The following is a 72,089-nucleotide window of genomic DNA, read 5'->3' as shown; positions in this document are numbered from 1 at the left end:
CTGCGCATGCGCCGTCCTCCTAATTCGCCGCGCGATCCCGTGTTTCTTGCTGACAAAAGCGCGATCATGTAAGAGAATCGCGCATTACGCAATGCCGGCCTGTCTGCTCTCCTGTCTGCTCTCCCTCCCTAATGTGCGGCAAGTCTACAGTGATCACGTGGGGCACTTTGAGCATGAAGATAGTGGAGCGCGCGCACATTAGGGAGGGAGAGCAGACAGGCCGGCATTGCGTAATGCGCATGCGCGATTCTCTTACATGATCGCGCTTTTGTCAGCAAGAAACACGGGATCGCGCGGCAAATCAGGAGGACGGCGCATGCGCAGGTTTCAGTAGCGCCGTCCCGGCGACTGAGCCGGCTGTCAGTTAAGGAGCATAGAGGAGGGGTTAGGGCAGGGGCGGTACGGCCAGAGGAGATGGAAGGGCTACCCCCTTGACTGGTTGCATGACTGTTGGAGCACCGAATGTGAAGTTTATAAGACGATTTTTTGAAGTATAAAGAGCCCAGGAAAGCGGCACTAACATGGATAACAACACACTCAAGATAATCTATAAGGTACTGTTGCTAGTTTATAAGGTGAAAATGAGGTGAAAGGTTCGCTTTAAAGTCTGGATCTGGGAAGTCAGAACCTGCGTAGTATTAGTATCCAACATGATCTGGTTTCCAGTTCTGAACTGTTTATAATGTAACAACACTGGCTGGGCAATAATATTCTAATGCAGTCTATAGTTTACACAGTAAGAGGATTGCATATTCCTAAAGTCCTAATGTTACAGTAAAAAAAAGAAATTACCCATATTGCATCACTTGCTGTCTGGATAAATTTTTCCATCACTGCTCGTTTTCATGGTTGCGACCACCTTGCAATCCATCAGTGGTGGTCGTGCTTGTACACTATAGGAAAAAATGCCAGCCTATCTAGTGACGGGGACCGTGGGAGCACACATAGGCTGGTGCTTTTTTATTGTATGCAAGCACGGCCACGCTGATGGATTGCAGGGTGGTCGTAACCATGGAAACGAGCAGTGTGTGATGTGATGGAAAAATGAATCCGGCCAGCAAAGGAAGCAATATGGACAATCACAATACATTAGTGTCTTGTATTAGCGTCCTCTACATAATAAATGCTATTTGCTAAAGTAACAAAATCCCTTTAAGCCCAACAATGGGAATTATCCATAAAATGTGCCATCAACATAGCAATGATATTGCATTGCAGTGCCCACATATGTACTGCTACATCAATAAACCATTGTTGATTTATAGATATTGCTCCCAAAATCTGAAATTTTGGGTGTAGGTTAGATTTTTTTGTAACTTAATGGGGTTGTCTGGGATTTTAATATTGATGGCCTACCCTCAGGATAGGTCATCAATATCAGATCGGCGGGGGTGCGACACCTGGCACCCCCGCTGATCAGTTGTATGCGGAGACAGCGTGATCTGATATTGATGACCTATCCTGAGGATAGGCCATCAATGCTAAAAGCCTGGACAACCCCTTTAATCTCTTCTGCAGGGGGAGATCTCATTTCCAGGAGATCAGTGATTTTCGTTTCTATTGAATAGGAGCTCTATGTGGTCAAAACTGCATACAGAATCATAAACCTTGCAGAGCCCCATATCTCTGATCTACAGATCAGGTTGTTTCCACCAAGGAGAGGACTTCCTTCGATGCACAACTTCCTGTTAGTGGAAGATTATAGTTACATGGATGGGACTGTCAGGAGAACACTGTGACCGTCACTTGGGTATCAAATTAATTATGATTGGTACTGATGGTTGGTGCAGACATCATGTAAAGTTCACTTCTTAACAAGGAACTATTCCCCCCCAGGATTTGATTTCTGTATAATCAGAGATACTGCTGATGATTAACAGAATACTTGGCAAAATAATACACTGTGTGTACTCTCGGGTTATGCAGAAGAGAGAGGGTAGGAAGTGTTACACAAGAACCTATTGGTTGATCAGTATTCACCTACCTGACCTGACCCCACAGTAAGGTACACATGGAGGGAGGATCTGTCCAGAGCTTTACTAGTGCCCCCCTGGGAGAAGCGCTATACAGTCAGGGGTCTGCATGCTTCTCTAAATACTCCAGTGACTGCTTCTATGTCCTCGGGTGGCATAAAGCTGATCAGAACATTTTCATGAGGTAAAGGCCCTTTACTCGCACTATGCATGTGACTGCTTAGTTTCATGAGTACATACAAAGCAAAGGATCCGCTTAACCAGGGTATATTTTTGTACTCTTGATGGCATACTATAATTGTTGTCTTCAAAGGGGTTGTCTTATCTGAGACAATGGGGGCATATAGCTAGGATATGCCCCCATTGTCTGATAGATGCGGGTCCCTGCAACTATCTCCTAAACAGAGCCCCGAATGTGGTGAAAATAGCGGAGCTGTCAGCAGATTTGTACCTATGACACTGGCTGACCTGTTGCATGTGCGCTTGGCAGCTGAAGGCATCCGTGTTGGTCCCATCTTTATATGTGCCCGCATTACTGTAGAGAAAATGAATGCCTCTAGGAGCAACGGGGGTGTTGCCATTACACCTAGAGGCTGCTCTCTCTACAACTGCCGCACCATCTGCACTCTGACAAGGCCTGGCAGTGAAAACATCATCACACCTGTCCCTGTCAATCAAAGTGCATAGGGCATGACAGTTGCAGAGAGAGCAGAGCCTCTAGGTGTAACGGCAACACCCCCATTGCTCCTAGAGGCTCATTTGCATATATTAAGGCCTCATGCACACGACCGTTGTTGTGTTCCGTGTCCGTTGTTCCGTTTTCTGTGATTTTCTGCGGACCCATTGACTTTCAATGGGTCCGTTGAAAACTCGGATAAAGCACCGTTTGTCATCCGCGTCCGTGATCCATGTTTCCAGTCCGTCAAAAAAATAAGACCTGTCCTATTTTTTTCACAAGATTGTCATCCGCGTCCGCGTTCGTTTTTTTCCTATCATTTGCAAGGCAAACTTGACTTCGATTTTTTTTTCACTTTTCATGTCTGGTGATCCTCCAAAAATCAAGGAAGACACACGGAAACAAAAACGGATCACGGAACAACTTTTTGCGGACCGCAAAAAAATACTGTCGTGTGCATGAGGCCTAAAACACTATGGATCTTAATCACTTTGTGACACAATTTTGGGAATGAAGGTAAAGTACTTGAATAGCATAGCAGGATGAATACTTGACAATACCTGGAATTGTTATAGTGTTCCGTTCCTGTAATGGTGGTAGGGCCTTTTTTCCTATTTTACATTCAAGTACAGTGGTGTAAAAACGATACTTCTCAGGATGGGAATCACCACAGCAAAGAAATTCTGAAAGATATGAGCTGTGAAGCCTGGACTCTAGATGACATGTAAACTCCGTGTCCTGCACATACTGTACATTCGTACTCCGTATGGATCAGTACAGGCCATTTACTCCCACCTTGACCTGTGGGTTATTAGACAACCATCTGGAACCCAGACAATCTTATCATAAATCTACTGACGTTTCATCATAAAATCAACAAGTCTCAGACCTCAGTCACCCCGGCTCTTGATCCGGACACATTAGCAGAAGGTAACCTCTGCAGGCAACTAAATGTAAAGATATTTCATAGAAAAACATATCACTCTGTCATTTTAGTGCAGGAGGTGCAAAACAATGGAGACTGTTCATATAAGATTTTTAAAGCTATAAATCTATATCGTACATTTATATAAAAACCCTGTATTAAGGAGGCTGTTCTGTTCCCACTTATCTCCTATCCACAGGACGTGTCTGAACAATGGGAGCCAGCCGCCGCTCACTACAACCACCGCTCTGCTATCTCTGGCTGCTCTCTAATGACTGGCGGGGGTCCCCGCTGTCTATCCAGTGGATAGGGGACAAGTTGTAATAGAACAACCCCTTTAGGCCAAACATGTGCTGGCCATTCCATACACTGGGGACCGCAATTTGCCATCCCCAATACACGGGCACCATCTGTGTGGTTGCCGCAGACGTATGCAGACCCATTCAACTTAAATGGGTCCAGGATCCATCTGCAGGGAGAGAAAAGGTTCCTTCCTGATCCATTCAAGTGCCTGGGTCCGCATCGGTGATATGGTGTGCACGCGGCCGGTGCCCCTGTATTGCAGACCCACTGTTTGTGGGTTGCAATACGGGCACAGCTGGACAACGTTCGTGTGCATGAGCCTTATGTGGAGCCACATGGAAATTGTTCATGCATTTTTTGGTTTCGATCAATGTTGTCAATTTTTGAGCAATTGGGTTAAAAAGTACGTTTTTTTTTGTTTTTGCTACTTCATGCATATTTTTTTTACACACTGGGGCAGATTTACTAATAGTGTTGCACTTTACGCTGTCTAAAAATATGAATCAATCTTTAACTCTTAATATTAGACAAATGTACTACTCTGGCGCATGTACCTCTGTAAATCTGGATCACCCTAAATCCAAGTTTACACTAGAATTCTGTCCCTGCACCAGAATTTTGTCTGTGAGCCAAACATTCTGTGCACGAAAAAAATGTGTGCGCGCCAAAAAACGTAGTCTAAGTTTACAGCACTTTTAAAGTAAAACTCCGGCAAAAAGGTGCATGATGTAAACTATAGTGAATGTAATCTTCTCATCAGTGACTGTGTTTGTGAGGTGTCCCCTCCCTTCTAATCCCTCGCTGTGTCATGTGACCAACTCTCTGATCTCCAACTGACGCAGGACAGGAGGTCAGTTACTTCTCTATAGGAATACATAGAGAAACATAGGATGCTGTGGCAGTTGGAGAGTCTGATTGCTGGTCACATGACTCCCAGATGATTACCTTCACTACAGAGTACATCATGTACCTTTCTAGCAGGTCAGAGAATAACATTTTTGCAGGAGTTCTTCTTTAAGTTGGTGTAGTTTTAACTAAAAAAAATGCACAAAACATTTTGGAGCACGCATTTAGGCCATGCCACCTTCCTTCAAAGCCACGCCCTTTAGTTTATCTTGGAAAGGATGGGTGAGGAGCCCATGGGTAGAGAGTTGGCAATATTTTTCTCGGTGCTCTGACACATTATACCTATATTAGTGGTGTGGTGCCCGTCTCATCGCTGGATTGGGGGGGGGGGGGGTTATTTGTACTACAGATGAAGGGGTATTTTTCTGTATCATGTACTTTGTGTATCGAAAGTTGGATGTGATATATGAAAATGTCCTGATAATTTTCTAAATGTCCAATGGGAATGTATGTATCCATTCATGTATTCTCTGATGGGCTGTTTTCTCTTTTCTTTATGTACATTGGGGAAAAAATTGGTAATAAAAATGATCTGATAAAAAAAAAAAAGCCACGCCTTTTGTCAGAAAAGTACGAAAAAAAATTAGCAAAGTATGAAAAAACTGGTGCATTTCCAGTAGTAAATCCATCTCATTATGTCTTCCAAGAGGCCATACAAGACCTTTAGAAGACATTCAAACTTTAGACTTCTCTTTTACACTAGATTGTCAATGTAAGGGGGCTAAAGTAGCTACATGATGACATTAACAGCAGCTCTGTCACACAGCGGGAACCCCGAGCTCATGTGATTAGTCATGCCAATAGAGGGCACATTGTTGCTTCTATATTACACTAGCAGAAGGACCCGGCTTTGCACGGGTATATTTCATCTATTTAATTTTATGTTTCTGTGTGTCGTAAAAAGATAGACAGTTTCCCCCATAACAGTGACCTCTACAGTACCCGCCCCTTTAACATTGACCTCCACAGTGGCTGCCCCTTTAACATTGACCTCCACAGTGCCCGCCCCTTTAACATTGACCTCCACAGTGCCCGCCCCTTTAACAATGACCTTCACAGTGCCCGCCCCTTTAGCTTTGACCACCCCTTTAACAGTGACCTTCATACTGGCCGCCCCTTTAACAGTGACCTTCATAGTGGCCGCCCCTTTAACAGTGACCTTCATAGTGGCCGCCCCTTTAACAGTGACCTTCATAGTGGCCGCCCCTTTAACAGTGACTTTCACAGTGACCGCCCCTTTAACAGTAACATTCACAGTGCCCGTCCCTTTAACAGGGACCTTCATAGCAGCCGCCCCTTTAATAACAGTGACCTCCACAGTGCCCGTCCCTTTAATAACAGTACTACAAGAAAATTAAGACTGGCACATTCTTATTCATAGTCATAGGTGCATATCCATAAAGCAAACATGGTTGATAAAAAAATATAAGCATATAAGCTGCACACACATATAAGCAGTAAAGCTGAGAAAAGGGGATCATTCTAAATTCAAGTGGTACAATACCTACTATAAATGGATCAATGGAAGCTCCTAGCGCACATTTTGATCAAACATGTGTCGGGCCCATCTACCAAGCGTCAAGGTGGCTTCCACAGACGGGTGCCTATCACTAATATTCTGCCTCTCTTGGACTTATACAAGTCCACATTTTCAGGGCAGTGTAGAACCAGCTACATTTGTACTTTGCTCAGAAGCCCCAGGCAGATGGGCGCTTGCTCAGTCTAAAAGATGCGCTACCCTCAATAAATACTACAAGAAAATTTAGACTGGCACATTCTTATTCATACTTCATATACAATTCAGCCATATAACATTTTGAATATTTGTTGTTAGATGAGAAGGATACTACTCACGCTTCAGAAGTAGGGATGAGCGAACCCGAACTGTATAGTTCGGGTTCGTACCGAATTTTGGGGTGTCCGTGACACGGACCCGAACCCGAACATTTTCGTAAAAGTCTGGGTTCGGGTTCGGTGTTCGGCGCTTTCTTGGCGCTTTTTGAAAGGCTGCAAAGCAGCCAATCAACAAGCGTTATACTACTTGCCCCAAGAGGCCATCACAGCCTTGCCTACTATTAGCATGGCTGTGATTAGCCAGAGCAGCATGTGACCCAGCCTCTATATAAGCTTGGGTCACGTTGCGCTGCACGTCACTCTGCTGTTACAAGTGTAGGGAGAGGTTGCAGCTGCGACGTTAGGGCGAGATTAGGCAGTGATTAACTCCTCCAAAAGACTTCATTCTGTGATCGATCTACAGCTGTGGATCATTGAACTGCTGCTATTCAATTGCTCACTGTTTTTAGGCTGCCCAGAGCGTTTTTCAGTCACTTTTTTCTGGGGTGATCGGCGGCCATTTTGTGGCTTGTGGTGCGCCAGCACAAGCTGCCACCAAGTACATTTAACCATCAATAGTGTGGTTATTTTTTGCTATATCCTACATCAGGGGCAAGCTGTCACCAAGTCCATTTAACCATCAATAGTGTGGTTATTTTTTGGATATATCCTACATCAAGGGCAAGCTGCCACCAAGTCCATTTAACCATCAATAGTGTGGTTATTTTTTTGCTATATCCTACATCAGGGGCAAGCTGCCACCAAGTCCATTTAACCATCAATAGTGTGGTTATTTTTTGGCTATATACTACATCAGGGGCAAGCTGCCACCAAGTCCATTTAACCATCAATAGTGTGGTTATTTAAATCTATCCCTAAAAGGGTATATTAGATTCAAGGTGCTGATAGGGTCATTCTCAATAACTTCACACACACGCTACTGTGCAATTCCAAGTTTAATTCTGTGATTAAACGTATACCTGTCACCCAGCGCCTAAAAAATAGGCCTCAAATTTATATTCATCCAAATCTGTCATTATTGCTTTAGCTGGTCAAGTTATTTAGTGTCCGTCAAAGCACAGTTTTTGTTCTGGGTTGAAATACAATTCCCAATTTTGCAATTCTCTAAATTAGTGGTTTCTGCTGTATCAGGCCTACTTTAAATCTATCCCTAAAAGGGTATATAAGATTCAGGGTGCAGATAGGGTTATTCTCAATAACTTCACACACACGCTACTGTGCAATTCCAAGTCTAATTCTGTCCGTAAACGTATACCTGTCACCCAGCACCTAAAAAATAGGCCTCAAATTTATATTCATCCAAATCTGTCATTATTGCTTTAGCTGGTCAAGTTATTTAGTGTCCGTCAAAGCACAGTTTTTGTTCTGGGTTGAAATACAATTCCCAATTTTGCAATTCTCTAAATTAGTGGTTTCTGCTGTATCAGGCCTACTTTAAATCTATCCCTAAAAGGGTATATAAGATTCAAGGTGCAGATAGGGTTATTCTCAATAACTTCACACACACGCTACTGTGCAATTCCAAGTCTAATTCTGTGTGTAAACGTATACCTGTCACCCAGCGCCTAAAAAATAGGCCTCAAATTTATATTCATCCAAATCTGTCATTATTGCTTTAGCCGGTCAAGTTATTTAGTGTCCGTCAAAGCACAGTTTTTGTTCTGGGTTGAAATACAATTCCCCAATTTTGCAATTCTCTAAATTAGTGGTTTCTGCTGTATCAGGCCTACTTTAAATCTATCCCTAAAAGGGTATATAAGATTCAAGGTGCAGATAGGGTTATTCTCAATAACTTCACACACACGCTACTGTGCAATTCCAAGTCGAATTCTGTGTGTAAACGTATATCTGTCACCCAGCGCCTAAAAAATAGGCCTCAAATTTATATTCATCCAAATCTGTCATTATTGCTTTAGCTGGTCAAGTTATTTAGTGTCCGTCAAAGCACAGTTTTTGTTCTGGGTTGAAATACAATTCCCAATTATGCAATTCTCTAAATTAGTGGTTTCTGCTGTATCAGGCCTACTTTAAATCTATACCTAAAAGGGTATATAAGATTCAAGGTGCAGATAGGGTTATTCTCAATAACTTAACACACTGTGCAATTCCAAGTCTAATTCTGTCCGTAAACGTATACCTGTCATCCAGCGCCTAAATACTAGGCCTCAAATTTATATTCAGCTAAATCTGTCGTTACTGCTGTGCCTTTATTAGTGTAATACGGTACCTAAATAGATAGCCAGATAGTGTTAGGTGTCTGTAAAAAAAGGCCTGAATTTGAATTCAATACATTGGACCAAATAATATTTTTCTTATTGTGGTGAACGGTAACAATGAGGAAAACATCTAGTAAGAGACGCGGACGCGGACATGGTCGTGGTGGTGTTAGTGGACCCTCTGGTGCTGGGAGAGGACGTGGCCCTTCTGCCACAGCCACAGGTCCTAGTGAACCAACTACCTCGGGTCCCAGTAGCCAGCAGAATTTACAGCGATATTTGGTGGGGCCCAATGCCGTTCTAAGGATGGTAAGGCCTGAGCAGGTACAGGCATTAGTCAAATGGGTGGCCGACAGTGGATCCAGCACGTTCACATTATCTCCCACCCAGTCTTCTGCAGAAAGCGCACAGATGGCGCATGAAAACCAAGCCCATCAGTCTGTCACATCACCCCCATGCATATCAGGGAAACTATCTGAGCCTCAAGTTATGCAGCAGTCTCTTATGCTGTTTGAAGACTCTGCTGGCAAGGTTTCCCAAGGGCATCCACCTAGCCCTTCCCCAGGGGTGGAAGAGATAGAATGCACTAACGCACAACCACTTATGTTTCCTGATGATGAGGACATGGGAATACCACCTCAGCACGTCTCTGATGATGACGAAACACAGGTGCCAACTGCTGCGTCTTTCTGCAGTGTAAATAAAATAGGAAGAAAAACGGCTGGCACTCACTATGTGGTATCACATCAAACAACAATTTATTAAAGCTGTATCGCTATTTAAACAGTAAAATACATATTCGATAAAAACAAAATAGTTAAAAATCCCCCTAAAAAAATAAATAAAAAACAATATACTGTTCAATTGGATCTAAAACCGCACAAGAGTAAAGTCTCTTCAAAAGATATGATGTTTCTTTGTCTGTTTGTGCAATATATGTCCAATTGAGTATAACAGGAATACTGTCGTTGTAAATGCAATAGGAAATAAAGCCAAGTCCCCACGCTGTGTTGGTAACTGCTGGGATATAGTCTCTACTTGTCTATGGTTCACTTCAGCAGTTGTTATTTAAATAAGTCATGTAGGTTTCAGTTTTTGGATATATCATTCCTTTGCAGGGTAATAATGTAGCTTACCCACCAGGACGAAACTCCGGCTGTCTACTTCACTCGCCGCCGCTTGCTCTCGGCGTCCCCCGCTCTCCGTTGTTTGGCACGTGATGTACCTGGGTTATCGCGGGATTTAGCAATTCCAATCCGAAGATCTGGTGAGAGCAGAGCGGAACTCCGGCTGTCTGTTTAGTTCGCCGCTGCTAACTCTCGGCGTCCTCCGCTCTCCAATGTTTGGTACTTGATGTACCTGAGTTATCGCGGGATTTGGCAATTTCAATCCGAAGATCTGGTGAGAGCTGTAGAATAAGTATATGAGTGGAGCGCTCCACTTGTAAAAAATACTTCAAATTTCGTTGATCATATCCAGAAGCTCCTTATTGGCAGGGATATAACGCTAGACGCGTTTCGAGGACTTCAATCCTCTTCCTCAGTAGCTATATCCCTGTCCTTGAATCTCCTCCTTTTATATCCTCCTCAGCAATCTCCAAAATCTGGGCTGGAATTATTTTTCCTCCTGATGCGGTTTTTGATGCGTTTCTGATGCGGTTTTGAAATCGCATATGCGTTTTTTGCAAAATCCAAACCGCAACCTGTTGTTTAATATAAATCTACCCAAACGCAGTCATTTATCAATATAAAAATACATAATAATAGTCAATATATTAAATTTATAAAAGTTGTTAAAAAACAGATTTCAATGCATTCCAGGAGATCAGAAGTTTATGCATAATCAAATATATAAAATAATGTATAACAAATATGAGCTTGTTCATGACGTCTGTATAGTAAAGGGCCTCATCCTCCGTAAATTCTATTCCTATCTCTCTTACGGTATTGATATTCATATAGGAGAGTGATGTCAGAGGTAGCGTGCACATCAAACAAGAGGGAACCACAGTGCCACTAAATGGCCAATCATGTGATTCCCAATTGGATGAGGGGCACACTACCTGATCTATAAGAATCCAAAAATTTCCAGTTCAGCGTTTAAGGCCGCTGGTATCAGACTTCCAAAATTGTATATTTGTTTGGATTCTGCCCTAGACATCCGTTCTATATGGTTTCCACCTCTCCAATGTTTGTCAATTTTTTCTAGAGCTACAAAGGACAGACCTGTCGGGTCCTGTCCGTGAGCTTCTTTAACCACCTCAGCCCCCAGTGCTTAAACACCCTGAAAGACCAGGCCACTTTTTACACTTCTGACCTACACTACTTTCACCGTTTATTGCTCGGTCATGCAACTTACCACCCAAATGAATTTTACCTCCTTTTCTTCTCACTAATAGAGCTTTCATTTGGTGGTATTTCATTGCTGCTGACATTTTTACTTTTTTTGTTATTAATCGAAATTTAACGATTTTTTTGAAAAAAAATGACATTTTTCACTTTCAGTTGTAAAATTTTGCAAAAAAAACGACATCCATATATAAATTTTGCTCTAAATTTATTGTTCTACATGTCTTTGATAAAAAAAAAATGTTTGGGTAAAAAAAAAATGGTTTGGGTAAAAGTTATAGCGTTTACAAACTATGGTACAAAAATGTGAATTTCCGCTTTTTGAAGCAGCTCTGACTTTCTGAGCACCTGTCATGTTTCCTGAGGTTCTACAATGGCCAGACAGTACAAACACCCCACAAATGACCCCATTTCGGAAAGTACACACCCTAAGGTATTCGCTGATGGGCATAATGAGTTCATAGAACTTTTTATTTTTTGTCACAAGTTAGCGGAAAATGATGATTTTTTTCTTTTTTTTTTTTTTTCTTACAAAGTCTCATATTCCACTAACTTGTGACAAAAAATAAAAACTTCCATGAACTCACTATGCCCATCACGAAATACCTTGGGGTCTCTTCTTTCCAAAATGGGGTCACTTGTGGGGTAGTTATACTGCCCTGGCATTCTAGGGGCCCAAATGTGTGGTAAGGAGTTTGAAATCAAATTCTGTAAAAAATGACCTGTGAAATCCGAAAGGTGCTCTTTGGAATATGGGCCCCTTTGCCCACCTAGGCTGCAAAAAAGTGTCACACATCTGGTATCTCTGTACTCAGGAGAAGGTGGGGAATGTGTTTTGGGGTGTCTCTTTACATATACCCATGCTGGGTGAGAGAAATATCTTGGCAAAATACAACTTTTCCCATTTTTTTATACAAAGTTGGCATTTGACCAAGATATTTATCTCACCCAGCATGGGTATATGTAAAAAGACACCCCAAAACACATTCCTCAACTTCTCCTGAATACAGAGATACCAGATGTGTGACACTTTTTTGCAGCCTAGGTGGGCAAAGGGGCCCATATTCCAAACAGCACCTTTCGGATTTCACAGGTCATTTTTTACAGAATTTGATTTCAAACTCCTTACCACACATTTGGGCCCCTAGAATGCCAGGGCAGTATAACTACCCCACAAGTGACCCCATTTTGGAAAGAAGACACCCCAAGGTATTCCGTGAGGGGCATGGCGAGTTCCTAGAATTTTTTATTTTTTGTCGCAAGTTAGTGGAAAATGCTGATTTTTTTTTTTTTTTTTTTTTTTCATACAAAGTCTCATATTCCACTAACTTATGACAAAAAATAAAAACTTCCATGAACTCACTATGCCCATCAGCGAATACCTTGGGGTCTCTTCTTTCCAAAATGGGGTCACTTGTGGGGTAGTTATACTGCCCTGGCATTCTAGGGGCCCAAATGTGTGGTAAGGAGTTTGAAATCAAATTCTGTAAAAAATGACGAGTGAAATCCGAAAGGTGCTCTTTGGAATGTGGGCCCCTTTGCCCACCTAGGCTGCAAAAAAGTGTCACACATCTGGTATCTCCGTATTCAGTAGAAGTTGGGGAATGTGTTTTGGGGTGTCTTTTTACATATACCCATGCTGGGTGAGATAAATATCTTGGTCAAATGCCAACTTTGTATAAAAAAATGGGAAAAGTTGTCTTTTGCCAAGATATTTCTCTCACCCAGCATGGGTATATGTAAAATGACACCCCAAAACACATTCCCCACCTTCTCCTGAGTACGGAGATACCAGATGTGTGACACTTTTTTGCAGCCTAGGTGGGCAAAGGGGCCCATATTCCAAAGAGCACCTTTCGGATTTCACTCGTCATTTTTTACAGAATTTGATTTCAAACTCCTTACCACACATTTGGGCCCCTAGAATGCCAGGGCAGTATAACTACCCCACAAGTGACCCCATTTTGGAAAGAAGAGACCCCAAGGTATTCGCTGATGGGCATAGTGAGTTCATGGAAGTTTTTATTTTTTGTCATAAGTTAGTGGAATATGAGACTTTGTATGAAAAAAAAAAAAAAAAAAAAATCAGCATTTTCCACTAACTTGCGACAAAAAATAAAAAATTCTAGGAACTCGCCATGCCCCTCACGGAATACCTTGGGGTGTCTTCTTTCCAAAATGGGGTCACTTGTGGGGTAGTTATACTGCCCTGGCATTTTCCAGGGGCCCTAATGTGTGGTAAGTAGGTAAATGACCAGTGAAATCCGAAAGGTGCTCTTTGGAATGTGGGCCCCTTTGCCCACCTAGGCTGCAAAAAAGTGTCACACATCTGGTATCGCCGTATTCAGGAGACGTTGGGGAATGTGTTTTGGGGTGTCTTTTTACATATACCCATGCTGGGTGAGAGAAATATCTTGGCAAAAGACAACTTTTTCCATTTTTTTATACAAAGTTGCCATTTGACCAAGATATTTATCTCACCCAGCATGGGTATATGTAAAATGACACCCCAAAACACATTGCCCAACTTCTCCTGAGTACGGCGATACCAGATGTGTGACACTTTTTTGCAGCCTAGATGCGCAAAGGGGCCCAAATTCCTTTTAGGAGGGCATTTTTAGACATTTGGATACCAGACTTCTTCTCACGCTTTGGGGCCCCTAGAATGCCAGGGCAGTATAAATACCCCACATGTGACCCCATTTTGGAAAGAAGACACCCCAAGGTATTCAATGAGGGGCATGGCGAGTTCATAGAAATTTTTTTTTTTTTGGCACAAGTTAGCGGAAATTGATATTTTTTATTTTTTTCTCACAAAGTCTCCCGTTCCGCTAACTTGGGACAAAAATTTCAATCTTTCATGGACTCAATATGCCCCTCACGGAATACCTGGGGGTGTCTTCTTTCCGAAATGGGGTCACATGTGGGGTATTTATACTGCCCTGGCATTCTAGGGGCCCTAAAGCGTGAGAAGAAGTCTGGAATATAAATGTCTAAAAAATTTTACGCATTTGGATTCTGTGAGGGGTATGGTGAGTTCATGTGAGATTTTATTTTTTGTCACAAGTTAGTGGAATATGAGACTTTGTAAGAAAAAAAAAAAAATTCCGCTAACTTGGGCCAAAAAAAAGACTGAATGCAGCCTTACAGGGGGGGGGGGATCAATGACAGGGGGGTGATCAATGACAGGGGGGTGATCAGGGAGTCTATATGGGGTGATCACCCAACTGTCATTGATCACCCCCCTGTAAGGCTGCATTCAGACGTCCGTATGATTTTTACGGATCCGATCAGTCTATCAGTGGATCCGTAAAAATCATGCGGACATCTGAATGGAGCTTTACAGGGGGGTGATCAATGACAGAGGGGTAATCAATGACAGGGGGGTGATCAGGGAGTCTATATGGGGTGATCACCACAGTCATTGATCACTCCCCTGTAAGGCTGCATTCAGACGTCCGTATGATTTTTACGGATCCGATCAGTCTATCAGTGGATCCGTAAAAATCATGCGGACATCTGAATGGAGCTTTACAGGGGGGTGATCAATGACAGAGGGGTAATCAATGACAGGGGGGTGATCAGGGAGTCTATATGGGGTGATCACCTCCGTCATTGATCACTCCCCTGTAAGGCTGCATTCAGACGTCCGTATGATTTTTACGGATCCGATCAGTCTATCAGTGGATCCGTAAAAATCATGCGGACATCTGAATGGAGCTTTACAGGGGGGTGATCAATGACAGAGGGGTAATCAATGACAGGGGGGTGATCAGGGAGTCTATATGGGAAAATGAAAAAATGTAGCAGCACTACAAAAATTGAATACTGTTCCTTACTGTGGTGGTGCCCGCTGTGTCAGAAGCCAGTCTTATACTTCCCAGATCCAGATGCGATAGTATGAAAACTGCAGCACTCTCCAGCCTTTGTTCTTTCAATCCTTTATTCACCAGTACAAAAAATGCGACGTTTCGATCTATGTGATCTTTCTCAAGCAATACAATAAAGTGAAATAAACCGGATACTTATACTCTATTTAGCCGGTCACATGACTCAATCAATTTAATCAAATAAACTTGTGTGTACCTCCCTCTTCCCATGTACAACCCCCAACAGGGTTAACCCAATACATCTCTCACAAACATCCTAAAACGTGTATCCATTATCGTGCTAATACATATAAGTCTGTCCACTTACTGCGATGCATAGTGTGAACCTGGGGATAACATCACTGCGGTAGACTCCAATAACACATGCGGCCGATCATATCACTTCAGCGTTCCTCTATGTCCATTGCGCATGCGTGTCTCTTCCATGACGTCAGCCGCAGGACGCTCAGTTGGTGTCATGGAAACCGGGCGCCCACCATCTCCGTCACCGCTAGAGCAGAACGTGCAGTCACGTCTAACCTCCGCGATGATAGGAAGTAGCGTCAGGCCTCCTGACACCACGTAACGCCTCTGCAGTCGCAGCCATGGTAACGCTGTATACAATTTCATTCTGGATGTAGCTTATAGTAAAAAGCTTCTATTGTCCTATATATTCTTATCCTTAAGTATTTCCTCCCCACAGCAAAGGGCAAATCGGGCCTTATTTCTTCATATTGGGAGTCAGTTTAAGCATTATTATTCACACAAAAGAGTAACTTAAGTGAAAGGGGAAATATAAATATATAAATAAATGAACTAGGTGTCCACTACTCGTCCATACCTTGAAATGAGAGTACCCAGTCATTAAATTGAGGTTGACCTCATGGTAAATGGTTTGGGGCTCATGTGCTCATATAAAGGGGGTGGCACTATCCAGTCCAAACTCAAGAAGCAAATCGCTCCTATTTCCAAGTGGGCTAGCGCTCTCCCCTAACACCCGATTGTGATGGTCACACTGGTGTCACGTCCCTCCCTATTAAGGGGTCGACGTACACACCTCTGGACCACCCCATACAGTCTCCGGAGGGTGTGCCTCCCAAGCACGAGAAACAACCCTCCTTATTATCCAACCATTCCAACCTGTCCTGTCAAGTGAGGTATGCCCGTTCCCGGGTACACCTCTCTATACCTGACACCCAGGTCAACTCATACAGTTCAATCCCCTCAATTAAGTCCCATAAAACATATGGCTGCTCAATAGAAGCTGTGTGCCTCATCTCCCGTATATGGAACAAGCGGTGAAAACCACATGCTATGATTTGATATAATATAAAAAGTAAGAAAAGGACCCCAAATTTGCCCCTATGGGAAAAAAAACAAAGAAAGATCTACAGCGTCATTTATACAACATTGACCACCGTACATTTATTTACGTTTAGTCTCCTCAATCTGCATCCCCAGGTCACACCTGCATATACAGTCATCTAAAAAAGAAGACAGAAAAATTGTGTAAATGTGGGAAAAAGTAATAAAATTATCGTAAATAATCTCAGCCCATCGGGTTGGGTACAGTCTTAGTTTCTAAAAACAAATCCAATATAAAAAATATAGTATAAGTTAAACAAGTGTGGAGATGACTGGACCCCACAGAGTCAGTAGAGTGAGCCTATCTTAAACTCCCTGTTGAGGCCTTTAGGTTCGAGTGTTTGTAACTCGTAGATCCACCTCAACTCCATCCTTTTAAGGAGTTTTTCCCTATCACCCCCTCTTCTTTGGGGTGGGACTCCATCTATGATTCGGAAACGCAATTGCGAGATGTTATGTTTATATTTGAGGAAATGTTCTGGAACGGGTAACTCTGTCTTTGAACTGTCGGCCTCCCTTACCCCCGATAGTAATTTCCGTATATCATAACGATGTTGATTCACTCTTTTCCTAAACTCTTGGGTTGTTTCTCCCACATAGAAAAGCCCACATGGGCATTGGAGCACATATATGACATACTCAGATCTACATGTGTAATAGTTTCCAATCTGATAAGTTTTCCCTGTCCTGGGAAGGGAAAAGGAACTGCCCTTTAAAATCCCATTGCAATTGCAGCAACTCAAGCAGGGGAAACAACCCTTTCTCTGAATTAGGGGTAAGCTTAGCTGTTTGGTGTCTGCATTGACTAACTTGTCACCTACATTTCGTGGTCTCCTATATGACATGAGGGGAATGGTACGAAATGCCTCAATGTCGGGAAATGACTCAGTGAGAATGTGCCAATTGCTCTTGAGTACATGTGCTATCTGTCTGCTGAATTTTGTATGCGTTGACACAAAGGGAACCCTCTTGTTCTCCTCTCGTTGTTCCTTACTCCCCAAGAGGTCTTCCCTCTTAAGTTGATTCCCCCTCTGTTTGTGCCTCTGTACCATAGGCCTCGGATAGCCTCTCTCATAGAACTTATTGCACATCTCACTGAGCCTTACCTCTAATTTGTCATGATCTGTTACTATTCTTTTGACCCTGAGTAACTGACTATAGGGTAGTGACTCTTTCATAAACCCTGGATGGTCACTCTGGAATAGCAACATATTATTTCTATCCGTAGGTTTTACAAATAAGTCGGTCTGCAGTCTACCATTTGCACAATATACTGTCGTATCCAGAAACTGAATACTAGTTTGGGAGTATACGGCCGTAAATTGTAGTTCTTCATGGACTGAGTTTATATATCCCTGGAACTCGAGTAAACTCTCAAGAGATCCAGTCCAGACAAAGAAAATGTCGTCTATATACCTCATCCAGCCCCTCACCGAAGTGAAGTGGCTGGACGGGTATATAGAACATTCCTCAAATCTATTCATATAGATATTCTCATAAGTTGGGGCCACGTTGGACCCCATTGCGGTCCCTCGCTGTTGCACATAATAGGTATCCTCAAAGAGGAAATAGTTACATGTGAGGACGATCTCTAATAGGGAGAGAACAAACCCTGCAATCTCTGGCTTGATCTCCCCCCTAGATAGAGTCCATTCAACTGAATCCAAACCCTTGATATGGTCGATACTCGTATAGAGACCGACCACATCAAAGGAAACCAGATATTGTCCTTCCTCTACCTGTAGGGTTTGTAATTTCCTAAGGAAGTCAGTTGTATCTTTTACATACGACCTGCTGGACATGGCATAGTGTCTAAGGTATTTGTCAAGAAACATAGCTGCTGGGGAGAAAACCGAGTCTATCCCAGAGACTATGGGTCGCCCAGGTGGATCAAACAGGTTTTTGTGGATCTTGGGCAATATATATAATAGGGGTGTTACCGGTTTGTCCACCAATAAATATTCATATAGCTTCTCATCTATTATATCCGATGCAAAAGCATCGTCTATTAATAGTTTAAATCGCCTCTTGATAGCAAATTTGGGGTCAGCATCCAGTGCTCGGTATACCGCACTGTCCCCCAATTGTCTCTGTATCTCCGCTATATATTTATTGGTGTCCATTATTACCGTAGCTCCTCCCTTATCCGCTTTTTTTATTGTGATCTCTTTTCTATTGCCCAACTCTCTCAGTGCTCTTTTTTCTCCCTGACTCAAATTGTTATTATCACCTTGTCTATTGCTATTGTTTTTGATTTTTTCTATACCTTTTTTAACTAGGTCAATATATGTATTCACAGCATCTTTCATGACAGGTGGTTGAAAATCACTGTGCAAATATAGACCTGTATCCTTAAGACACAACATATCAGTATTAGCAGTATCCTGCCCATTTGTCGTGTTGGTCTCTTTGGGGGAATCTTTGAAGAAAACCTGTAATTTAATGCGCCTATAGAACTTCTGTAAATCTAACTCATAATTAAACCAATCTACATTTGAGTATGGACAAAACGACAACCCTTTCTCCAACAGAGAAACTTCATCTTTAGACAAAGTAGCAGATGATATATTTACCACTAAAGTCCTTATTTCCTCTATTTCCATTAAGTTCACTATTTCTGTTGTTTCTGAGTCGTCTGTCCATGCTTGTAGTCCAGTGGTAATTTCTTTGAACGAGTCATCCTCGGTGCCTCGTTTCCTCCGCCTATGGTGCTTGCGCCCCCCTCTCCTTGGTGGTTTCTGGCGCCTTGCATCATTCTTTGCTCTAAAAAACGCTGATCTTCACTTACTTCTCCAGAGGATTCAGTGTCCGTATTGCGGTTTTTTCTCATCTGTCTTTTTATCGGTCTTTGTCGTCCTTGTATGTTTCTTCTCTGACTCCCTTCAGTGGAGTTTTTCTTGTATACTTCTCCCTTTAGGTAGTCGTCCTGGTCACGGAACCACTTCTGCCGCTTTGAGGTCTCTATATTGGCTCTATATACCTGAAGGTCTTTATCTGTCTGTTCTTTCATTATTAAAAAATCCTGTGATGTCATCATGGATTTTAATTGTAATTCCAATCCTTCTATGCTTGTCTTGTTTTCCATTAATTCCTTGGAGTCTATATGGGGTGATCACCACAGTCATTGATCACTCCCCTGTAAGGCTGCATTCAGACGTCCGTATGATTTTTACGGATCCGATCAGTCTATCAGTGGATCCGTAAAAATCATGCGGACATCTGAATGGAGCTTTACAGGGGGGTGATCAATGACAGGGGGGTGATCAGGGAGTCTATATGGGGTGATCACCACAGTCATTGATCACGCCCCTGTAAGGCTGCATTCAGACGTCCGTATGATTTTTACGGATCCGATCAGTCTATCAGTGGATCCGTAAAAATCATGCGGACATCTGAATGGAGCTTTACAGGGGGGTGATCAATGACAGGGGGGTAATCAATGACAGGGGGGTGATCAGGGAGTCTATATGGGGTGATCACCACAGTCATTGATCACTCCCCTGTAAGGCTCCATTCAGACGTCCGTATGATTTTTACGGATCCGATCAGTCTATCAGTGGATCCGTAAAAATCATGCGGACATCTGAATGGAGCTTTACAGGGGGGTGATCAATGACAGAGGGGTAATCAATGACAGGGGGGTGATCAGGGAGTCTATATGGGGTGATCACCACAGTCATTGATCACTCCCCTGTAAGGCTGCATTCAGACGTCCGTATGATTTTTACGGATCCGATCAGTCTATCAGTGGATCCGTAAAAATCATGCGGACATCTGAATGGAGCTTTACAGGGGGGTGATCAATGACAGGGGGGTGATCAGGGAGTCTATATGGGGTGATCACCTCCGTCATTGATCACTCCCCTGTAAGGCTGCATTCAGACGTCCGTATGATTTTTACGGATCCGATCAGTCTATCAGTGGATCCGTAAAAATCATGCGGACATCTGAATGGAGCTTTACAGGGGGGTGATCAATGACAGGGGGGTGATCAGGGAGTCTATATGGGGTGATCACCTCCGTCATTGATCACTCCCCTGTAAGGCTGCATTCAGACGTCCGTATGATTTTTACGGATCCGATCAGTCTATCAGTGGATCCGTAAAAATCATGCGGACATCTGAATGGAGCTTTACAGGGGGGTGATCAATGACAGGGGGGTAATCAATGACAGGGGGGTGATCAGGGAGTCTATATGGGGTGATCAGGGGTGATCAAGGGCTAATAAGGGGTTAATAAGTGACGGGGGGGGGGTGTAGTGTAGTGGTGCTTGGTGCAACATATTACTGAGCTGCCTGTGTCCTCTGGTGGTCGATCCAAACAAAGGGGACCACCAGAGGACCAGGTAGCAGGTATATTAGACGCTGTTATCAAAACAGCGTCTAATATACCTGTTAGGGGTTAAAAAAATCACATCTCCAGCCTGCCAGCGAACGATCGCCGCTGGCAGGCTGGAGATCCACTCGCTTACCTTCCGATCCTGTGAACGCGCGCGCCTGTGTGCGCGCGTTCACAGGAAATCTCGCGTCTCGCGAGAGGACGCACCGGCGCGTCCACCCAGAACAACAGGACCGCCGCAAAGACGCAATCCTGCGTACGGCGGTCCTGAGGAGGTTAAAAGACCGGTAGTCTTCCCGGCGTTCCCATAATATAATCAGATTCTTTTTGAGACAGAATCTGATTATATTATGGGAACGCCGGGAAGACTACCGGTCTTTTATTGCCTTCCTAAGGTACACAAGGACATGGAGAGTCCTCCCGGCCGCCCCATAGTATCAGGGATTGGCTCTTTAACATCGAATTTATCCAGATACATTGACACATGGCTACAACCCATAGTAAAGACTACCACATCATACTTGAGGGATACTACACAAATTATCCAGATATTAGAAGGGTTAAATGTGGGAGAAGACTGGATTATGACCACACTTGATATCCAGTCCCTCTACACAGTAATAGACCATGAAGCTGGAGTAAAAGCCATTAAAACCCAATTAGAAAACAGCAAGACAATAAAAAAACAACAATCAGATTTTATTTTAGAAGGTATTAAACACATCTTACAACATAATTATTTTTATTTTGAGGGATGTTTTTATTTACAGATTAGAGGAACAGCCATGGGCACCAGGTTTGCCCCCAGCTATGCAAACCTGTTCCTAGCACAATGGGAACAGGAAACTATCGATTTGCATAGAGGGGGTGACCTGGTGCTCTGGCGTCGTTATATTGACGACGTGCTTTTAATTTGGAAGGGAGATCAAGATAGTTTTAAAGAATTTTTAACAGAACTTAATGGAAACAGCTTGAATTTAGTTTTTACCCAAAATACTGGAACGACGGAAATAGAATTTTTAGATCTGGCAATTACGAGGGTAGCAGATAAATATATTTGTAAGACATATCAAAAACCCTCTGCCCGGAATGCATTTATCCTGCATTCTAGCTGTCATCTGCCCAATTGGCTGCTAAACGTACCCTTCGGACAGTTCCGTAGATTAAAACGGAACTGTACCGAAGAGGCCCAATTTGAATTAGAAGCAATGCACCTGAGGGATAAATTCCTGGCCAAACAATATCCAACTAATTTGCTAGAAAGTTCATTGGAAAAAGTCAGGAAACTACCAAGGAGTTCATTATTAACTGTCAAAATAGCAGAGCAAAATGAAGTAGACTCCCAATTCAGGATTATTCTTCCATACACAACACAAAGAAGAAAAGTGGAAGAAATTATTAAACGGCATTGGCATCATCTACTACTAGACAAAACAATAGGGAGGTTGATGCCAACTAAACCACAGATAATATATACTAGAGCCGCCAATTTAGGGATAAAAGTAGCTCCATCGATTAAAACAAGAAAGAGAGCTACATTTAATACCGGGAGACTAACTAATCTGAAAGGTTTTTACAAATGCGGACAATGCATTTGCTGCAAAATTACAAGAATCCCTAGGAATACTAAGACGGTATCTTCCACACAAAATTCTTTTGTGTGGGAGATTGAACAATTCCTGACATGCAATTCTGTGAGCGTGATCTATTTGGCACAATGTCCGTGTTCAAGACAGTATATTGGACGGACGAAAAGGGCCTTGAGAGTGAGGATATCGGAACACATTTCCAATATTAAGAAGGGGTACGATAAACACTCACTCTCAAGGCACTTTAAAGAAGCTCACGGACAGGACCCGACAGGTCTGTCCTTTGTAGCTCTAGAAAAAATTGACAAACATTGGAGAGGTGGAAACCATATAGAACGGATGTCTAGGGCAGAATCCAAACAAATATACAATTTTGGAAGTCTGATACCAGCGGGCTTAAACGCTGAACTGGAAATTTTTGGATTCTTATAGATCAGGTAGTGTGCCCCTCATCCAATTGGGAATCACATGATTGGCCATTTAGTGGCACTGTGGTTCCCTCTTGTTTGATGTGCACGCTACCTCTGACATCACTCTCCTATATGAATATCAATACCGTAAGAGAGATAGGAATAGAATTTACGGAGGATGAGGCCCTTTACTATACAGACGTCATGAACAAGCTCATATTTGTTAAACATTATTTTATATATTTGATTATGCATAAACTTCTGATCTCCTGGAATGCATTGAAATCTGTTTTTTAACAACTTTTATAAATTTAATATATTGACTATTATTATGTATTTTTATATTGATAAATGACTGCGTTTGGGTAGATTTATATTAAACAACAGGTTGCGGTTTGGATTTTGCAAAAAACGCATATGCGATTTCAAAACCGCATCAGAAACGCATCAAAAACCGCATCAGGAGGAAAAATAATTCCAGCCCAGATTTTGGAGATTGCTGAGGAGGATATAAAAGGAGGAGATTCAAGGACAGGGATATAGCTACTGAGGAAGAGGATTGAAGTCCTCGAAACGCGTCTAGCGTTATATCCCTGCCAATAAGGAGCTTCTGGATATGATCAACGAAATTTGAAGTATTTTTTACAAGTGGAGCGCTCCACTCATATACTTATTCTACAGCTCTCACCAGATCTTCGGATTGAAATTGCCAAATCCCGCGATAACTCAGGTACATCAAGTACCAAACCTTGGAGAGCGGAGGACGCCGAGAGTTAGCAGCGGCGAACTAAACAGACAGCCGGAGTTCCGCTCTGCTCTCACCAGATCTTCGGATTGGAATTGCTAAATCCCGCGATAACCCAGGTACATCACGTGCCAAACAACGGAGAGCGGGGGACGCCGAGAGCAAGCGGCGGCGAGTGAAGTAGACAGCCGGAGTTTCGTCCTGGTGGGTAAGCTACATTATTACCCTGCAAAGGAATGATATATCCAAAAACTGAAACCTACATGACTTATTTAAATAACAACTGCTGAAGTGAACCATAGACAAGTAGAGACTATATCCCAGCAGTTACCAACACAGCGTGGGGACTTGGCTTTATTTCCTATTGCATTTACAACGACAGTATTCCTGTTATACTCAATTGGACATATATTGCACAAACAGACAAAGAAACATCATATCTTTTGAAGAGACTTTACTCTTGTGCGGTTTTAGATCCAATTGAACAGTATATTGTTTTTTATTTTTTTTTTTAGGGGGATTTTTAACTATTTTGTTTTTATCGAATATGTATTTTACTGTTTAAATAGCGATACAGCTTTAATAAATTGTTGTTTGATGTGATACCACATAGTGAGTGCCAGCCGTTTTTCTTCCTATTTTATTTACCTTCTTGGACTGATCGAGTGAGCAGTCTTATCGGCTAGAGCACCCCTACCCTACTGAGGAGGGTGGTGAGCTATCCACATATCTTTCCATTTTTCTGCAGTGTGCAGACTGAACAGAAGGTCAGGGATCAAGACTGGGTGGAAGACGATGCAGGGGACGATGAGGTCCTAGACCCCACATGGAATGAAGGTCGTGCCACTGACTTTCACAGTTCGGAGGAAGAGGCAGTGGTGAGACCGAGCCAACAGCGTAGCAAAAGAGGGAGCAGTGGGCAAAAGCAGAACACCCGCCGCCAAGAGACTCCGCCTGCTACTGACCGCCGCCATCTGGGACCAAGCACCCCAAAGGCAGCTTCAAGGAGTTCCCGGGCATGGCACTTCTTCAAACAATGTGCTGACGACAAGACCCGAGTGGGTTGCACGCTGTGCCATCAGAGCCTGAAGCGAGGCATTAACGTTCTGAACCTTAGCACAACCTGCATGACCAGGCACCTGCATGCAAAGCATGAACTGCAGTGGAGTAAACACCTTAAAAACAAGGAAGTCACTCAGGCTCCCCCTGCTACATCTTCCGCTGCTGCCGCCTCGGCCTCTTCTGCTGCTGCCGCCTCAGCCTCTTCCTCCGCCTCTGGAGGAACGTTGGCACCTGCCGCCCAGCAAACATGGGATGTACCACCAACACCACCACCTGCGTCACCAAGCATCTCAACCATGTCACACGGCAGCGTTCAGCTCTCCATCTCACAAACATTTGAGAGAAAGCGTAAATTCCCACCTGGCCACCCTCGATCCCTGGCCCTGAATGTCAGCATTTCTAAACTACTGGCCTATGAAATGCTGTCATTTAGGCTGGTGGACACAGACAGCTTCAAACAGCTCATGTCGCTTGATGTCCCACAGTATGTTGTTCCCAGCCGCCACTACTTCTCCAAGAGAGCTGTGCCTTCCCTGCACAACCAAGTATCCGATAAAATCAAGTGTGCACTGCGCAACGCCATCTGTGGCAAGGTCCACCTAACCACAGATACGTGGACCAGTAAGCACGGCCAGGGACGCTATATCTCCCTAACTGCACACTGGGTAAATGTAGTGGCGGCTGGGCCCCAGGCGGAGAGCTGTTTGGCGCACGTCCTTCCGCCGCCAAGGATCGCAGGGCAACATTCTTTGCCTCCTGTCTCCTCCTCCTCCTACTCAGCTTCCTCCTCCTCTTCTTCCACCTGCTCATCCAGTCAGCCACACACCTTCACCACCAACTTCAGCACAGCCCGGGGTAAACGTCAGCAGGCCATTCTGAAACTCATATGTTTGGGGGACAGGCCCCACAACGCACAGGAGTTGTGGCGGGGTATAGAACAACAGACCGACGAGTGGTTGCTGCCGGTGAGCCTCAAGCCCGGCCTGGTGGTGTGCGATAATGGGCAAAATCTCGTTGCAGCTCTGGGACTAGCCGGTTTGACGCACATCCCTTGCCTGGCGCATGTGCTGAATTTGGTGGTGCAGAAGTTCATTCGCAACTACCCCGACATGTCAGAGCTGCTGCATAAAGTGCGGGCCGTCTGTTCGCGCTTCCGTCGTTCACATCCTGCCGCTGCTCGCCTGTCTGCGCTACAGTGGAACTTCGGCCTTCCCGCTCACCGCCTCATATGCGACGTGCCCACCAGGTGGAACTCCACCTTGCACATGCTGGACAGACTGTGCGAGCAGCAGCAGGCCATAGTGGAGTTTCAGCTGCAGCACGCACGGGTCAGTCGCACTGCAGAACAGCACCACTTCACCACCAATGACTGGGCCTCCATGCGAGACCTGTGTGCCCTGTTGCGCTGTTTCGAGTACTCCACCAACATGGCCAGTGGCGATGACGCCGTTATCAGCGTTACAATACCACTTCTATGTCTCCTTGAGAAAACACTTAGGGCGATGATGGAAGAGGAGGTGGCCCAGGAGGAGGAGGAAGAGGGGTCATTTTTAGCACTTTCAGGCCAGTCTCTTCGAAGTGACTCAGAGGGAGTTTTTTTGCAACAGCAGAGGCCAGGTACAAATGTGGCCAGACAGGGCCCACTACTGGAGGACGAGCAGGACGAGGATGAGGAGGATGAAGCATGTTCACAGCGGGGTGGCACCCAACGCAGCTCGGGCCCATCACTGGTGCGTGGCTGGGGGGAAACGCAGGACGATGACGATACGCCTCCCACAGAGGACAGCTTGTCCTTACCTCTGGGCAGCCTGGCACACATGAGCGACTACATGCTGCAGTGCCTGCGCAACGACAGCAGAGTTGCCCACATTTTAACATGTGCGGACTACTGGGTTGCCACCCTGCTGGATCCACGGTACAAAGACAATGTGCCCACCTTACTTCCTGCACTGGAGCGTGATAGGAAGATGCGCGAGTACAAGTGCACTTTGGTAGACGAGCTACTGAGAGCATTCCCAAATGTCACAGGGGAACAAGTGGAAGCCCAAGGCGAAGGCAGAGGAGGAGCAAGAGGTCGCCAACGCAGCTGTGTCACGCCCAGCTCCTCTGAGGGCAGGGTTAGCATGGCAGAGATGTGGAAAAGTTTTGTCACCACGCCACAGCTAACTGCACCACCACCTGATACGGAACGTGTTAGCAGGAGGCAACATTTCACTAACATGGTGGAACAGTACCTGTGCACACCCCTCCACGTACTGACTGATGGTTCGGCCCCATTCAACTTCTGGGTCTCCAAATTGTCCACGTGGCCAGAGCTAGCCTTTTATGCCTTGGAGGTGCTGGCCTGCCCGGCGGCCAGCGTTTTGTCTGAACGTGTATTCAGCACGGCAGGGGGCGTCATTACAGACAAACGCAGCCGCCTGTCTACAGCCAATGTGGACAAGCTGACATTCATAAAAATGAACCAGGCATGGATCCCACAGGACCTGTCCATCCCTTGTGCAGATTAGACATTAACTACCTCCCCTTAACAATATATTATTCTACTCCAGGGCACTTCCTCATTCAATCCTATTTTTATTTTCATTTTACCATTATATTGCGGGGCAACCCAAAGTTGAATGAACCTCTCCTCTGTCTGGGTGCCGGGGCCTAAAAATATCTGACAGTGGCCTGTTCCAGTGGTGGGTGACATGAAGCCTGATTCTCTGCTGAGTCGCTGACATGAAGCCTGAATCTCTGTTATGGGACCTCTCTCCTCTGTCTGGGTGACGGGGCCTAAATTATATGACAATGGACTGATCCAATGTTGGGTGACGTGAAGCATGATTCTCTGCTATGACATGAAGCCAGATTCTCTGCTATGGGACCTCTCTCCTCTGCCTGGGCCTAAATATCTGACAATGGACTGTTCCAGTGGTGGGTGACGTGAAGTCTGATTCTCTGCTATGACATGAAGCCAGATTCTATGTTATGGGACCTCTCTCCTCTGCCTGGGTGCCGGGGCCTAAATATCTGACAATGGACTGTTCCAGTTTTGGCTGACGTGAAGCCTGATTCTCTGCTATGACATGAAGACTGATTCTCTGTTATGGGACCTCTCTCCTCTGTCTGGGTGCCGGGGCCTAAATATATGACAATGGACTGTTCCAGTTTTGGGTGACGTGAAGCCTGATTCTCTGCTATGACATGAAGACTGATTCTCTGCTGACATGAAGCCTGATTCTCTGCTATGGGACCTCTCTCCAATTGATATTGGTTAATTTTTATTTATTTTATTTTAATTCATTTCCCTATCCACATTTGTTTGCAGGGGATTTAACTACATTTTGCTGCCTTTTGCAGCCCTCTAGCCCTTTCCTGGGCTGTTTTACAGCCTTTTTAGTGCCGAAAAGTTCGGGTCCCATTGACTTCCCCTACATTTCCGGGAAGTTCGGCCGAACTTCTCGAACCCGAACATCCAGGTGTTCGCTCAACTCTATTCAGAAGACCTCATGGTACTTTCTTTACTTTATTTTTCACAATTCAAAAGTGTTGCATGGCTCTCAGGCCCACTTGTTCAGAGTTCGCCGAGTTGTAAACTACATATTCAAGCGCGACGTTTCGAGGGTCACACCCCCTTACTCATGCAGCTTCAGGGGGTGTGACCCCCGAAACGTCTAAATTGAATATGTGGTTTACAACTCGGCGAACTCCGAACAAGTGGGCCTGAGAGCCATGCAACACTTTTTGATTGTAAAAAATAAAGAAAGTACCATGAGGTCTTCTGAAGCACAAGTAGTATCCTTCTCATCTAACAACAAATATTCAAAATGTTATATGGCTGAATTGTACACTGCTCAAAAAAATAACACATCCTAGATCTGAGTTAATTAAATATTCTTCTGAAATACTTTGTTCTTTACATAGTTGAATGTGCTGACAACAAAATCACACAAAAATAAAAATATGGAAATCAAATTTTTCAACCCATGGAGGTCTGGATTTGGAGTCACACTCAAAATTAAAGTGGAAAAACACACTACAGGCTGATCCAACTTTGATGTAATGTCCTTAGAAAAAGTCAAAATGAAGCTCAGTAGTGTGTGTGGCCTCCACGTGCCTGTGTGACCTCCCTACAACGCCTGTGCATGCTCCTGATGAGGTGGAGGACGGTATCCTGAGGGATCTCCTCCCAGACCTGGACTAAAGCATCTGCCAACTCCTGGACAGTCTGTGGTGCAACATGAGGTTGGTGGATAGAGCGAGTGGATTCAGGTCTGGGCAACGGGCGGGCCAGTCCATAGCATCAATGCCTTCATCTTGCAGGAACTGCTGACACACTCCAGCCACATGAGGTCTAGCATTGTCTTGCATTAGGAGGAACCCAGGGCCAACCGCACCAGCATATGGTCTCACAAGGGGTCTGAGGATCTCATCTCGGTACCTAATGGCAGTCAGGCTACCTCTGGCGAGCACATGGAGGGCTGTGCGGCCCTCCAAAGAAATGCCACCCCACACCATTACTGACCCAATGCCAAACCGGTCATGCTGGAGGATGTTGCAGGCAGCAGAATGTTCTCCACGGCATCTCCAGACTCTGTCACATGTGCTCAGTGTGAACCTGCTTTCATCTGTGAAGAGCACAGGGCGCCAGTGGCGAATTTGCCAATCTTGGTGTTCTCTGGCAAATGCCAAACGTCCTGCACGGTGTTGGGCTGTAAGCACAGCCCCCACCTGTGGACGTCGGGCCCTCATGGAGTCTGTTTCTGACCGTTTGAGCAGACACATGCACATTTGTGGCCTGCTGGAGGTCATTTTGCAGGGCTCTGGCAGTGCTCCTCCTTGCACAAAGGCGGAGGTAGCGGTCCTGCTGCTGGGTTATTGCCCTCCAAAGGCCTCCTCCACGTCTCCTGATGTACTGGCCTGTCTCCTGGTAGCGCCTCCATGCTCTGGACACTACGCTGACAGACACAGCAAACCTTCTTGCCACAGCTCGCATTGATGTGCCATCCTGGATAAGCTGCACTACCTGAGCCACTTGTGTGGGTTGTAGACTCCGTCTCATGCTACCACTAGAGTGAAAGCACCGCCAGCATTCAAAAGTGACCAAAACATCAGCCAGGAAGCACAGGGACTGAGAAGTGGTCTGTGGTCACCACCTGCAGAACCACTCCTTTATTGGGGGTGTCTTGCTAATTGCCTATAATTTCCACCTGTTGTCTATCCCATTTGCACAACAGCATGTGAAATTGATTGTCACTCAGTGTTGCTTCCTAAGTGGACAGTTTGATTTTACAGAAGTGTGATTGACTTGGAGTTACATTGTGTTGTTTAAGTGTTCCCTTTATTTTTTTGAGCAGTGTATATGAAGTCTGAGTATCAGAGTCAAAGTGAGACTCTAAGGCCCTTTTCACACGGGCGAGATTTCCGCATGGGTGCAATGCGTGAGGTGAACACATTGCACCCGCACTGAATCTGGACCCATTCATTTCTATGGGGCTGTGCACATGAGCGGTGATTTTTACGCATCACTTGTGCGTTGCGTGAAAAACGCAGCATGCCTCTATATTGTGTTTTCCACGCAACACAGGCCCCATAGAAGTGAATGGGGCTGCGTGAAAATTGCAAGCATCCGCAAGCAAGTGCGGATGCGGTGCGATTTTCACGCATGGTTGCTAGGAGACAATCAGGATGGAGACCCGATCTTCCCTTATAACATGGTTATAAGGGAAAATAATAGCATTCTTAATACAGAATGCATAGTACAATAGGGCTGGTGGGGTTAAAAAAAAAAATGTTAACATTTTTTTAGCTCACCTCATCCACTTGTTCGCGCAGCCCGGCTTCTCTTCTGTCTTCTTCTTTGCTGTGCACAGGAAAAGGACCTGTGGTGACGTCACTACGCTCATCACATGGTCCGTCACATAATCCATTACCATGGTAAAAGATCATGTGATGGACCATGTGATGAGCACAGTGACGTCATCAAAGGTCCTATTCCTCAAAGAAGAAGACAGAAGAGAAGCTGGGCTGCGCAAACAAGTGGATTAAGGTGAGTTAAAGTATAACTGTCGTATATATATATATATATATATTTTTTTTTTTGAGTATTGGATTGTGGTGATTAATATCACCTTGGTGGCCCTATTTCAACTTTTCACTGTGTATTCAATTACCCCTTAATTCCACACTTTTGTTCCCTGTACTGCCTATTTTTACCTGTGCTTTAAATAGGGTTGCTAGGCATGGTCCGTCTATCTGTTGAAGGACGGAGCACGCAGCCTGCCGCTGCGTGCAAGGTCACATTACTGACACCCAAGGACTGTAAGTAAATGATTAAAGCCAGGTCCTCCCCAGCAGCTGATAACAGTGCCTGGGCTGTGTGCACTTCTCCCTGTCCCTGCGCATGGCAGACGCTCCCTCGCTCAACAGAGCTGGAGAATGCAGAGTTGGTGCAGCGCAGACCAGGGAAGGGAGATCTGCCATCTGCTCAGTGTATATGTGAAAGCAACATGTGGTAAGAGGACCCCTTTGTGCTGCAGGAGTTTAACCCTTTAGGGGGGAGGGCTCTGGTTACTGACACTTTTGGGGGACTGTTGTTACTGGCTAGTGAGGGCAGGCGGGATTAGCCTCAGGGTGAGGGCAGTGGCGGCCATCTTAACTGAATAGTGAAATTGCAGTTTTATGCAGACTGGTTGCTAAGGGCTGAATCTTATTAAATATGGGGTAAGTCAGTCTAATAGTAACTGATTCTGGAATATCATGTTATTAGTAACTACATATATGAAAATTTAAATTAGGGTCTAAATGTGACAATTATCCTTTAAATTATTATAAAAAAAAAATTTAACCACTCCAGCGCTGTTGTACTATGCATTCTGTATTAAGAATGCTATTATTTTCCCTTATAACCATGTTATAAGGGAAAATAGTACAATCTACACAACACCTAACCCAAACCGGGTTTGGGTACCAAACATGGCGATTTTTCACACGCGCGTGCAAAATGCATTACAATGTTTTGCACTTGCGCGGAAAAATCGCGCATTTTCCCGCGACGCACCCGCATCTTATCCGGGCCAAAAACATGACGCCCATGTGAAAGAGGCCTAAGTCAGCCAGAAGTGGAAAACACATGGGAGTACCCTGATTGATTATATGGACATTCTTATTCATAGTCATAGGTGCATATCCATAAAGCAAACATGGTTGATAAAAAAAATAATGGCTGCACACACATATAAGCAGTAACACCACTTGAATTTAGAATGCTCCCCATTTCTCAGCTTTACTGCTTATATGTGTGTGCAGCCATTATTATTTTTTATCAACCATGTTTGCTTTATGGATATGCACCTATGACTATGAATACGAATGTGGCAGTCTAAATTTTCTTGTTTTGACTGCTGGGACTCACCAAGCCTGAGAATGGGGGGAAAAAGGGCGCCCATTCTCAGGCTTGGCGAGTCCCAGCAGTCGGAACCCAATCAATCTAACGCTTATTCCCTGTCCTGTGGTGATAACTTCTAACTAGTCCCCTGCATTTACGTTAAATGGGGGCCATGAACATAATGTGAACAAGGCTTATATACTGCATTATATACTAATGCACAAGGCTTATATACTGCAAGATTTGCCTGGTGGCATGTGAAATATGCCTGTAGCTAATGATATTTGTGCAGCATGTGAATAGTGTGGTAGGATGGTACTAATGGAAAGTGGAATGTGTGGATTTACAATCTATGATCCAACAATAATAATAGACATAGTGATGTAACATGAACACGTAGTCTATGTACAAGCACGTCGGCAGCATGATAGATGCCACCAACAAAACATTTATTAAAAATAAAAAAAAACTGATCAGAAGTAAATACAGACATACATAAGTGCTGCGTCACGGTATCTGCAACTTTGAGAGCAAAGGCACACACCATACTGTCAGTAGGTGGCTAATGTCCCTCCACCGATGACTATCCCTAGCACACGCCGGTCTGACTTGACCTGTACAGTATGCAGAATCCCTCAAAGGAAGTCACTTAAAGGGTTTCTACCACCAGAAATACTGTTATGTAGCTCACTGACATTAGCGATGTGCTAATGTCAGCCTACATAACAGTGTGTCTTTGACCTTTCTCCCTTGCAGCCGTTTTCGTAAAAAAAAGCACTTTTATAATATGCTAATGAGCCTCTAGGTGCTATGTGGGCGTAAAATCAGCACCTAGAGGCTCCGTCTACTCACTTTTTATCCCGCCCAGGTCCCCTGTTCTGCCCACCCCACTCCTCTTGATTGATGGCACAGTCCGCCGCATCGCTGCCAAAATCCCGCGCCTGCGCCGTTCACTTCTGTATTCGGCGCAGGCGCAGTGAGTGAAGGCCGCTCTCCTGATGCCGGCTTCCTCACTGTGACGTAGTCGGAGCAGGCGCAGTGAGGAATCCGGCACCAGGAGCGCATCAGGTGCTCTAGCCTCTAGGTGCTGATTTTACGCCCACATAGCACATAGAGGCTCATTAGCATATTATAAAAGTGCTTTTTTTTTACCAAAACAGCTGCAGGGAGAAAGGTAAAAAACATACTGTTATGTAGTGCTGACATTAGCGCTTCGCTAATGTCAGTCAGCTACATAACAGTATTTCTGGCAACAAGACTGGCAACAATCTTAGCCCATGTGCTTGCGATTTCCATATCCCCGAGGATGGGTATCTTTCCAGTCATCCCAGTTGCGAGCCTTCTGCAATGCATCTGAATCATCCTGTTCTTCCTTTTGCTCCCGTTCAGCTGCCTCCTGCTCCTCATCTAGCGAAAATCATAAAACAGTTTCAGTTACTGCTATGTAGGAACATCATTACAAGAATTTACTCAATTTGCAATGCGGCATTATAGACTGCAATAATATTAAAGATTCATACATTTGGCTACAGGTAAAGCCCTCTTTGAAAAAGGCGCTTACTGTACTTAAAGGAGTTGTCCGAGTTATTTCTTTTGTTCTTTATATGTTTCTAACTAATCAAATGTAACAGCTTTACTATGCACTTACTGCATCTGTAGTTGTTCCTTTCTCAGATTTCACTGAGGGTCACATGACCTGTGATGTCAGCTTCTCTCCTTGCACTGATAATGATTCGTGCACAAGCCTGAGAGCGTAGATCTGTGTCTGTACATGAGACTTCACTGTGCTAGCCACGCCCCCCTTCACTGCCGGCTGCTGCTTATTGATCTCTCCCTGGATTCTTAGGGCTCTTTCACACTTGCGTTATTGTCTTCCGGCATAGAGTTCCGTCGTCGGGACTCTATGCCGGAAGAATACTGATCAGGATTATCCTAATGCATTCTGAATGGAGAGTAATCCGTTCAGGATGCATCAGGATGTCTTCAGTTCCGGTACGGAACGTTTTTTGGCCGGAGAAAATACCGCAGCATGCTGCGCTTTTTGCTCCGGCCAAAAATCCTGAAGACTTGCCGCAAGGCCGGATCCGGGATCAATGCCCATTGAAAGGCATTGATCCGGATCCGGCCTTAAGCTAAACGTCGTTTCGGCGCATTGCCGTATCCGACATTTAGCTTTTTCTGAATGGTTACCATGGCTGCCGGGACGCTAAAGTCCTGACAGCCATGGTAAGTGTAGCGGGGAGCAGGGGAGCAGCATACTTACCGTCCGTGCGGCTCCCCGGGCGCTCCAGAGTGACGTCAGGGCGCCCCAAGCGCATGGATCACGTGATCACATGGATCACGTCATCCATGCGCATGGGGCGCTCTGACGTCATTCTGGAGCGCCCGGGGAGCCGCACGGACTGTAAGTATACCGCTCCCCGCTCCTACTATGGCAACCAGGACTTTAATAGCGTCCTGGGTGCCATAGTAACACTGAAAGCATTTGGAAGACGGTTCCGTCTTCAAATGCTTTCAGTACACTTGCGTTGTTACGGATCCGGCAGGCACCTCCGGCAACGGAAGTGCATGCCGGATCCCAACAACGCAAGTGTGAAAGAGGCCTTAGCCCCTTCAGCAGCACAGACTCAGGAATGAAGGCTTTACTGAGTAGCTGCAGGCAGTGAGGAGACAAATGCTGGGCACAGGAGCTCACAGACTAGAGGAGTTCTACAGAGCATTGCACAAGAGGTAGGTGGAAGATCCTGTGTGTATCAGCAGTGTGATTATACAGCTGGGACTTGTAGTCCTACACATACAACATGCTGCAGAGTCTCCCAGCAGGCAGACATGTCACTCAGGGCAGACTTATTCACTCCCTTGGCAGTGCAGAGGGAGGGGCAGAGATTGTTGTTATTGCAAGTAAACAAAGGGCCAAAAGAGAACCAGGGAAATGAGGAAAAATATTTTTTTTTGCCAAAAACTTGCTTAGCTTAGTTATATATTGCTGCCCATCAGATTTACAGTGCTATATTTTTTTTTTTATAACTCGGACAACCCCTTTCTCTCAGGATAGGTCATCAATATCAGATCGGTGGGGTTCGGATTCCCAGCACCATGGCCGATCAGCTGTATGAAGAAGCAGTGGCGCTCTGTGAGCACTGAGGCCTCTTTCCAAGCAATCTGAAGTCATGTTCATCAGTTACAATGGGGCTGAGCTGCGATACCAAGCACAGCTGCTATCCAATGGACGGCACTGTGCTTGGTAACCTGCGAGGAGGCCGCAGCTTCCTCAAACAGCTGATCGGAAGTGGCACCCCTGCCAACCTCATATTGAGGACCTATCCTAAGGATAGGCCATCAATACGAAAATCCCGGAGAGCCCCTTTAAAGGGGTTATCCAACCCCTGAAATGCTGCACCATAAGCCTGGGCCCCTCACACAATATACTTACCTTGCTCCCCGGCACCCGCGTCGCTTCTCCCTGTGCGCAGATGAAAACATACGTTGGGGGGGCAGCCAATAGCAGTCGGGCAGGCCATCTGATGTTTCCATTCACGCACGGGGAGAAACAGCGGCAATGCGGGGACCAGGAACGACGCGAGTGGCGGGGAGCAAAGTAAGTATATTGTGTGTGAGGGGCACGGGCGTATGTTGCAGCATTTCAGGAGTTGGATAACCCCTTTAAGTGTTTGTTGCCTAGCTTTCCTAGGTTTCTATTTGCAAAGCTGCTAATGTGTGTAAAAGGGAAATACAGTGGGAGTCTCTTTATTACCTATGAGACAAATCCTGCGCTGGGGCTTCCTTTACACAACTTTATGATTGGCATAAAGCACAAACATATGTAAGGAACAATGGTAGCTCTTAAAGGGGTTGTTTTATGTCAATATTCCCTACTAAGGAATACAGCCATCATACAGGGGGCTGTCCATCCATGAGCCAGAAGCTGTAAGAAAGGCCAGTCAATACACAACATGAACAACATTTCCTCTGCAGTGTGTGCAGAGTTTAAAGATGGCAAGCCATTTAAAAAAGTATTTCTCCTGTACAATATGGTTTTGCAGTTATAACTAGTTATGACTATTGTACAGAGTGGCCCACAAAAAAGTAAACGCTGGCTGATACTGCTCGCAGCTCTTCAGCAGTCATGCTGCGGATAGTTGGGGTCATTTATCAAACTGGTGTAAAGTAGAACTGGCTTAGTTGCCCATAGCAACCAATCAGATACCAGCTTTCATTTTTGACAGCTCCTTTGGAAAATGAAAGGTGGAATCTGATTTGTTGCTATGGGCAACTAAGCCAGTTCTACTGTCCACCAGTTTGATAAATGACCCCAAGTGTTTGTGATGTTTTTCTTGAGCTCGTCTCGGGGATGTAGATTGTTAGCGGACACTTTCCGGTTTAAAATTTCCCCGCAGATAAAAATCACATGTGGACAAGTCTGGGGAACGTGGCGGCCATAACCCCTAGCTCAGTTTGCTCCTCCGTAAACAGTTCATGAACCCGGGCCGGTGAGTTCTGTGATGTGCGGCACGTTGTCTTATCTTGTTGGAAAAAGCAGGACATTTTTCCTTCTGCAGCATCACTGCTGAGGAGCTGCAAGCAGCATCAACATAACCCGACATGCCCAGAGATGCCCGGACGTGAACGGGACCGCTCTCAGCTTCTTCTCTTGTGACTTGCATTTATTAATTGCTGCAGTTTGTGTGCACGATGTGGAAAATGAACAGATTTATACACCAAGTAAGTAGTCTTACAATCACTCAGATTAAAGCAAGAAGTAATGTAAACGTTACACACCTCTTGGTTTACTTGACACCCCCTGGTCGGGGAAGACTCCTTTACTGCGATGTTGATCATACCATTCATCAACAGTTATGGTAGCAAGACTAGGATATCCTGCTCCAAAGACCCTGCAGATTAAATCATTTAATAAAAATGTATAAAAATGATAATAAAAAATTAAGAATGCAGAGAAAACTGAATATAAACATTAACCATGACATACTTGGCCTGGAGGGCATCTCGAGTTAGGATAAATGGTTTCATTGGTGGTCTTTTTGGGCGTGGAGGCCGAGTGACCTCTGCTCCCTACAGGAACAAACCAAAAGCGGTAATAACCAACAGTACAGTTCTTCAGGCATAACATAGAATACAAAAAGGAAGTGGATGGGCCATGTTGTATTTATTTTCTATGGGCCTGTGTACATGAGCGTTGTTTTTCATGCATCATCTCTGCGTTAGGCTACTTTCACACGAGCGTTCGGGTGTCCGCTCGTGCGCTCCGTTTGAAGGGGCTCACGAGCGGCCCCGAACGCAGCCGTCCAGCCCCAATGCATTCTCAGTGGAGGCGGATCCACTGAGAATGCATCCGCCTGCCAGCGTTCAGCCTCCGCTCCGCTCAGTGAGCGGACACCTGAACGCTGCTTGCAGCGTTCGGGTGTCCGCCTGGCCGTGCGGATCCGTCCACACTTACAATGTAAGTCAATGGGGACGGATCCGCTTGACGATGACACCATATGGCTCAATCTTCAAGCGGATCCGTTCCCCATTGACTTTCAATGTAAAGTCTGAACGGATCCGCTCAGGCTACTTTCTGACTTAGAATTTTTTTTTAAGTAATAATGCAGACGGATCCGTTCTGAACGGATGCAAACGTCTGCATTATCGGAGCGGATCCGTCTGATGAAACATCAGACGGATCCGCTCCGAACGCCAGTGTGAAAGTAGCCTTATGTGAAAATTACAGCGTATTCTATATTCTGGTTCCATAGAAGTGAATGAGACTTCCATGAAAAACGCAATTGCATCCGGATGTAAAGCGTTATTTCACTGATGGTTGCTAGAAGATGTAGATTCATATTCTTCCGTTTTTTTCACGTGCGTGAAAAATGCATCAAAACTTATCGCATCCGCATGAAAAAAAAAAAAAAACGGAACCACTGAACGCAATCGCACACAAAACTGACTGCACTTGCTTGCAAAACCATCCGTTTTTTTCCTGTACAGATCCAGACACAATCCGTATGATTCGTGTTAAAGGGGCCTAACACATACAATGTGACCATAGATCGCCCATATCGTTATATGGGTGTATATAACCACATAAATGGGATCTGAGGCACTGACAAAGTTAATGCATTAGAAACCATGAAGCCAATGGCCGAGCATTATAAATAACATCTCCAGATTATTTTCTATGTGGTCGCAGGAAACAGTTTAGAATGACTTAAAAGCTTTTTAAGGCCCCTTTAAATGCAGGCCATTTGTTCCCGATAATTGCTTGTTCGTAACATATATGGGGATGAGTGATTATACCAGCAATTCCTGGTCCCCATACAGATTCACACAACACGACAAGCTGCCCAGAAACAATCATTTTGCAGTCCCCATCAGCTACACAGGACAATTATCGTGAATGAGCGTTTCTCGGAATGGTCCATTCCGACAATTGCCCCGATTGCTGTCCCATGGAAAGGAGCCTTTAGACTTAAAACACTGACGAGAAACGTTTTTAACTATTGTCACTTTGAGGATTTATCATCCAGAAGAGAGGTGGTGGCTGTGGGCTAGAATACATAGTAGTGAGAGGAAGGACCAGCACAGTCAGGACGGGTTTACTATGAGGGGGAATTATTAAGCCCTGCCCTCCAGTATGCCAGCATCAAAAAGAGAGTGACTTAACATTCAGGCACCTGGGAAAGTTGGGTACTCTCTGTAGTGTCAGTGGTCTGGTATACCTGCACAGAGGTTTTGCAGCTTCCACCTCTTTCACACAGCCGTGAATGTCTATTGAAGTGAATGCAGTGTAAAAGGCAACCTGTCACATTGAACCTGAGCTGCAGGCACCATGTTATTGAGCAGAAGGAGCCAAAAAGATTGACATATAGTTTTAGGGGAAAAGATTCAGTAAAAATAATAATTTATTAATTTATATCCCTGCTCATTGTGGGCTGTGAAGTCAAGGAGATGGTCCCATCAGTGATTGACAGCCTTCCCTCTATGATTGTGTATAGCTGCCAATGATGTGAAAGTCCAAAATGAGCAGGAATTTAGGGGGGTCATGTATTAAGCTGAAATACACCTATATTAGGTGTATTTCAGGCACAGATTGTGGCGTCACAGCTAGTTGCGTTGCAATCTGCAACTTCTTACCACTCACTACATGTCTAAAAAAGTGGGCGTGGCGAGGAAGGGGACGGGCGTGCAAGCCCATCTCATGTACCATGTTCTACGCCTGTTTCACTGAATCTTTTCCCATAAATTTATATATCTGCTCAGCTCCTCCTGCTCTGCAACATGCTGCTTGCAGTTGTATTCGCATTTTGATGGTGACAGGTTCCCTTTAAGGCCTGCCCTTTTCTGTGTGCTCAGGATACTGCACAGAGCCGATCTCTGGCTATAGATGGAGAAGCAGGGAGAAAAGAGACGCTTCACTGACTGACATCTATTTAACTGCTTTCTGCAGCAGCTTGGAGATGTCCATGAAGAAAGGAATAGAAACCTTCCTGAGCAGGTTATGCTTCATTCTTCTTGTTTTTCTGGGTTTAGTGTCCCTTTAACTGCTCTGATCAAAACTATTACGTTGAGTTGACTTTTTCATTTTTCTTTTCAATGACCATCACAAACTGGACTTTTCCATTTCTACACAGTTTCAAGGGCACATAAAAAAACTATTTGGCAATCAAAAGTACTTGCTAGAGCACTAGTGGGTGCAGATCTTTTCCTGCATAAGAAGCCAGGCTGACTGCTTTATAGGCATGTCTAGCACCCCACTCACCATCATTTCCCTCGCCTTTACCATCGGCAGCTCTTGGTCAATGCTCTCCACCTCCTCGAGGGCAATGCACACCCAGTGCTGTAGATGCAGTAGATAATATTCCCTCACTTGCTCTTCTTCCGCAGTGCCACTTTTCACTGATGCTTTCAAGCTGGACAGTCTGTTCTCAAGCTCTTTCTTCTGCTTATACCTATAATCCATTTGATAAGAAGGCCATTAAATGAAGTGATGCGGCAAGGGAATTCTTACAGGAGTTGTCTCACTTCAGCAAGTGTCATTTAACATGTAGCGAAAGTTAATACAAAGCACTTACTAATGTATTGTGATTGTCCATATTGCTTCCTTTGATGGCTAGACTCATTTTTCCATCACATTATACACTGCTTGTTTCCATGGTTATGACCACTCTGCAATCCATCATCGGTGGCCGTGCTTGCACACTAAAGAAAAAAGTACTGGCCTCTCTGGTGGCCGGGACCATAGCAACACACATAGGCTGGTGCTTTTTCCTATAGTGTGTAGGCCACCAATCCTGGATTGAAGGGTGGTCATAACCTTGCATGAGACATGTATAATGTGATGGAAAAATGAGTCTAGCCAGCAAAAGAAGCAATATAGACAATCACAATACATTAGTAAGTGCCTTGTATTAACTTTCTCTACATGATGAATGCTATTTGCTGAAGTGAGGCAACCCCTTTAAAGGGTTTGTCCCGGACTTTAATACTGATGGCTTATCCTTAGGATAGGTAACCAATATTTACTGTGTTGTCCCCCTGAGGGAAATGGCGTCTTATAAAGCGAATACTACTGAGTGCTTCCATTATGGAAGCGCTCACTGATATGCAGGAGGCACAGGAAGCGGGAGGTGAAGCATTGCTGTGCTCATCTCTCCCTGATCTTCTCCGGACACTGCGCTGCACTATCCTGACTGCGTACAGCGGCAGGATGACCTGATGCCGAACGCAGTCAGGCCACGTTGCAGTGCAGGCCCGAAAAAGAACAGGGAGCGTGACTGCAGCATAGAACCTGAAGAGTGGCAGCAGAGCTAGAGAAGTAAGTGAATTTATAGATTTTATTTCTTTTGTGCAACAGATCTAACATGGGGGTCTGATCTGAGGACTGACATAGGGGTCTGATCTAATATAGGGGTCTGATCTGAGGTCTAGTCTGACATGGGGGTCTGATCTGAGGACTGACATAGGGGTCTGATCTAATATAGGGGTCTGATCTGAGGTCTAGTCTGACATGGGGGTCTGATCTGACATGGGGGTCTGATCTGAGGTCTAGTCTGACATGGGGGTCTGATCTCAGGTCTGATCCGATATAGAGGTCTGGGCTGACATGGGGGGGGGGGGGGGGGGGGGTGTCTGATCTGAGTTTTGATATGGGGGTCTGATTTGTAGTCTGATGAAGATTAGGGGCTAGTTTGGGGGTCTGTTCTGAGGTGTGATGAAGATAGGGGGTTTGTTGCTTATTTTCCTCCTCAAAAACCTAGGTGCGTCTTATAAAGCAAAAAATATGGTAAATCCTGGACAAATCCTTTAGTAAATGTTTTAAACACACACAAAAAATGCCCATGAATCACTATCAGAGTTTTTTTTCCAACAGAATTTAGCATACAATCCACACTACAATTGTGGGCTGCCTGCATGGTAACTGCTGCCTATTGTTTTCAATAAGAGGACGCTTTGCGGTTTATGTGGCTGCGGTTTATCTTCCATGACATATCCTTTCCTGTTGTGGCATCCACATGAATGTCACAGGAGACCATAGAGGGTGTCTACTTGAGGTATAACTCCATTCAATGGGTCCCAGGGGCACTAAAACTGAAAGACTGCAGTAAAAACCAGAGGGGTTTCTGCCACAGCATACGCAGTGTGAACTAGCTCCTACAGAGTTCACTGGATTTTTACGTTTGGTTGCAGTGTCCATTTTAGTAAAAGCTTCTACAGGAAATACAGGAATATTGTTGTCACCTTTGTATTAGCTTCTTGGTAAATTGCACCTCTGATATTGCTGTAACATGAAAGTGACAAGCGGTCATCGGTTACTGAGAAGATGATTCAAAAGTAGTAATTAATATGGCTGCAATTCTTGTTGCCACTTTTCCACTGCACATAGAAATGGTAATTATTCATGATGATGGATTTTCTATATCGCACAACAGCATCGTGAGACGAGGGCAGGAAACCTGGATCTAAATAGAGGCACTTTGAGGTGCATTTATTAACCTCTTCCTGACTAAGCAATTTTCCGTTTTTGTGTTTTCACTTTTCACACTCTGCCTTCCTGGGTCCATTACTTTTTTATTTTTCCGATCACATAGCTGTATGAGGGCTTGTTTTTTGCGGGACAAGTTGTACTTTCTAATGCCACCATTTAATATGGCATACGATGTAGAGGAAGCAGGAAAAATTATTATTATTTTTTTTATATATTTTTCAAAAAAACATTTTTTTACTTTTTGTTAGGTCCCCAATTGGACTTCAAATTACAATCACAAAATTGCAATTTATATAGTTGAGCCATTATTCTATACATAAATCACTATATTACAGTTCAGTGCTGCTACCTCCTGGCCTGAACTCTAATATAAAAGCCTTGAAGCCTAATATAAGCTCAGGCTCATCACTGTAAAGGAACATCTTCCCGGATCTCCACGCGGGGGCGTTACTTACTCAGAAGCGTGCACTTCCGGGTTTTCGCCCTATCTGATGCCATGGTCACATCTGACCATGGCATCTGAAGGGTTACATGTCTGCGGTCAGCATTACCTGCGGGAGTCTGCTGTATGAAACAGCAGGCACCTGGTGGCTATGGCGCTCACTCCACTCCGGAGCGGGCACTATCTTTAATGACCTGACATCGACCGTACATGTACGGTGGATGTTGTCAAGGGGTTAAAAGGTTTACGTCTCAATAGTGGTGTAAAAAAAGTCATGGCGCATAATTTGCAGCTCTTCATTCCTTTTCCAATTTTTCAAGAATGGCGAGAAAAGTGGGTCTGGCCTCTAAAAGTCTTTGTATATGTGCTCCATTTTCTCTCTCTCCTGTGGAGTACTGAGATCCCAACAGAATACAAGATAATTTAATAAGGGTACGGCCACACTGGTACACTCGACATGTGACACGGCCAGGATAGCAGCGTAGCGGTGATCCCATACGCTGTGTAGCCGTACCCTAAAAAACAGCCAAAGATTTTTTTTCTGCAAGTGAACAACACTAAAACAAAGTGTTGTCATACAGTCCTGATCAAAAGTTTAAGAGCACTTGAAAAATGGCAAAAAAATTATATTTAGCATGGCTGGATCTTAACAAGGTTCCAAGTAGAGCTTCAACATGCAATAAGAAGAAATGGGAGTGAGACAAAACATTTTTTGAGCATTCAATTTAATGAAAACAACAAATAAACTGAAACAGGCTGTTTTTCAGCTGATCAAAAGTTTAGGACCACACCTCCAAAAAAAAAACGAAACCCCCCAGAACAGAAATCCAACTTCCAAACATGAACTCAGTAATGAGTAGCTCCGCCGTTATTGTTTATCACTTCCAAAATTGGAACTGTTGTCCATTTTTGTAAACTTCCCTTGCCATCCATCCCCAAAGGTTCTCAATTGGATTTAGATCAGGGGAACACGCAGGATGGGCCAAAAGAGTGATGTTATTCTCCTGGAAGAAGTCCCTTGTCCTGCGGGCATTGTGTACTGTAGCGTTGTCCTGTTGAAAAACCCAGTCGTTACCACACAGACGAGGGCCCTCAGTCATGAGGAACGTTCTCTGCAACATCTGGACATAGCCAGCGGCCGTTTGACGCCCCTGCACTTCCTGAAGCTCCATTGTTCCACTGAAGGAAGAAGCACCCCAGACCATTATGGCGCCCCCTCCACTGTGGCGCGTAGAAAACATCTCAGGTGGGATCTGCTTGTCATGCCAGTAACGTTGGAAACCATCAAGGTTACATTTTTTCTCATCAGAGAATAAAACTTTCTTCCACCTTTGAATGTCTCATGTTTGGTGCTATCTTGCAAAGTCGAAACGAGCAGTTCTGTGGCGTTCAAGGAGACGAGGTCTTTGAAGACTTTTTTTGTTTTTGAAGCCCTTCAGTCTCAGATGCCGTCTGATGGTTATGAGGCTGCAGTCAGCACCAGTAAGGGCCTTCATTTGGGTCGAGGATCGTCCAGTGTCTTGACGGACAGCCAATTGGATCCTCCGGCTCAGTGCTGGTGACATTTTTTGGGTCTTCCACTTGACTTTTTTGTTCCATAACCCTCAGGCTCATTTAAGAAATTCCAAATGACTGTCTTACTGCGTCCCACCTCAGCAGCGATGGCGCGCTGAGAGACCCTGCTTATGCAGTTCAACAACCCAACCACGTTCAAAAAGGGAGAGTTTTTTTGCCTTTGCCATCACAACGTGTGACTACCTGACAGAAAATCACAATGAATCCACATCTTTGCACAGATTTGGCCTTTTAAAGGCATGTGGTCCTAAAATTTGGATCAGCTGAAAAACAGCCTGTTTCAGTTTATTCGTTGCTTTCATTAAATTAAATGCTCAAAAAATGTTTTGTCTCACTCCCATTTCTTCTTGTTGCATGTTGAAGCTCTACTTGGAACCTTGTTAAGATCCAACAATGTAAAATATGATTTTTCAAGTGGTCTTAAATAGTGTTGAGCGAACTTCTGTTTTAAGTTCGGCGTCTAAAGTTCGGCTTCCGGTTAGCGAAGAATCCCGATATGGATTCCGAATTCCGTTGAGGTCCGTGGTAGCGGAATCAATAATCGGCCATTATTGATTCCGCTACCACGGACCCCAACGGAATTCGGAATCCATATCGGGATTCTTCGCTAACCGGAAGCCGAACTTTAGACGCCGAACTTAAAACAGAAGTTCGCTCAACACTAGTCTTAAACTTTTGATCAGGACTGCATGACCAAGACAAGCGGATTACCAATGAGCAATTACCATTTTCTGCTTTTCATGACAGTAGCACAAAGCGAAATACCCGAGGGTGGGGGGAAAAAAAATAAAATCGGGGTAGGGTTACAGCTTAAATCTGCACCCAAAGGAAAGGACTGCACCCATTTAATATTTAAAAAAAAGTTGAATGGGAAAACCAGACATTAGCGTTGTGAATCATCTAACATCTGTGAAAGGAGACGGCCATGGACAAGCACAGCCAAAAGACCATTAAAGAGGTTTGCCAGGCTTTTAATATGGATGACCTGTCCTCAGGATAGGTCATCAATACCAGATCAGCTGTATGAAGAGAACTCACGCGCCGTGTTCACATGCAGTCTCCTGTCTCTCTTCCTGCTCGCCGCTGCTAGGTCTACAGCAAGCAGGAAGAGATGCCTTTTTGTCATACAGCTGATCGCTGGGTGTCGGACCCCCGCCGATCTGATAATGATGACCTATCCTGAGGACAGGTCATCCATATTAAAAGCCTGGCAAACCCCTTTAACTCTCCACCTGGATTTGGTGGTTGCTTCACCAGGCAGAATATGGCTTGGAGGCCCCCGTCCTGGAGATAGATCAGCCGGACATTTATGCCAGATCCTGAAAATACACAGTTTGCAAAAAGAGTACAAGGCGACACAAAATGAAGTACAAGCCACATTACTTGTGACACACAAGCCAAAAACTATGAAAGGCCTATCCCCTAAAGTGGTCTCCTATTCATCATAGAGTATTCATATTTAAAGGGGTTGTGCAGTGGTTTAATATCAATGACCTAACCTCATGATAGGTCATCAAAATGAGATCAGCATGGGTCCACTAATCAGAACGGTGCTCATGTGGGAGCTGTGTCCTCTTCAAAGTTCAACTGCATGCCGTAGTAGTCGCTGTGCAGTGTGATAACTACTGGTTATCCCATTTACTTGAATGCCCCAGTTCAGCCATACCCTGCACTGCATGGCACAGCCTAGCTGTGGTCAACAATACTCCAGCAGAACTGGGACCAAGCCCTGATATGCCCGAAGAACAGAGAAGATCCTCCAGACCATCAGAGACAGACAGTATACTGGTACTCCAGCCTAGGGACTTATACTGCCAACTAAAGCGCCCAGGAGTCCCAACCACCAGAACAAGGTCTCCCTGAGAAAAACTTCAAACAGTGGACACGGATTGTCTGCTGCAGTCTACAGCAGGGGAGTCCAGGAGGAGCGCCGCAGAAGGGGTGAGTATATGATGGGTTTTTAACCCATTCTAGGGAGATTGCTAATTCTCAGACAACCCCTTTATTGGTCACGTTCTGACAGGCTGCTCATTACAACAAGGAATGATTTATTACCTTTCGATCTTGGCTTGCCTCTGCATTGCCATGGCAGTCAAACTGGGTGGCACTCCAGCATGGGCACTGCGAACTGGTACTTGTTCTCCTTGCACTGCCTCTTCCTGTCCAGGAAGGTTGAAGCTGGAAACTTTGTAGTCATGGCACCTTTTCAGGAAGTCTAGGAAATAGGAGCGGGCGGCTTCAAGGTGCTGCAGTCTATGACTGAGGCCCACCTGCTTCAGAGTCAATGCGCCCAGCAGAGCTGGCAGCAGGAGATACCGAATATCTGTAGAGGAAATCTCATCCAGATCTTCATTAGAGCTACGAGAAAACATACAAAGTGGAGTCATTGCTACAAGATGGGAGATGGGACAGCGACATAAGGAGCCTATACACAAGACCTAGTGGTGACGTTTACCTCCGAGCCCACCACACAGATGTGAACAGAGCCTTACTTACCTACTTCCTTCCTGCCCATGCCTGGCACAGACACCCTTGGGTAGGCGTCATATTTCATTACACAGAGAATGGCACGAGCCACTTCTGCTTTAACAAGATGTTCTGCAGAAGCAGCGTATGGCATGCAGTACTTTTAGTCTGGCTGCCTCTCGCGGTGTGCTGCCGGAGCTCGGCCCCCGCCTCCATTATAGTCAATGGGGGCAGAGCGGCAGTCCGGGGGCACACGTGAACTAGCAGCAGGACGGATCCGACAGGCTGTTCACCCACCGGAACAGCCTGCCGGAGTCCCCTGCCACTAGTGTGAAAGTACCCTAACACGATACAGATGGCTCAGCTTTTCTTTTTTTAATAAAGGAATGGTGGTCTTCTATCACAGATTTGTATTGTATCAGACTGATACACTTCTTAGGTATTAAGATTCCAATCTGGATAGTCTGCAGTAATACTGGTGAGCCTGGCACATAATGGGCATGTAATAGGCATCCCTTGGCTCAAAAGGGCGCACATGACATTCAGAGGAAGGCATGGAATAGAACTTGCTAAAGGGACACTTCCATAAAAAGGATCACGTATTTGTGCATATGTGACTACTCTGTGGTTTTTAATGGTTTTATGTATATACTCCATGTATTCTCCTTCCATCATCTTCATCTAGGCCTATCAAAAAAACAATAGCGCTGTCACATTGTTATCCCGATTCTACCCCTACTGTTAGGGCTCATGCACACAAACGTACTCTATTTCCCTGTCCGTTTCTTTTGCGGACCACTTCAATGGGTACTCCGTGTGCATTCCGTTTCCGTATGTCAGTATTTCCATTCCACAAAAAAATAGTCCTATTATTGTCCACATTACGGACAAGGACAGGACTGTTCTATTAGGGGCCAGCTGTTCAGTTCTGCAAAATACGGAATGCACACGGACGTCATCCGTATTTTTTGCGGACCGCAAAATACATCCGGTCGCACTGACCGTAGACGCTATGGGGAGATTTCCCAGTTGGCCGCCCAGCCCTCCGTACTGCCGCTGGCCAAGTACATAATGATCTGATGCTCTCAGAGGTAACCAATACTGGGACCATCAGGTAATCGTGTTCCCGGCCGGCGGCTGCAGGTGTCTGGCTGTCCTCTGGACCGCGATACGGTTGAATACTGCAGCGGGACGTGGATGCCGATGGCTCCATATCTTATTTAGAGACAACTGGAGGAGGTCAGAACATGCAGCTATTGATGGCCACCACAGAAGGACAGAGGCTGGGGCAGTACCCAGTGCTGCAATGTGGTATTTGGTTCTGCTGGGGCAGTATTGTGTGCTGCACTGTGGTATTGCTGACCCCCCTCTAGTCACCAGGATCAACCCTATACAACTAGGCATATAGCCTGATAGGGTTGATGAAGCTGAGTAAATCGATACCTTTCTTTTCATGGTCAGTGCCGGCGTTCAGGAGAAATTAACACTTTCATGTTTATGCAAATGAACTATCCGAAGCACCAGGAGGCGGGCTTATGCGGTTTGAGCACCTGGTTCTCCATACTGACGCCCTGGTTTCCTAGCACAGCGCGTGCACACCATGTCTTCTGCTGCTTGCTAAGCAGCGAAGGTGATTAGTGAGAAACGCGCCAGTGACGTCGCTGAACCCCATAGTGGAGGCGCCGCAGTCATCGTCGTCAATCTAAGGGGAGGGGGCATGTTTATAAGGCCTCATGCACACAACCGTGAGTCCGCCGTGTCCCTGCTGCAGACAACAAATCTCGGGCCACAATGCATGGGCACAGACAGAAAACCCACGGAAGCACTCCACTCCGCAGTACTTCCGATCCATGCCTCCGCTCTGCAACGCTCCTTCCATATTGCAGACCCATTCAAGTGATACGGTGCGCACACGACCAGTGCCCGTATATTGCGGGCCACAATACCGGTATGGCTGGCACGCGTTTGTGTGCATGAGGCCTGAGGATGGAGGTGTCAGTACGGAGCACCAGGGGCGTCGCTGAAGCGGTGCTCAAACCACTTAGCCCGCCTCCTGGTGCTCCAAATCACTTAATTGCTCCTGAACGCCGGAGCTGACAAATGAAAAGAAAGGTATCGATTTACTCAGCTTCATCAGCCCTACCACGCTATATGCCTGGTTGTACAGGGTTGATCCTGGTGACAGATCCCTGGGTGGTTGTCGGTCTATCACTCTCCACACCAGCTGTCCTTAGGGTTATTTGCAGGGGCAGCCTGAGGGCCACTTCCACATGGGCACCACTGACAGTCATAAGCAGCACCTGTAATCTGCAGGGGGATACACTCAGGTGCCATCCCACACACCACATGGCATGGGACAGCAGACAGGCGGTACCTGAAGAGCTGCAGCTGGCTGACCATCAGGGTGGCTTGCTCCAGCATCCCCAGCCCTCGCTTCACCTTGTCCTGCACTTCCCGCGCCCCGGCCGGCTGGCTGCTGCTGCCTTCCACCTCCTCCAGGATCTGCCATCCTTTATCTAATAACTCCGATAATTTCGGCTGCTCGGGTTCAGATTCGGCCGCCATGTTTGTTGAGCATGTCTGAACTCTGGAGCTTCCGTAGTCAGGAAGTGACGTTGAGTGTGGCCACAGTACCCAGCGCGCGCCATCTTAGGTGTGGTACAAGACACGTGCTAGCTCAGCTCGTCTGTAGAGGGCGCTAACAGGTTTACCGCTCTGTGTGAGCGCTGCTGACCGCCTGGCTCTCTGCTGTACCCCGCATGCGTATTCTACTGGGGTCTGCACTGGGGTGTTCCTGTTGTTTCTGCCTCTATGACAAAAAAAACTGACATGTCTGTTTGAAGCAGACAGTATCCTGATAAATCATGGCAGGCAGTACCCCATATCCGGTGACAGGGTGTCCTCACAGCCTGTGCAGTGCTGCCAACCAGAATTTTTCTTTTTTTTGGCCAATATATCCCAAAATCATGGACAGACAATATTTTTTACAGACAAATTAGAAAACCATAATGTATGATAAATATTATAAGTAATACACGTCCAACTCCACATCTCAATATACAGATATAATCCTATCACGTACAGGTTTATTTTAATTTATTTACAGACACAGGAATAAAATCACCTATTTTTATGGACCGTCCAGAAATTTCTGGATGGTTGGCAACCCTGATCCAGAGGCAGCCAGAATGTCCCCATAACCAGTGTCAGCCTGAATGTCCCCATAACCAGTGTCAGCCTGAATGTCCCCATAACCAGTGTCAGCCTGAATGTCCCCATAACCAGTGTTAGCCTGAATGTCCCCATAACCAGTGTCTGCCAAAATGTCCCCATAACCAGTGGCTGCCAGAATGTCCCCATAACCAGTGTCAGCCTGAATGTCCCCATAACCAGTGGCTTCCAGAATGTCCCCATAACCAGTGTCAGCCTGAATGTCCCCATAACCAGTGGCTTCCAGAATGTCCCCATAACCAGTGTCAGCCTGAATGTCCCCATAACCAGTGGCTTCCAGAATGTCCCCATAACCAGTGTCAGCCTGAATGTCCCCATAACCAGTGGCTTCCAGAATGTCCCCATAACCAGTGTCAGCCTGAATGTCCCCATAACCAGTGGTTGCCTGAATGTCCCCATAACCAGTGGCTTCCAGAATGTCCCCATAACCAGTGGCTTCCAGAATGTCACCATAACCAGTGTCAGCCTGAATGTCCCCATAACAAGTGGCTTCCAGAATGTCCCCATTGATGGGATATATGTGACTCCATTTTGTCTCATTTAGCCACGTGTATTACATTTGGTTAGTGCACTACAAAACCTCCCTTCCCCCTATGGAATGTGTGTGACACATCCTGGGCTGTTTCAGGAAATCCATACATGTTGAAAGTATGAACAGTCCAAGCCATATAAGGACATCTGGCTCAAGTGTCTGCTAGCTCATGTGTATATACCTGATTGGTCAAATGCTGTTTCTATGAGTCAGCTATTATGTTAATGCAGAGCTTATGTGTGACCATACTATTGGTCAAATACTAATGCTAACATATGATTGGATGTAAAGGAAGCTCAACCCCCTCTATTAAAACTGTTTGCCAGCTGTGAATAAACCAGAATGGATTGGAAATAGACATGTGTTCATCTGGTCAATCTAGTTCATTCTCCCGATACCGGTTAGACTTAATTCAAGCTGATCGCCGAAATCTGAAGACAGGGACAAGTTAGGTAAAAGAGAGTAAATTTTCCTAACAGTTCTGGGGGCTCGGTTTCCGGGATTGGGAGGGTCCTCTTCAGGTCTACAGTGAAGGACATCAATTTTTGTCCTCTTGGACCTGGAGCAATGACCAAAAATCCCATTCAAGTAAGACGAACCATCTATTTATGATTTCGGTGAATTGCGATGTCTGGGACACGCAAATGTTGATTTTAAGCGGCTCATATCATAGGGTCCATATCGTTAGGTAAAAATGTTGATTATAAGAGGCTTAGTAAGTCCATATCGTTAAGAGATAGTGCACTATATAAGGATATCTGTTCCGGGAACAGAAGGATACAAGCTTGAATTAACTCTTATGTATATATAGTATAAGTATTTTAGAAGTATTAAGATTATCTGTCTGTGTGAGATGTTGGCCGGGTGGTAAGTTTACGGTCGCATCCCGCTTTGAAATCATTCTGTTTCTATCACTGCCAACATGTAAACTTTGTTGCACGGTCTAGTCCCACAAATTATTTCCTAGTTAACACATGAGTAGACAATTGGGCTATAGTGAGTGACAAGACACAGCAGAGTCAGGAAGTTAATTCATGGCAAGGGAAAAAGTGTTTCAGTGTTTGCAATTAGAAAGGGCTTGTGTTAAACGTTCAGAAATGAACTGGTTAAGTTTTGTTGCCCTAATGATCTGTGTGTGTTTAAATAGTGACGATTTATAGCCCTGGAATTAGAGATTACAGCACTAAAAGATGGACAGTTAATGCATAAGTGTATTGATAATTGAAGTTAGAGAAATGAAATGAGCAGCATTTCTTATTTCAAGATGGAGGATTTTGAATCCTATAGAGAACAAAGAAGTTGCCATGAGGCATCCCTCCCCCCCCCCCCCCACCACATCTGCTGTAAACTCCAAAATGTCACTTGTAGTTCCACAAAAAAAAAAAAAAACTTCTTCCTGTCCTGTCTGAGATGTGTTTTCAGAGGGAGCCCCCTCCCATCTCACCCCCCTCCTCTGCTCAGGAATTTCATATGGGGGTTGAGGGGGAAGGGGGGCTGCTAATTGGTAAATGCATCAGCAGAATGTGAAGATACTAACCTGTGTTATTTCTAAGATATTCCAGACAGGGCTCCAGTATTGGATTAGATCTTTCCCAATTGTATGTTCCGATGGTTTAAAATGTGCCTGCAGTGATGATGCTAATTGCAAGTGTCCACTCCTATCAATCTAAGGTTGCACCCAATAAGTCCTTATTCAGATATGAGTAAAAGTTTGAGGAACATGTGGTACAGCTGAACGTCTTGATGTATTGCTTTACTTCCCCTGTTTGAACACTCCTGAAATAAGAGACGCAAGACAAGAGGAAGTAGAAGGCGTAGTTATATAGAGGAAGGGGCGATGTGTATAACACTAAACAAAAAAACGACATGGCATATAAGATGATTTGTTAATTTTAACAAAATGACTGTATGATTAACATGTATATTGTTTTACAGTGACAGACCATCAGCAATTCTGGGTGTGGTATGAATATCTGCTTCCCGGAAAGCTGTGTTTGTCTGTGCTGCAAATTTTGGAATGTAACAAAGAGATTGTGTGATTGGGTGAAAGATACATGATTCAGTGGAATGTGAATGGGTGTGGCTCTGAGTTGTATGTACGTAGCAGAGCTGTGTGTGCAATTCATATTTTTTGTGTAAGGGCGTGGTTATGAGCTGGTTTGTGAAGATGAGTACATGAAAATGTATATGAATGCGTATGGAATACGGTATTTGTTTTTAAATATGCGCATTAAGAATTTTATTTTATTTTCTTGGAAGTTTTTTGGTTTTTTATTGGTACCAACAGCATTGATCAAGCTGTACATTTTTATTTCAATGAAAAGTTTTTATGGGCCCTTTTTGTGTTCATGTCTGTATTGTCAGATCTGTTTGTTTCAATGTTTGCAGTTACATGTTACATGTTCAGTGTTGTGCTTAACATCAGAGCTCTGCTCGTATGGACAGCTAAGATACTAATGGCAGAACAGAAGACAGACCAAAGCGTCCACCAAAAGGGGTGGACTTAGGTGACTCAGAGTGTCAGGAAGGAAATGTGAGCCCTCTATGGGAATAAATGGGGTACTGACAAGGACATACAGAACAGATTCCTTACCAGTAGAAACCATGGACAGGGAATACATCATGTCATGTATTTAGCATTATACTAGATTGCCCAGTCAGCCTATTAGGGAGAGATTTGTTCATTAAGCTTGACTTGCAGGTATCAGCAAAGAATCAGGGCATAGGAGTACACTCAGATCTCATTCCAGTCTCTACACCAGTGCCACTGATTCTTGCAAACATACAGGACCACCCAGAGCTTAATAACATTAACCTTGCATTATGGTCCTCAAATGAATATGACACAGGATTCATAGATTGCACACCTTACAAAGCTACTGTGAAACCAGGTGTCATCTCAGTGTTCCAGAAACAATACCTGCTGTAAAAAGAGAAACTTGATGGGCTTAGGCCAATGATAAAGGAATTCCTACAAAAGGGAATCCTGGCAGAGGTGATTTCACCCTACAGCACGCCCGTGAATCCAGTGACAAAGGCAGATGGTACTACCCGCTTTGTACAGGATTTAAGGGCCATCAACAACATCATTGTGCCTATAGCCCCTGTTGTACCTGATGTCACTTAATCATTATCTGCCATTCCAGCAGACGCTGTTTGGTTCAGTGTGATAGATCTGAAAAATGTATTCTTTTCTATCCCAGTTGATAAGATAACCAGACTACTTTTTGCTTTTTCCTTTGACAGACGCCAACTGACCTGGTGCAGAAATGCCCCAGGGATATGCTGATTCACCTGTAGTGTACAGCATAGTCCTCCAAGCGATGTTAGAATCATGGTACATCCCCCAAAGGTTCTGTGCTGCTGCAATATGTCGATGATTTATTACTGTGTAGCATGTCAGCGGAGGCCAGCATTCAGGATGGTTTATCACTGTTATAATGATTGTCAGGATATGGTCACTAAGTGACACTTAAGAAAATGCAATGGTGTAAAATGCAGGTTGAATACTTGGGCTTTGTCCTCACAAAAGGTGAACGGAGAATCAGCGCAGAAAGAGTCCAGTCTATTGCGGGTTTGGTCGCCCCGCACACCAAGAAGGAAATGTTATCTTTCCTTGGTATGATAAACGGTAGACAATGGATTACTGATTGCTCCCACTATTGACAATGTTTTGAGGCAAGCCACTCTGGATGGAAATCCAGATTTGATTAAATGGTTTTCTGAAATGTACAATGCATTTGATTATTTGAAATGTTTACTCATGTCGAGCCCAGGGCTGGGCCTCCCTGACTATAATATGCCCTTCCACATGTTTGCACGCCAAAATTGTAAAACCATGGCGGGTGTACTGACACAAGAAAACGGAGGCAAGTTGCGTCCTTGTGTGTTTTTCTCAAAGGTAATGCCCACCTCTGTCCAGGGGATGCCGGCATGTCTGTGTTCTCTTGCAGCCTATGCTATGATGGTAGAGTCAGCAAATTCTTTCACAATGTGACATTACACCATTTTGCACACCACTCATGATGTTGTAGGCCTACTCAAGGACATCCGCACTCAACACAGCAGGTAGCTGAGCTTATTGCACTCACTAGGACATGTATTCTACATGCTGATAGACCTGTCACCATTTATACTGAGAGTAGGTACACACATGGGGTAGTGTGGGACCATGGTATGATCTGGCAGAGGAGAGGATTTACGGCAGCAGATGGTAAGGATCATGTCTCACAAGGCAATGCGCTGGCAGTTAAGGTGGCGAAAAGCAACCTCACAGGTTTGTATAACCATTGGGAGATGCCATGTTTGGCACCTCCAACCCCTGAGATGTTGCAAATGCTTACTGATCTTCAGTGGTATGCCACTGAACAGGAACAGCAAGACTGGTGTTATCCAGTATTGCAGAAAAATCCTAAGACAGGATTAGAATTAGTCTGCAAAGAGGGGAAGTTATGCATTCCCCCAATACAGTGCTTCCATCTTAAGTAGCACATTTCCACAGAGTAGGACATAAACAGCATTGAGATACTCATGGGTAGGCCTTTCCCCACACCATGGGCAAGACGCCCCCTGGTGGTGCAGGAAGGGGACTTGGACCTGATCAGAGAGAAGTACTAATCTGATCAAAGTCCTCAGTAAAACTGAAGAAAAAGTGGCTTGTAAGTCTCCTTCTCTTTCACAGGAATCAACCCGTCCATTCCGGATAGGCGACCAGGTGATGATCAAGATCTTAAAGAAGGGAAAGGAACCAGGAAGTTTCACCTACGGACAACCCACCGAGGTAGTCGTGATCACCAGAACAGCAGTCCTCACTGAACAATCGCCCACGTGGATCCACGCCACAAGGATTAAGTTGGTGAAGAAAAGAGAGGTACTAACGGGGGCAGATAGCCCTGACCTCCAACGAGGCCCAGAGGTACTAACGGAGGCAGACAGCCTTGACCTCGAAGAAGATACAGAAGGGGTACTAACGGAGGCAGACAGCCTTGACCCCCAACAAGATGACGCAGTCGGGAAATTCCTCGAGATGGCTGAGATGTAGTGCCTTAATAATTGTAATTTTGTGTCTCCTACTTACTGTCCCATGGCTGTGAAACAAACAGATATACCTGGAAACAGAATGCAGAGGGGAAGACAGTCTATGCAAGACAAAGGAGAACTTATGGCTGTACCTGGCCAAAACTCTGAACTTAACTGACTTTTGTCTCCAAACCACTTTATCGGCATCTAACATTTTGGAGACATGTCTGGTAGCGGTCCCCACCCCACTAGATGTATGGACGGAGCTCCTACGTTCCCAATGGAATGACGCAGATATGGAGGATCATGATGTTAAATATGGATATGTAAATCCTTATCATGCTTGTTATGACTGTCCTACATATGAGACTCTGCAGAGTAATATGATAGAAATAATTACAGGTCTTGTTACAGCAGCAGAAATATGTTATAACTTCACCTGTGATGAGACACTATTGCCTCCCTGCATACAAGCAAAAATGCAGAATAAGACTAAGCCAAATATTTGTGATAGAGATATAGATGGTTGTAAAAAGATAGTATCAGGAAAAAATATGCAATGTAATATTACAAAAACAGTACCATCCCTAGACAAACATGTACCTCTACCAGCAGGATGGGTATTGGCCTGTGGGAATACTAGTTACACATACATACCGGCCAATATTACAGAGGGACCCTGTACAATAGCTAGGTTGACATTAGCAATGATACCACTATTCCCAGCAATGCAGACACGACACACGAGAGACACTTCCCTACGGTTACCAGAAAATTGTGATTATAATATGAATCTCCTCTCTAGATCAGAATATATGAGTTTAGGGGTATCTTTGATAGGAGTACCAGGGTTGGCCATATATAACCACAGGACAATATCAAAACTGGCCTGTTTTATGGTAAAACAGATAAATATCACTAGTGCAATTCTGCAAGATATGCTGCTGGATATACAATCATATAAAAAGGCTATCTTGCAGAATAGGGCAACTATTGATTATTTATTGTTCCAACATGGTGTAGGATGCTCAGCGTTCGCAGGGATGTGTTGTTTCAATTTATTAGATCACTCCCGTGGAATAAAAGATAAAATAGGCAAATTAGAGGAGATGAGAAAACATATAAAACAGGATGTTGACCAAGGTTGGTGGGACTGGCTTTTTGGCTGAATACCTGACTTTGGTCAAATAAGGTATGTTTTAGGAGTGGCATTTGCCGTGGTCGCTGCAATAGTGGGTCTCTGCTGTTGTCTGCAGTGTGTGCCCTCCCTTCTAGCCATATGTCAAAAGGTGGCCGAAAGAGGGGTACACTCAACATCCCTCTATACTCCGGTAGAGGTAGAAGAGGTAAACCCAACCTCAACAAAGCCTGAGGATTATACTCCTGAAGGGTATATGGAATACCTAAAGGCTTATAAGCAAACAAAGGGAGAGCAGAGAAAGAACCATATAGTATATATATATATAAGGTTCTAAGAGGGCATTTGATGGGATATATGTGACTCCATTTTGTCTCATTTAGCCACGTGTATTACATTTGGTTAGTGCACTACAAAACCTCCCTTCCCCCTATGGAATGTGTGTGACACATCCTGGGCTGTTTCAGGAAATCCATACATGTTGAAAGTATGAACAGTCCAAGCCATATAAGGACATCTGGCTCAAGTGTCTGCTAGCTCATGTGTATATACCTGATTGGTCAAATGCTGTTTCTATGAGTCAGCTATTATGTTAATGCAGAGCTTATGTGTGACCATACTATTGGTCAAATACTAATGCTAACATATGATTGGATGTAAAGGAAGCTCAACCCCCTCTATTAAAACTGTTTGCCAGCTGTGAATAAACCAGAATGGATTGGAAATAGACATGTGTTCATCTGGTCAATCTAGTTCATTCTCCCGGTACCGGTTAGACTTAATTCAAGCTGATCGCCGAAATCTGAAGACAGGGACAAGTTAGGTAAAAGAGAGTAAATTTTCCTAACACCCATAACCAGTGTCAGCCTGAATGTCCCCATAACCAGTGTCAGCCTGAATGTCCCCATAACCAGTGGTTGCCAGAATGTCCCCATAACCAGTGGCTGCCAGAATGTCCCCATAACCAGTGGCTTCCAGAATGTCCCCATAACCAGTGGCTTCCAGAATGTCCCCATAACCAGTGTCAGCCTGAATGTCCCCATAACCAGTGTGAGCCTGAATGTCCCCATAACCAGTGGCTGCTAGGAATGTCCCATAACCTGTGGCAGCTAGAATGTTCTCATAACCAGTGGCTACCAAAATGTCCCCATAACCAGTGGCTTCCAGAATGTCCCCATAACCAGTGTCAGCCTGAATGTCCCCATAACCAGTGGCTTCCAGAATGTCCCCATAACCAGTGTCAGCCTGAATGTCCCCATAACCAGTGGCTTCCAGAATGTCCCCATAACCAGTGTCAGCCAGAATGTCCCCATAACCAGTGGCTTCCAGAATGTCACCATAACCAGTGTCAGCCTGAATGTCCCCATAACCAGTGGTTGCCAGAATGTCCCCATAACCAGTGGCTGCCAGAATGTCCCCATAACCAGTGGCTGCCAGAATGTCCCCATAACCAGTGGCTTCCAGAATGTCCCCATAACCAGTGGCTTCCAGAATGTCCCCATAACCAGTGTCAGCCTGAATGTCCCCATAACCAGTGTCAGCCTGAATGTCCCCATAACCAGTGGCTGTTAGGAATGTCCCATAACCTGTGGCAGCCAGAATGTTCTCATAACCAGTGGTTGCCAAAATGTCCCCATAACCAGTGGCTGCCAGAATGTCCCCATAACCAGTGGCTGCCAGACTGTTCTCATAACCAGTGGCTGCCAGAATGTCCCCATAACCAGTGGCTGCCAGAATGTCCCATAACCTGTGGCAGCCAGACTGTTCTCATAACCAGTGGCTGCCAAAATGTCCCTATAACCAGTGGCTGCCAGAATGTCCCAATAACCAATGGCTACCAGGAATGTCCCCATAACCAGTGGCAGCCTGAATGTCCCCTTAACCAGTGGCAGCCTGAATGTCCCCATAACCAGTGGCTGACAGAATGTCCCCATAACCAGTGGCTGCTAGGAATGTCCCATAACCTGTGGCAGCCAGGCTGTTCTCATAACCAATGGCTACCAGGAATGTCCCCATAACCAGTGGCAGCCAGAATGTCCCCTTAACCAGTGGCAGCCAGTAGTGGTCTATATAGAAAAGTAAGGGCCCTATAGCAAGGATCAAACCAGGCCCCCTAAACAGGACAGAACGGTTTCTGCCTAAACCCTGTTCAATGACACTTGGGCCATCATAACTACTGTGAAGGAAGCACATACCTGGGCATAACTGCTGTGAAGGTGGCACATACATTGGCAAATATACTGTGAAGGGGGCAAATACCTGGGCATAACTCCAGTGAAGGAGGCTCATACTTGGTCATAACTAGTGTGAAGGGAGCCCATACCTAGCAATAGCTACTGTGAATGGGGCACATACCTGGGCATAACTAGAGTGGAGGGGGCACATATCTGGGCTTAACTACTATGAGGGAGTACATGTGGGCATTACTACAATAAAAGGGGCACATGTGGGCATTACTACTGTGAAGGGGGCACAATGTGTTCACAACTAGTATGAAGGGCACAATGTGGGTATTACTAGTGTCAGGGGGCACAATGTGTGCATTACTACTGTGAAGGGGGCACAATGTGGGCATAAGTACTGTGTGGTGCTACAAAGGGATTGGGTGTGTGTAAAGTTATGTTTGGGGCAGAGTTAGAGCCTCGGCTTAGCATGAAAAATTTGCACACAAATTCTGAGATGAAAGTCCCGAATGGAGCCTCCAACGCAGATGTAAATGTAGCCTAAGGCCCTGTGGCGAAACCAACCTCGCCACTGGGTTTTGGAGGGGCCTGGCTACTAGCCTCTTGCTCCAGGATTATGGGCCCTCTCATCAGCCAGGCCTCATTTGTTCACAAAGGACTAACTTGAACTCTCATCCCCATGAATTAGACCAGGGTTCAAGTTAGTCCATTACGTTTGGTAATTGTATTTTGTGGATTGTGTCTCAGACAATGCTCATTGTGTTAGTTAATTGCGTCTCAGACAATGCTCATTGTATTTTGTTTATTGCGTTACAGACAGAGGGAAGGGGATTTTGTGTACAATTGCTGGGGAGGTTTGAATACTGTAAATGCATGTGATTGGCTGTTTTTACAAAACCCTGTGGGTGGTGGCCTTGTTGGAAGATGTGTATAAAATGCTTGTGTGTTAGAATAAAGTGGTTGCTTTTATACCTTCATGAAGTTTTGGCTCATGTTTGGGGAATGCGATAACTACACTCTTGGGGATTGCTATATCACAATACTCCCCTGAGTATAAGCTCTTGTAAGAGCTTGTTCATGGTTCCTGCTCTCTGGATGTATGAGAGGCTCACCCACTGGAAGCTGAAGCCCAGTCTTGGGTCCAGCGTGGGTGGAGGACGGTGAGACCCCAACCAAGCTGCGGCGGTTCGTGGGGTCTGCAGTGCTGACGGTGTCAAGTGGAGTGCTTGGAGTCCTCTCGAAGCACTAGGAGCATCTATTGACGGAGGTACCCGGTCGGGGTGCTAGGCGTTCCGTTACAGGCCCCTTTCACCCGGGCGAGCTTTCCGCTCGGGTGCAATGCGTGAGGTGAACGCATTACACCCTCACTGAATCCTGACCCATTCACTTCAATGGGGCTGTGCAGATGAGCGGTGATTTTCACGCATCACTTGTGCATTGCGTGAAAATCGCAGCATGTTCTATATTCTTTTTTTCACGCAACGCAGGCCCTATAGAAATGAATGGGGCTGTGTGAAAATCGCAAGTAAGTGCGGATGCGGTGCAATTTTCACGCATGGTTGTTAGGAGATGATAGGGATGAGCAACCCTGGTCCCCATTAAAGTAAATTCACTGTATTATTTTCCCTTGTAACATGGTTATAAGGGAAAATAATAGCACTCTTAATACAGAATGCTTACTAAAATGTCGATTGAGGGGTTAAAAAAATTAATTAATTAACTCACCTTATCCACTTGATCGCGCAGCCGACATCGTCTTCTTTCTTCTTCTTTCAGGACCTGCAAAAGGACCTTTGATGACTTAATCGCGCTCACCACGTGGTGAGCGTGGTGACGTCAGCGCAGGTCCTGCTGAATGTAGATAGAAGGATCCATGATCATAAAATCTACAGAACACCTAACCCAAACCCGAACTTCAGTGAAGAAGTCCGGGTTCAGGTCTGGGTACCACATTCAGTTTTTTATCACGCGTGTGCAAAACGCATTGCACTCGCACGATAAAAACTAAACAACACAATCTCAGTCAAAACTGACTGAAATTGGGTGCGCAGGTTTCCTGCAATTTACACACGACGCATCCAGAGCAAATCCGCAACGCCCGTGTGAAAGAGGCCTAAGGCTTTGTTCACTGATGCACTGTATATACCTGGAAAATCTCTGACATGTCCATAGTCATCAGCCCATCTTTCAGTAAGGGTCCATTCACACGTCCGCAAAAGGGTCCGCACCCGTTCCGCAAATTTGCGGAACAGGTGCGGACCCATTCATTGTCTATGGGCCCGGACGTGAAGCGGAGAGCACACTATGTGCTCTCCGCTTCCGCATTTGCGAAGCGCGGCCCCAAACTTCCGGGTTTCGGCCCCGAACTTCCGGTCCGCAGCTCCGCAAAAGATAGAACATGTCCTATTCTTGTCCGGCCGGGTGTGTTGCAGATCCGCAATTTGCGGGTCCGCAACACACCACGGACGTGTGAATGGACCCTAAGGGTATGTTTACATGAGATGTTTATGGAAGTGAGTTGCTGTTATGCAGCAGGTGTGGACCCACTCTGGGTCATTTATTAAAGGGGTTATCCAATCCTATAAAAAGCCCCACAATATGCCAGCCCCCCCACACTGAATATACTTACCCCACTCTCGGCACCACTCCCGGTCCCCACACCGCCGCTGCTACTTCTCCCCGTGCGCGGATGAAAACATCCAGTGTCGGGGGGGAGCAGCCAATGGCAGGCGGTGACCGGGACGAGCCTCCCTAGCATTGAGAGTGACGCTCACAGGGCTACTGGGGATACCTTGGGGGAGCCAGGTAAGTATATTCAATGTGAGGGGCCCGGCATATGGGGGGACATTTTATAGGATTGGATAACCCCTTTAAAGGGGTTTTGCCATGTCAGACAATGGGGGCATATCGCTAGGATATGCCCCCACCTATGGGACCCACACCTACAAAGAGAACGGAGAGGGGAAATTAATGGAGGGCACACTGCGCATGCCCAGCCGCCCCCTATGCATTTCTATGGGGCCGCCAAAATTAGCTGAGCGTTGTCTCGACTTTTTCCGTCTACCCCATAGAAATGAATGGGAGCAGGTGTCATGCATGCGCGGTGCGCTCCCATTCACTTCTATGGGAGCAGCGCTTGGTGGTGGACGGACCCCGGGAAATCCGGGATCCTTCAGCCACAGCTCTCCCCCGCTCCGTTCTCATTGTAGATGCGGGTCCCAGAGGTGTGACCCGCACCTATCACACAATGGGGGCATATCCTAGCGATATGCCCCCATTGACTGAGATGAGAATACCCCTTTAAGGGACTTGCAACCAGGGCCGGACTGGCCTGCCGGGATACCGGGAAATTTCCCGTTAGGCCGGCAGGCCTGAGTGCCACAAGGCCGCGGCCCTGGTGACAAGTGGGGGCGGCCGGCGGCATGGCACAGTAGGAGATGAGCGCTTCCATTGTGGAAGCACTCATCTCCATAGTCATCTGTATTGCCGTCCTCAGGACGGTGATACAGATGTCTATGCTACGGCAGGGGAGGGAGAGGTGTGTCTCCTCCTGTTTCTCTGATAGGCTGCCGGCCTAGTGCTGGAAGCCTATCAGAGGCCGTTGCAGGTGGCGCAATGACGTCATCGCGCCGCCTGAGCTGTAAAGCGCGGGACATGGGCCGTAAGAGGCCTGCATCGCATCGCTGGAGGTAAGTATAAGTGTTTTTTTTTATATATAGGTACAATACTGGATCATGATAAGTGGGGGCTACTGGCACATAAGGATGACTACTGGCACATAAGGGGGGCTACTGGCACATAAGGGGGGCTACTGGCACATAAGGGGGGCTGCTGGCACATGGGGGGCTATTGGCACATGATAAGGGGGCTACTGGTACATAAGGGGGGTGGCTACTGGCACATAATAAGGGGGGGTTACTGGCATATAATAAGGGGGGCTACTGGCACATGATAAGGGGGGACTACTGGCACATAAGGGGGGCTACTGGCACATTATGTGGGGGCTACTGGCACATAAGGGGGGGCTACTGACTCATGATAAGGGGGGGCTACTGGCACATAAGGGGGGCTGCTGGCACATGGGGGGGCTACTGGCACATAGTGGGCTACTGGCACATGATAAGTGGCGGCTACTGGCACATAAGGGGGCTACTGGCACATGATAAGGGGCGGCTACTGGCACATAAGGGGGACTACTGGCACATGATAGGGGGGCACTCTGGCTACTGGCACATGATATGGGGGGGCTCTGGCTGCTGGCACATGATGGTGGGGGGGCTCTTATTACTGCCACATGATTGGGGGGCATCTATGGGGGCACATCTTACCGGCACATGATTGGGGGGCATCTATGGGGGCACATCTTACTGGCACATGATTGGGGGCATCTATTGGGGCACTTATTACTGGAAGATTATTGGGTGGCACTATAGGGGCATCTACTGAGGCTAAAATAAAGGGGTATTTTATATGGGGGGCTCTGTATAGGGGCATTTTATACTGGGACACATTATGGTGGGTACTATGGGGAAGGGGGGGAGCATTATGGGGTCATCTACGGGGGCACTGAGAAGGGGTATTTTATATTGGAACATTATGGGGACATTAGCTCAACTGGGGGCATTACAAAGGGGTATGTTTTGCACATTATAAGGAAAATTATTACTACTGGGGGGGGGGCATTATGGTGGGCTTTTTTACTCCCCCATGGTATGACCCCCTAGTAGCAGCACCAGCCTCTCCCTGCTCTGCTATCCCTCTGTCCCTTCTCCAAATCCTTATTATGAAATCTTTCTCATTAGGATAAAACACAACATCAGCTCCTCCGAGCCCCCGGCCAAAGTGTTGAAGTGGTGTCCGAGATCCCCAAGGGCCAAGTCAAGTAACTGTAAGTTTTCATGTGGAATATGTTTGTTTGTAGTTGATCTTTATTATCGATTTTACATTGCAGATTTTTTTTTGCAGCATATGGCCTCATGCACACGACAGTGTTTTTTCACTGTCAGTGATTTGGCTTCAGTGGTCCGTGTCCGATTTTGCTTCAGTTGTGTTTCCTTGTGTCTTCCTTATTTTTTGTCTGACGGGGAAAAAAAGGAAGGTTAATGAAAAGTGTAATTTTATTGCACCAAGGTCTTGTAGAAAAAAACGGACGCGGACACGGATGACATACCAGTTGTGCATTAGTTTTTTTTGACGGACCCATTGACTTGAATGGGTCCGTCCTCCGTTTTCCACTGACAAGAATAGGACAGGTTATATTTTTTTGACGGACTGGAATCACCGACGTGGAGAAAAAACTGAGGACTATGCTTTTTTTCACAGCTCCATAGAAATGAATGGGACCTCCGCTAAACTGTGAAAAATGACAGAATGGACGCGGATGCACACAACCGTTTTTTTTTTCGGTCCGCAAAACGGATTTCCGTTGTTCCGTGATCCGTGACCGTTTTTTCTTCCGTGGGTCTTCCTTGATTTTTGGAGGATCCACGGACATGAAAAAAATGTCGTTTTGGTGTCCGCCTGGCCGTGCGGAGCCAAACAGATCCGTCCTGACTTACAATGCAAGTGAATGGGGACGGATCCGTTTGACGTTGACACAATATGGTGCAATTGCAAACGGATCCGTCCCCCATTGACTTTCAATGTAAAGTCAGGAGTCCCTATTAATATACCATCAGATCAGAGTTTTCTCCAATCCGATGGTATATTTTAACTTGAAGCGTCCCCATCACCATGGGAACACCTCTATGTTAGAATATACCATCGGATTTGAGTTAGATCGTGAAACTCAGATCCGACAGTATATTCTAACACAGAGGCGTTCCCATGGTGATGGGGACGCTTCAGGTTAGAATATACTAAAAGAACTGTGTACATGACTGCCCCCTGCTGCCTGGCAGGTGCTGCCAGGCTGCAGGGGGCAGACCCCCCCTCCCTCCCCGCACTGGCTACCAATGTGTTAAATACAGGGGAGGGAGGGGGGGCCGCACTGGCCACCAATGAATTAAATACAGGGGGGGAGGGAGGGGGGGTCTGCCCCCTGCTGCCTGGCAGCACCTGCCAGGCAGCAGGGGGCAGTCATGTACACAGTTCTTTTAGTATATTCTAACCTGAAGCATCCCCATCACCATGGGAACGCCTCTGTGTTAGAATATACTGTCGGATCTGAGTTTTCACGAAGTGAAAAATCAGATCTAAAAAGCTTTTATGCAGACGGATCAGCGGATCCGTCTGTGTGAAAGTAGCCTACGGACAAGGATGACGGACGCGGATGGCAATCTTGTGTGCATCCGTGTTTTTTCACGGACCCATTGACTTGAATGGGTCCGTGAACTGTTGTCCGTCAAAAAAATAGGACAGGTCGTATTTTTTTGATAGACAGGAAACACGGATCACGGATGCGGATGCAAAACGGTGCATTTTCCGATTTTTCCACGGACCCATTGAAGGTCAATGGGTCCGTGGAAAAAAACGGAACAACGGCCGCGGATGCACACAACGGTCGTGTGCATGAGGCCTAAGGGTGAGATTTTATAAATATTTTTATTATTTGGTCGAAAGGCTCATTGAGGGGGAGGGGGGATTGTAACAGGACTGCCGTAGAATATCTAAAATAGCTGGTCAAGTAAAATGTTGCATGCAACAATCATTAAATAGGTGGCCAACAAAAAAGGGGCGGATCAAAGGGTGTGGTAAAACACTGTCTGAGCATGCTGAGAGTTGTAGTTTTGCAACAGTTGGACGCATCCTGGTTGGGAAAACACTGTGATAATATGAACAATGGGGGTTCTACAAAAGAGCTATCGTGGGGCAAAGTTCATATTCGTGTTTACACACGTGCTTTCTCCTATTATAAACAAGTAAATAATGACGCAATGCTGTGGGGCTGGTGTGCAACTTTTTCCAGGGCTGGTTTTTATCCCCAGTCCGGCCCTGCTTGCAACTACTTTAGTCATTAAAATAGTTGCAAGTGCCTTTTTTGACCAGCCATGTAAGGCCTAGTTCACACGAACGTGTGTGATCCGTGGCCGTATTGCGGCCCGCAAATCGCGGGCCGCAATACACGGCCACAGTTCCGCGTGGATTCCGCATCACGGATGCGGACCCATTCACTTCAATGGGTCCGCAAATCCGGAATCGCGGAACGGCCGCACGGGACGGGACCCCTCGGAAGCACTACGGAGTGCTTCCGTGGGGTTACGTTCCGTACTTCCGTTCCGCAAAAAGATAGAACATGTCCTATCTTTTAGCGGAACGGGCTGATCGCGGACCCATTAAAGTGAATGGGTCCGCGATCCGATGCGGCTGACCTACGGCCGGTGATAGTGCATTGCGGCCCGCTATTTGCGGGCCGCAGCACAGGCACGGGTCACACACGTTCGTGTGAACTCGGCCTAACAATGTTTAGTCGCATGGCCAGTTGTACGACATGTACAACCGACCGGCAGTTGGGCTGGAAAGGGACAGAGCGTGACACGTTGGGGCCAGGACTCTGGCCCTGGCAAATTTACTAACATTTATGCCTGGAAACAACCATAAATGTTGACATAAAATTTGTACAACCAGCAGTAGTTTTTATGTTAAGGGAACGGACTGCCATAGATCACCTCATAAATTAGCTGAATCTTATGGCAGCGTAGGTGGGAATCTAAGACCAGCATAAAAAGCCATTTTTTGCAAATGACCACCATTTTGTTACTTGAACAGATTTGGCTTGGGGATACTCCCAAGGGTCTTATCTAAGGGCTGTTTCACACGAGCGAGTCCATTGCGGTAATCACGCTCCGTGTGTGAGTGTGATCCTCCGCTCTGGACTTGCAGGAGCGCACGGCATTATCATGATTTACAGTTGTGGCCAAAAGTTTTGAGAATTAGATAAAGATTGGAAATTGGAAAAGTTGCTGCTTAAGTTTTTATAATAGCAATTTGCATATACTCCAGAATGTTATGAAGAGTGATCAGATGAATTGCATAGTCCTTCTTTGCCATGAAAATTAACTTAATCCCAAAAAAAACCTTTCCACTGCATTTCATTGCTGTCATTAAAGGACCTGCTGAGATCATTTCAGTAATCGTCTTGTTAACTCAGGTGAGAATGTTGACGAGCACAAGGCTGGAGATCATTATGTCAGGCTGATTGGGTTAAAATGGCAGACTTGACATGTTAAAAGGAAGGTGATGCTTGAAATCATTGTTCTTCCATTGTTAACCATGGTGACCTGCAAAGAAACGCGTGCAGCCATCATTGCGTTGCATAAAAATGGCTTCACAGGCAAGGATATTGTGGCTACTAAGATTGCACCTCAATCAACAATTTATAGGATCATCAAGAACTTCATGGAAAGAGGTTCAATTCTTGTTAAGAAGGCTTCAGGGTGTCCAAGAAAGTCCATCAAGCGCCAGGATCGTCTCCTAAAGAGGATTCAGCTGCGGGATCGGAGTTCCACCAGTGCAGAGCTTGCTCAGGAATGGCAGCAGCCAGGTGTGAGCGCATCTGCACGCACAGTGAGGCGAAGACTTTTGGAAGATGGCCTGGTGTCAAGAATGGCAGCAAAGAAGCCACTTCTCTCCAAAAAAAACTGTCACGGGGTTCCGAAGGTGCACTCGGTCCCCCATTGCCCGCAGAACTGTTGCTTAGCTTTTGGAATGAGGTTCTGTGTTTGACCTCATTCCCAGGGCGGCTTTACTAGCTGGGTGGCTCCTTGCTCCTAAGTCTGCCTTGAGCGCCGAGCTGATCACTCGGTGCTCGACTGGTTGGTCTGTCGGTCATGTGACGCTGGCCACGTCACATGACCCTCACTCCCCACTATAAGTACAGGCAGCCTGCTGGCTACAGGTTGCCTGTTAATTTCTAGGTTCCTGGTATTTGTTGGACTGCTGAATACTTACCTGATCCTGTTCCTTGACCATCCTTTTGCCTGATCCTCCTGTACTGCGCATCCGTCCTGGTATTGTGACCTCGGCTCCCACCTGACTACTCTCTTAGGACTCCTCTTGTACTTCTCTGCTCTCCTGGTATTTATGACCCCGGCTTCTCCTGACAATTCTCTGCTTGCTCCATTTGTACTTTGCAGCTTTCCTGGTATTGACTCGGTCCGTTCACGTCCTGTTGTTTGTCTGTCTGTCATCCCTGCACTTACTCCAAGTTAGGGATTGCCATCCAGTTGTCCCCTGTCATTAGGACTCGCGAGGCAAGTAGGCAGGGCCAGGGGTAAGGGTGGAGCGCAGTAGTCACTTCCCTTCCCCCTGTGTGTGTGTGTACGCGACCGTTACAGATTAACAGGCCCAATAACCACTGTATTATGAATCCTCTGGTGACCCTGACTGACTATGTCTCTAATCTGACGCAGATGTTGCAGGAGTTAGGGGAAAAACTCAGCTCTTTTGAGTTAGGGCAAGGCTCTTCCACTCCTCAGGCCTCCAGTCCGCATTTTGAGCCCCAGATTAAGCTCCCAGAAACCTTTTCTGGAGACCGGAAGAAGTTTCTCTCTTTTAAGGACAGTTGTAAACTTTACTTCCGTTTGCGCCCCGTGTCCTCTGGCCCCGAGAGTCAACGCGTGGGCATTATCATTTCCCGATTACAGGGTGATCCCCAGGACTGGGCGTTCTCTTTACCTGCTGGCGCCAGTTGTTTATATTCTGTGGAGGGGTTCTTTCAGGCCCTAGGTACCCTCTATGATGAACCAGACAGGGCTCTAGTAGCCGAGACGGCTCTAAAGGCACTGGTTCAGGGCAATTTACCAGCGGAGGATTATTGCACCCAATTCAGAAGGTGGTGTGTCCCCTCAGGATGGAACGAACCAGCCCTGAAGAGTCAGTTCAGGTCAGGTCTGTCTGATAAATTAAAGGATCTTCTGGTCAGTTATCAACTTCCAGAGACCTTAGAGGAGATGATGACCCTTGTTGTCCGACTTGACCGACGGGTTAGAGAGAGACGACAGGAACAACAGTTCTCTTCCCAGATGGTGGTCCAGCCAGAGGCCTATCCCAGAGACAATGCTGAGGTCTCCACCGAGGAACCCATGCAGGTTGGCATGACCCGAGGGAATCTTCGCCGCAGACGTGGAGAATGCTTTTACTGTGGAGATTCTGACCATTGGATCAACCAGTGTCCTAAGAAGGTCCTCTCTGTCAAGTCTCCTAAGGCAAGGCAACCTAAAGACCAGGTACACCCTGAATTTTCTAAATGTAAGCTTTCGGTACCCATTACGATTTCTCTGGGAGTAGATAAATGGGCGGGTAAGGCCTTTATTGATTCTGGCTCAGCGGCTAGCTTTATTGACTCTGAGTATGCTGTTAGATTGGGTATTCCTATGTTTGCCTTACCAACTCCTATCCATGTCATGGCTATTGATGCTACTCCTCTTATTGGTGGTACGGTGAGCTTATGTACCTCGGAGATTTCTCTAACCGTGGGTGTGTGCCTCTCAGAGAGATGTTCGCTTCTAGTCCTGGAGAACCTACCTGCTGAGGTGGTACTAGGGTTGCCTTGGCTCCGACTACATAACCCCACTATAGATTGGTCCAATGGGGAGTTGGTGAGATGGGGGCCTAAGTGTGACTCGTGCCTGTCCGTGGTACAGGCTGGGGTCTCAGTAAAGTCTGATACTTTACCCTCTGTTGTTAGAGAATATTCTGATGTATTCTCATCACCAACCCCAGAGGTTCTACCCCCCCATAGCCCTTATGATTGTACCATAGAGCTAGTAGAGGGGGCCAAGTTTCCTAAAGGACGAATTTATAATCTTTCTATGCCCGAACGCAAGGCCATGGAAGATTATATTAAGGAGAGCCTTGGTAAAGGGCATATTAGACCTTCTGTCTCTCCTATGGGGGCGGGGTTTTTCTTCGTTAAGAAAAAAGATGGTGGTCTTAGGCCATGTATCGATTACCGGAGATTAAATAAAATCACTGTCCAGAATAGATACTCCCTCCCATTGATTCCGGATTTATTTAACCAGGTCCTGGGGGCAACCTGGTTTTCCAAAATTGACCTGAAAGGGGCATACAATCTAATCCGAATCAAGGAGGGAGACGAATGGAAGACGGCGTTCAATACTCCGGTAGGACACTTTGAATATCAGGTGATGCCTTTTGGACTCAGCAATGCCCCAGCTGTGTTCCAAAACTTCATGAATGACATTCTTAGGGAATTCTTAGGTAAATTTGTTATTGTCTATCTTGACGACATTTTGATATTCTCTCCTGACTTCGAATCCCATGTGTCTCATGTTAGACAAGTATTAGAGGTGTTGAGGGAGAATCAGCTATCCGCTAAACAAGAGAAATGTGTCTTTGGTGTGCAGGAGATTCTGTTTCTAGGGCATGTTCTGACTCCTCACGCCTTCAAGATGGATCCTGGTAAGGTACTAGCAATTAAGAAATGGGTAAGACCTTCATCCTTAAAGGCCTTACAACGGTTCTTAGGTTTCGCCAATTACTATCGTAAATTTATTATGAATTTTTCCGTAATTGCTAAACCGTTGACCGACCTTACTAAGAAAGGGGCGGATTTGGAGAATTGGTCTACTGAGGCCATTTCTTCATTTGAAAAATTAAAAAAGGCATTCAGTAGCGCTCCCATTCTGATCCAGCCTGATCAGGAGAAACCTTTTATTGTGGAGGTGGATGCGTCCGAGGACGGCGCAGGAGCAGTCCTTTCACAAGGTCCTGCCAGCCTCACTAATCTGAGACCATGTGCCTTCTTCTCCAGGAAATTCTCTCCCACAGAGAGAAACTACGACATAGGGAATAGGGAGCTGCTGGCCATTAAATGGGCATTTGAGGAGTGGAGGCATTTTCTGGAGGGGGCAAGGCATTGTGTAACTGTTGTCACTGACCATAAAAACCTTATGTTTCTCGAGTCTGCTAAGAGGTTGAATCCCCGTCAAGCCAGATGGGCTCTGTTTTTTACTCGTTTTGATTTTTCCATCACGTTCAGGCCGGGAAGTAAAAATGTGAAGGCGGACGCATTATCTCGGAGCTTCCAGGCTTTTCAACCTACTGAGGTACCACCTGAATCCATCCTACCAGCAAAAATCTTCTTAGCAGCTCTTACCCAGGATATCTCGGCTCGCATTAGGTCGGAACAACATCTGGCACCGGTATCCACCCCAACAGATAAGTTGTTTGTTCCCGTACAATTTCGTCTCCAGCTGTTGGGTGAGTGTCACGATTCTGCCTTTTATGGACATCCGGGTGTTGAGGGCACTAAGGATGTGGTTTCTAGATCTTATTGGTGGCCCACTCTAACTAGGGATGTCAAGTCCTATGTGTCAGCCTGTGAGGTTTGTGCCAGGTCCAAGACACCTAGGACTCGCCCTGCTGGTAACCTACAACCCCTACCCATTCCCAGTAGACCCTGGTCCCATATCTCGATGGACTTTATAACTGACCTACCGCTGGCGGAGGGTAAGACTGTAGTGTGGGTAGTGGTGGATAGGTTTAGCAAGATGGTCCATTTCATTCCCCTGTCTAAACTCCCGAATGCCAAAACCCTGGCGTCTATTTTTGTGAAAGAAATTGTTCGATTGCATGGTATCCCGGAAAATATTGTTTCGGACAGGGGTGTGCAGTTTCTGTCCAAATTCTGGAGAGCCTTCTGTCAAAGATGTAAAATTTCGTTGTCTTTTTCTTCCGCCTACCATCCTGAGAGTAATGGGCAGACTGAACGCCTTAATCAGTCTGTGGAACAATTCCTGAGGTTGTATGTTGCTGATGACCAGCAATTATGGGTCAAATTCCTTCCATTGGCTGAATTTGCTCTGAATAACCGTGTCAATTCTTCTGCTGGGGTCTCCCCTTTCTTTTGTAACCATGGTTTTCATCCCTGTTTTCATTCTGGGTCGTCCGTCTCCTCCTCTAACCCTGAAGCTGATAAACTCTCCTCCGAACTGTGCAGTTTGGGCCCGGGTTCAATCGAACCTAGAAAAGGCTCAATGTTCTCAAAAACTCAAGGCCGATAGGAGACGTTCAAGGGGGGTAAACTTTCAGGTTGGGGATAAAGTATGGTTGTCCTCCAAGAATCTATCTCTCAAGGTAACTTCTAAAAAATTTGCTCCTCGTTTTATTGGACTATATAAGATCACGGAAGTGATTAACCCGGTATCTTTTAGGTTGGAGCTGCCTGAGTCATTCCACATTCATAATGTGTTCCATAAATCTCTGCTTAAAAAATATTTTGAACCGGTAGTACCATCAAAAACCTCGCCTCCGCCAGTTCTTGTTAATGATGCTGTCGAGTATGTGGTGTCTAAAATAGTGGATGTCAGGAAGGTGCGTAATTCCTTGCAGTACCTGATTCACTGGAAGAGGTATGGACCTGAAGAGAGATCTTGGGTACCTGCCAGGGAGGTTCATGCTCCTAGACTTGTTCGTAAATTTCATTTAGAACACCCTGAAAAGCCATCGCCTGAAGTCTTGGGTCCGGTGGCCCCTCGTAAAAGGGGGGGTACTGTCACGGGGTTCCGAAGGTGCACTCGGTCCCCCATTGCCCGCAGAACTGTTGCTTAGCTTTTGGAATGAGGTTCTGTGTTTGACCTCATTCCCAGGGCGGCTTTACTAGCTG

At 45.6% G+C, this 72,089-nt stretch overlaps 1 protein-coding gene across 1 annotated transcript; it reads right to left on the bottom strand.

Annotated features, from left to right (window-relative positions):
• Positions 1 to 32,357: 32,357 nt before the first annotated feature.
• IGBP1 (immunoglobulin binding protein 1) lies at positions 32,358 to 49,011 on the bottom strand. Its single transcript, XM_040405424.1, has 7 exons — positions 48,794 to 49,011; positions 46,009 to 46,311; positions 39,711 to 39,900; positions 36,939 to 37,021; positions 36,731 to 36,843; positions 33,203 to 33,358; positions 32,358 to 32,605 (listed from the first exon to the last, which is right to left on the bottom strand). Exons 1-6 carry the CDS (start codon positions 48,982 to 48,984, stop codon positions 33,222 to 33,224), a joined length of 1,017 nt encoding a protein of 338 aa, XP_040261358.1. The 5' UTR covers positions 48,985 to 49,011; the 3' UTR covers positions 32,358 to 32,605; positions 33,203 to 33,221.
• Between the last annotated feature and the right edge of the window lie 23,078 nt (positions 49,012 to 72,089).

Source organism: Bufo bufo, chromosome 8, assembly GCF_905171765.1.
Source record: "Bufo bufo chromosome 8, aBufBuf1.1, whole genome shotgun sequence".
NCBI classification, from domain to species: domain Eukaryota; kingdom Metazoa; phylum Chordata; class Amphibia; order Anura; family Bufonidae; genus Bufo; species Bufo bufo.
The sequence above is the reverse complement of the archived record's forward strand: the minus strand, read 5'-3'. Positions and strand labels throughout refer to the sequence as shown.

What these genes read in the sequence shown, in the direction of transcription:
- IGBP1 (XM_040405424.1), bottom strand. Translation starts at nt 48,984, where the DNA reads ATGGCGGCCGAATCTGAACCCGAGCAGCCGAAATTATCGGAGTTATTA. An exon ending in TAAAGGCGAGGGAAATGATG is followed by an intron (nt 37,022 to 39,710) that starts GTGAGTGGGGTG and finishes TTGTTCCTGTAG; the next exon opens with GGAGCAGAGGTCACTCGGCC. An exon ending in CGAGATGCCCTCCAGGCCAA is followed by an intron (nt 36,844 to 36,938) that starts GTATGTCATGGT and finishes TTTAATCTGCAG; the next exon opens with GGTCTTTGGAGCAGGATATC.